At 32.7% G+C, this 66,033-nt stretch overlaps 1 protein-coding gene across 1 annotated transcript; it reads left to right on the top strand.

The window, feature by feature from the left end:
- The first annotated feature begins 19,876 nt into the window (after nt 1–19,876).
- Nucleotides 19,877–47,495, top strand: LOC127734976 (uncharacterized). The gene is made up of 9 exons (XM_052245030.1): nt 19,877–19,962; nt 26,139–26,234; nt 27,075–27,204; nt 31,624–32,107; nt 34,936–35,109; nt 36,608–36,724; nt 40,956–41,036; nt 41,938–42,051; nt 47,261–47,495. Exons 1-9 carry the CDS (start codon nt 19,902–19,904, stop codon nt 47,489–47,491), a joined length of 1,488 nt encoding a protein of 495 aa, XP_052100990.1. The 5' UTR covers nt 19,877–19,901; the 3' UTR covers nt 47,492–47,495.
- Nucleotides 47,496–66,033: the final 18,538 nt, after the last annotated feature.

The raw sequence follows: 66,033 nt of genomic DNA, 5'->3' as shown, positions 1-66,033 counted from the left end.
GAAAGAAAAATAAAAAGTATATATTAGTTTCATATTGAACAACACAGATGATGGGGGCACTTCAAGTAAAAAAAAATACTTATCTTTTGATGTTCTTGCATCAGTTCCTGGCTCGGTCCTTGGGGTAGACATCTGGCTGGTACTCTGAAAGAAAAATAAAAAGTATATATTAGTTTCATATTGAACAACACAGATGATGGGGGCACTTCATGTAAAAAAAAATACTTATCTTTTGGTGTTCTTGCATCTGTTCCTGGCTCGGTCCGTGGGGTGGACATCCGGCTGGAACTCGGAAAGAAAACAAAAAATATATATTAGTTTCATATTGACAACACAGATGATTGGGCACTTCAAGTAAAAAAAAATACTTATCTTTTGGTGTTCTTCCATCTGTGCCTTGCTTGGTCCGTGGGGTAGACATCCGGCTGGTACTCTGAAAGAAAAATAAAAAGTATATATTAGTTTCACATTGAACAACACAGATGATGGGGGCACTTCAAGTAAAAAAAAAAAACTTATCTTTTGGTGTTCTTGCATCTGTGCCTTGCTTGGTCCGTGGGGTAGACATCCAGCTGGTACTCTGAAAGAAAAACAAAAAGTATATATTAGTTTCATATTGAACAACACAGATGATGTGGGCACTTCAAGTAAAAAAAAAGTACTTATCGGTTTGTGTTGTTGCATTTGTTCCTGGCTTGGTCAGTGGGGTAGACATCCGGCTGGTACTCTGAAAGAAAAACAAAAAGTATATATTAGTTTCATATTGAACAACACAGATGATGGGGGCACTTCAAGTAAAAAAAATACTTATCTTTTGGTGTTCTTGCATCTGTTCCAGGCTTGGTCCGTGGAGTAGACATCCGGCTGGTACTCTGAAAGAAAAACAAAATATATATTAGTTTCATATTGAACAACACAGATGATGGGGGCACTTCAAGTAAAAAAAAATACTTATCTTTTGGTGTTCTTGCATCTGTTCCTGGCTCGGTCCGTGGGATAGACATCCAGTTGGTACTCTGAAAGAAAAATAAAAAGTATATATTAGTTTCATATTGAACAACACTGATGATGGGGGCACTTCAATTAAAAAAAAATACCTACCTTTTGGTGTTCTTACATCAGTTTCTGGCTCGGTCCGTGGGGTAGACATCCGGCTGGTACTCTGAAAGAAAAAGAAAAAGTATATATTAGTTTCATATTGAACAACACACATGATGGGGGCACTTCAAGTAAAAAAAAATACTTATCTTTTGGTGGTCTTGCATCTGTTCATGGCGCGGTCCATGGGGTAGACATCCTTATGGAACTCTGAAAGAAAAACAAAAAGTATATATTAGTTTCATATTGAACAACACAGAGGATGGGGGCACTTCAAGTAAAAAAAAATTCTTATCTTTTGGTGTTCTTGCATCTGTTCCTGGCTCGGTCTGTGGGGTAGACAACCGGTTGGTACTCTGAAACAAAAAGAAAAAGTATATATTAGTTTCATATTGAACAACACTGATGATGGGGGCACTTCAAGAAAAAAAAATACTTATCTTTTGGTGTTCTTGCATCTGTTCCTGGCTCGGTCCGTGGGTTAGACATCCTGATGGAATTCTGAAAGAAAAATAAAAAGTATATATTATTTTCATACTGAACAACACACAAAATAGGGGCACTTCAAGTAAAAAAAATACTTATCTTTTGGTGTTCTTGCATCTGTTCATGGCTTGGTCCGTGGGGTAGACATCCGGCTGGTACTCTGAAAGAAAAATAAAAAGTATATATTAGTTTCATATTGAACAACACAGATGATGGGGGGCACTTCAAGTAAAAAAAAATACTTATATTTTGCTGTTCTTGCATCTGTTCCTGGCTTGGTCTGTGGGGTAGACATCCGGATGGTACTCTGAAAGAAAAATAAAAAGTATATATTAGTTTCATATTGAACAACACAGATGATGGGGGTACTTCAAGTAAAAAAAAATTACTTATCTTTTGGTGTTCTTGCATCTGTGCCTTGCTTGGTCCATTGGGTAGACATCCGGCTGGTACTCTGAAAGAAAAACAAAAAGTATATGTTAGTTTCATATTGAACAACACAGATGATGTGGGCACTTCAAGTAAAAAAAAAGTACTTATCGGTTTGTGTTGTTGCATTTGTTCCTGGCTTGGTCAGTGGGGTAGACATCCGGCTGGTACTCTGAAAGAAAAACAAAAAGTATATATTAGTTTCATATTGAACAACACAGATGATGGGGGCACTTCAAGTAAAAAAAATACTTATCTTTTGGTGTTCTTGCATCTGTTCCAGGCTTCGTCCGTGGAGTAGACATCCGGCTGGTACTCTGAAAGAAAAACAAAATATATATTAGTTTCATATTGAACAACACTGATGATGGGGGCACTTCAATTAAAAAAAAATACCTATCTTTTGGTGTTCTTGCATCAGTTCCAGGCTCGGTCCGTGGGGAAGACATCCGGCTGGTACTCTGAAAGAAAAAGAAAAAGTATATATTAGTTTCATATTGAACAACACAGATGATGGGGGCACTTCAAGTAAAAAAAAATACTTATCTTTTGGTGGTCTTGCATCTGTTCCTGGCGCGGTCCATGGGGTAGACATCCTTATGGAACTCTGAAAGAAAAACAAAAAGTATATATTAGTTTCATATTGAACAACACAGAGGATGGGGGCACTTCAAGTAAAAAAAAATTCTTATCTTTTGGTGTTCTTGCATCTGTTCCTGGCTCGGTCTGTGGGGTAGACAACCGGTTGGTACTCTGAAAGAAAAAGAAAAAGTATATATTAGTTTCATATTGAACAACACTGATGATGGGGGCAATTCAAGAAAAAAAAAATACTTATCTTTTGGTGTTCTTGCATCTGTTCCTGGCTCGGTCCATGGGGTAGACATCCAGTTGGTATTCTGAAAGATAAATAAAAAGTATATATTAGTTTCATATTGAACAACACAGATGATGGGGGCACTTCAAGTAAAAAAAATACTTATCTTTTGGTGTTCTTGCATCAGTTCCTGGCTTGGTCCTTGGGGTAGACATCTGGCTGGTACTCTGAAAGAAAAACAAAAAATATATATTAGTTTCATATTGACAACACAGATGATTGGGGCACTTCAAGTAAAAAAAAATACTTATCTTTTGGTGTTCTTGCATCTGTGCCTTGCTTGGTCCGTGGGGTAGACATCCGGCTGGTACTCTGAAAGAAAAACAAAAAGTACATATTAGTTTCCTATTGAACAACACAGATTATGGGGGCACTTCAAGTAAAAAAAATACTTATCTTTTGGTGTTCTTGCATCTGTTCCTGGCTCGGTTTGTGGGGTAGACATCTGGCTGGTACTCTGAAAGAAAAACAAAAAGTATATATTAGTTTCATATTGAACAACACAAAAGATGGGGGCACTTCAAGTAAAAAAAGATACTTATCATTTGATGTACTTGCATCTGTGCGTGGTCCTTGGGGTAGACATCTGGCTGGTACTCTGAAAGAAAAACAAAAAGTATATATTAGTTTCATATTGAACAACACAGATAATGGGGGCACTTCAAGTAAAAAATAATACTTATCTTTTGGTGTTCTTGCATCTGTTCCTGGCTCGGTTAGTGGGGTAGACATCTGGCTGGTACTCTGAAAGAAAAACAAAATATATATTAGTTTCATATTGAACAACACAGATGATGGGGGCACTTCAAGTAAAAAAAAATACTTATCATTTGATATACTTGCATCTGTGCATGGTCCGTAGGGTAGACATCTGGCTGGTACTCTGAAAGAAAAACAAAAAGTATATATTAGTTTCATATTGAACAACACAGATAATGGGGGCACTTCAAGTAAAAAATAATACTTATCTTTTGGTGTTCTTGCATCTGTTCCTGGCTCGGTTAGTGGGGTAGACATCTGGCTGGTACTCTGAAAGAAAAATAAAAAGTATATATTAGTTTCATATTGAACAACACAGAAGATGGGTTCACTTCGAGTAAAAAAAGATACTTATCTTTTGGTGTTCTTGCATCTGTGCCTTGCTTGGTCCGTGGGAGGTCATCCTGCTGGTACTCTGAAAGAAAAACAAAAGGTATATATTAGTTACATATTGAACAACACAGAGGATGGGGGCACTTCAAGTAAAAAAAAATACTTATCTTTTGGTGTTCTTGCATCTGTTCCTTGCTCGGTCCCTTGGGTAGACATCCGGTTGGTACTCTGAAAGAAAAATAAAAAGTATATATTTGTTTCATATTGAACAACACTGATGATGGGGGCACTTCAAGTAAAAAATAATACTTATCTTTTGGTGTTCTTGCATCTGTTCCTGGCTCGGTCCGTGGGGTAGACATCTGGCTGGTACTCTAAAATAAAAATAAAAAGTATATATTAGTTTCATATTGAAAACACAGATGATGGGGGCACTTCAAGTAAAAAAAATACTTATCTTTTGGTGTTCTTGCATCTGTTCCTTGCTCGGTCCCTTGGGTAAACATCCGGTTGGTACTCTGAAAGAAAAATAAAAAGTATATATTATTTTCATATTGAACAACACTGATGATGGGGGCACTTCAAGTAAAAAATAATACTTATCTTTTGGTGTTCTTGCATCTGTTCCTGGCTCGGTCCGTGGGGTAGACATCCGGCTGGTTATCTGAAAGAAAAACAAAAAGTATATATTAGTTTCATATTGAACAACACTGATGATGGGGGCACTTCAAGTAAAAAATAATACTTATCTTTTGGTGTTCTTGCATCTGTTCCTTGCTCGGTCCCTTGGGTAAACATCCGGTTGGTACTCTGAAAGAAAAATAAAAAGTATATATTATTTTCATATTGAACAACACTGATGATGGAGGCACTTCAAGTAAAAAAAATCCTTATCTTTTGGTGTTCTTGCATCTGTTCCTGGCTTGGTCCGTGGGGTAGACATCCGGCTGGTACTCTAAAAGAAAAATAAAAAGTATATATTAGTTTCATATTGAACAACACTGATGATGAGGGCACTTCAAGTAAAAAATAATACTTATCTTTTGGTGTTCTTGCATCTGTTCCTGGCTCGGTCCGTGGGGTAGACATCCGGCTGGTTATCTGAAAGAAAAACAAAAAGTATATATTAGTTTCATATTGAAGAACACAGATAATGGGGGCACTTCAAGTAAAAAAAAATACTTATCTTTTGGTGCTCTTGCATCTGTTCCTGGCTCGGTTTGTGGGGTAGACATCTGGCTGGTACTCTGAAAGAAAAATAAAAAGTATATATTAGTTTCATATTGAACAACACAGAAGATGGGGGCACTTCAAGTAAAATAAGATACTTATCTTTTGGTGTTTTACATCTGTTCCTTGCTTGGTCTGTGGGAGGACATCCTGCTGATACTCTGAAAGAAAAACAAAAAGTATATATTAGTTTCAAATTGTACAACACAGATGATGGGGGCACTTCAAGTAAAAAAAATACTTATCTTTTGATGTTCTTGCATCTGTTCCTGGCTTGGTCCTTGGGGTAGACATCCGGCTGGTACTCTGAAAGAAAAATAAAAATAATAGGTATGTTTCATATTGAACAACACAGATGATGGGGGCACCTCAAGTTTAAAAAAATTCTTATCTTTTGGTGTTCTTGCATCTGTGCCTTGCTTGGTCTGTGGGGTAGACATCAGGCTGGTACTCTGAAAGAAAAACAAAAAGTATATATTAGTTTCATATTGATCAACACAGATGATGGGGGCACTTCAAGGAAAAAAAATACTTATCTTTTGGTGTTCTTGCATCTGTGCCTGGCTAGGTCCGTGGGGTAGACATCTGGCTGGTACTCTGAAAGAAAAACAAAAAGTATATATTAGTTTCATATTGAACAACACAGAGGATGGAAGCACTTCAAGTAAAAAATAATACTTATCTTTTGGTGTTCTTGCATCTGTTCCTGGCTCGGTCCGTGGGGTAGACATCAGGCTGGTACTCTAAAAGAAAAATAAAAAGTATATATTAGTTTCATATTGAAAAACACAGATGATGGGGGCACTTCAAGTAAAAAAAATACTTATCTTTTGGTGTTCTTGCATCTGTTCCAGGCTTGGTCCGTGGAGTAGACATCCGGCTCGTACTCTGAAAGAAAAACAAAATATATATTAGTTTCATATTGAACAACACAGATGATGGGGGCACTTCAAGTAAAAAAAAATACTTATCATTTGGTGTTCATGCATCTGTGCCTTGCTTGGTCCGTGGGGTAGACATCCGGCTGGTACTCTGAAAGAAAAACAAAAAGTATATATTAGTTTCATATTGAACAACACAGATAATGGGGGCACTTCAAGTAAAAAAAAATACTTATCTTTTGGTGTTCGTGATGTTTCTGGCTTGGTTTGTGGGGTAGACATCCGGTTGGTACTCTGAAATAAAAATAAAAATAATATATATATTTTATATTGAACAACACAGATGATGGGGGCACCTCAAGTTTAAAAAAATTCTTATCTTTTGGTGTTCTTGCATCTGTGCCTTGCTTGGTCTGTGGGGTAGACATCAGGCTGGTACTCTGAAAGAAAAACAAAAAGTATATATTAGTTTCATATTGAACAACACAGATGATGGGGGCACTTCAAGTAAAAAAAAATACTTATCTTTTGGTGTTCTTGCATCTGTGCCTGGCTAGGTCCGTGGGGTAGACATCTGGCTGGTACTCTGAAAGAAAAACAAAAAGTATATATTAGTTTCATATTGAACAACACAGAGGATGGAAGCACTTCAAGTAAAAAAAAATACTTATCTTTTGGTGTTCATGATGTTTCTGGCTTGGTTTGTGGGGTAGACATCCGGTTGGTACTCTGAAAGAAAAATAAAAAGTATATATTAGTTTCATATTGACAACACAGATGTTGGGGGCACTTCAAGTAAAAAAAAATACTTATCTTTTGGTGTTCTTGCATCAGTGCCTTGCTTGGTCCGTGGGGTAGACATCCGGCTGGTACTCTGAAAGAAAAACAAAAAGTATATATTAGTTTCATATTGACAACACAGATGTTGGGTGCACTTCAAGTAAAAAAAAATACTTATCTTTTGGTGTTCTTGCATCAGTGCCTTGCTTGGTCCGTGGGGTAGACATCAGGCTGGTACTCTGAAAGAAAAACAAAAAGTATATATTAGTTTCATATTGACAACACAGATGATGGGGGCACTTCAAGTAAAAAAAAATACTTATCTTTTGGTGTTCTTGTATCTGTGCCTTGCTTGGTCTCTGGGGTAGACATCCGGCTGGTACTCTGAAAGAAAACAAAAAGTATATATTAGTTTCATATTGACAACACAGATGATGGGGGGCCACTTCAAATAAAAAAAAATACTTATCTTTTGGTATTCTTGCATCTGTGCCTGGCTCGGTCCATGGGGTAGACATCCGGCTGGTACTCTGAAAGAAAAACAAAAAGTATATATTAGTTTCATATTGAATAACACAGATGATGGGAGCACTTACAAGTAAAAAAAAATAATTATCTTTTGGTGTTCTTGCATCTGTTCCTGGCTTGGTCCGTGGGGTAGACATCTTGGGGGCACTCTGAAAGAAAAACAAAAAGTATATATTAGTTTCATATTGACAACACAGATGATGGAGGGTAGTAATGGGGGTACCTTCAAGACAAATAACGGTAAAAATTCTTGCCAAATGACATTAACGGTAATTTTTGGTGCATGACGATAAAATGTACACTTTCTTTTAGACGATAAAAAAAATTGACAGATTTTGACGAATCACGTTAAATTTTTCTCAAAAATAACGGTAACGATAATGATTTGAGACCCCTGACGAATCACGATAAGGATATTTTGATGAGTCATGGTAAATTTTAACCAACTTGACGCTGATAACGGTAGCCGAAAATGATCATTTGACCCCTGACAGTATAGGGTATACCTACCCTCATGATGGGGCACTTCAAGTAAAAAAAATACTTATCTCTAGTATCTAAGTTCAACTTTGCCTGTTTGAAATGGAACCTAAAAAAATAAGACAAATATAGCAACAATTATTTTGAATCTATGTGTATTGAACTTGTGACGCCTCTGTCTTTAAATGTCACCCAAAGACATTTTTTAACAGAATGCCGATGGTTATCTCAATGATAGAATAAATTATAAATACAAGCTTATGTGAAAGTAAAGTTTTCATTTATAGCTAAATGTTTATGAAACCAATTTGTTTATTTAGATCAAAAGGTACCAATTTTGCTTATCAAAAAAAAAAAATAACAAATTTGGAGGGTGAAAGTACTGAGGGTTTCTAGTCCCTCAAGGGAAGAAGATTTTGACAAGAAATGCAGCTAGTCACATAATAGTGAGTGACAAAAAAAATGTGAATTAAGGTTATATTTTTCAAAATATCACACATTAAAAACAAAAATTTATTTATAAAAAATTATTATGCTTAAATAATTGCAAACAAAACAAGCTGTCAAATTGGCTCCACTCGTTTTCGAGTCACCAAACTAATCTTGACTTTCATACTGTGTAACATTTAAAACTTGATATTTATACATTACATTACTAGACCATATGTTATTGATAAAGAAAGAATAAGACCTACCTTACATAAGAAACTTTCAAAACCCCAAAAAACCTGCAAAGTTTCTACTTGACGATTGCGGGAAAAGAAAAGATAACTCTTACATGTACCGGAAGTGTGATTACCCTATGTCCCAGACAATGAAAAACCATGAAAACTTTAATTATAACAAGTGGAAATTTTTAACTATAGATAATCTAACCAAAGTCATATCAAATGAGTTCTATCCATTTTAAAATAATATATAAGTTTTTATAATTTCTTGTCACACGGATGTGTTCAGTGTGTTACAGTAAATACATGTATACTCTCTTTCGGTAGTAGTAGAGTGTTAAAAATCACATACCTTTTCTTGCTCTCTCTTTCTTTTACCACTGGACGTTAAGCAACCAATAATCAATCAATCGATCTCTCCTTTTACCATTCTACCATTATGTTATTTAATTAACATTTATAACTATATTATTTCTAAAATAAACGCATATATATTTTTGATGTGGTGACCCTGCAAATAGGGTTGATATTCAATTATAAAAGAAGATTAAAAGCTTATACATGCCTAAGATAAACAGGTTGGGAACAAACCCCCTATGTGATAATACCTGTATAGAGTGATTACCCTTCTATAGAGGGATATTATTTTCTAGTATTATTGGGTATAATCTAAGGTATCAATTATTGCACTTTACTAAAAATTGTGACGCCCATGAGTTTTCTGCTCAAGTGACAGAACTTGCAATCTATTGTGTACCATCTGAACACCTGATCAACAACAATAGGGACAGTTGACCTTTAAATTTTGTTTTAAATCTAACAATAGAAATCTGTTCATTGAGGCATAACTGAGTGGAATTTACCTGATCATCACAGTGAGCGAAATTCAATTATTCCTAAACTCTATATGGTCATAATAATGAATGGGAAAAATTGACATTAATAATGATTATGGACAAAGTTTGAAAATAGATCAAAATAATACAGTGACACAAAACTCCCATTGAAAAGAAAATAATAAGTTAGAGTTTCCCTCCTCATGGAAATATTAAAAGCATTCCAAACAACATTATAATCAATAAACTTATCAAATTACATTAATTATTAAAAAAAAAAAGACAACTATCCCCTAGAGTTCAAATAACCAAGATATAAGCAATTATAGGTCACTGTAAGCCTTCAACAATGAGAAACCCATTATGTATATCTGGTATTCTTTGAAAAACATAATGCGGTAAAAAAAAATGTGTGAAGTTAAAATTCTAGTACATAATACAAACAATATTTTAGTAAAAGAATGCTGTCAATATTTCCAAAATAGTAAAGTTCTGAATTAGGTGGAATTTATAAAAGATATATTTTCCGAGTCAGAAATCTTAATTATGATGTCATAATGACACCATTAGCTAAAACATATATTGAAATAAGTGACTTTAGTACCTGTCTGCAGTTGTGTAAACAGGGTGTGCAGATTGGGTATGATTGCTCCCCTCCCAAAAAAAATTTCATACCACGATTCATTTGATTTTATAGCATAAAATCGTTCCAAAAATTATGTTCATGTATATGTTTATTTCTGTCTTCTGGAATTACACCACTCCTCTTCCCATTTCAAAAATCCTGGATCCACCCCTGTCTGATACACATTATTTTTCTGGTGTTATCCCAAGTTACAACTTTAAAGATGACTATAAGAGGTCATTAGAGATGTTCTGCTGTAGAAAAAAAAAATCTATTTTTACAGGTTGGATTTTATTAAATGAGTTTTTACTGTTGAAGAATTCTAGAGAGATTCTGTCATAGATTTTCAGTGACTTTCGATTTTTAGATACTGTATATGTTCTATTGTCAAAGATTATCAAAAGTGTTCTGCTTAATGATCACTGGTATTCTGTTTTATGGATTATGATGTAATGTACAGTATTTTTCATGAACCCGCCGCAGCGGAGAGGGCGTTAAGTGTGGGGCAGCCCCATAGTCCGACGCCCCTTTAGTCCGACACCCCATTGGTCCGACAACCCAATTGTCCGACGCCCCATTAGTCCGACACCCCATTGGTCCGACGCCACCATAGTCCGACACCCCAATAGTCCGACACGGAATAATTGAACAACATTTTATATCTTTTTAAATTGAAAGGCCTGGTGACATGTTCATTTAATATAATAATTGATTGATTCATGTTTAAGTAAATAAATAAATAATGTTTAGTTCAAGAGGATAATCCCATTAGTTAAAACTAATCTTCCTGAGAGTCCTCAAACTGATATGATAATGATATATTCATAAAGTACATACAATATTATAAATATACACTTTTAAATAGATATTAATGAAAAAGCATATGTTTGCTTAACGTCCAGTGGCAAATATTACATGCATGTTCAGGACGAGAACAATTTAACAATAAATACAATAGGTAGGTCCTGTAATAGAGGCCATCCGGGATGAAAAAAAGGTCAAGGAAATTTGGACTGCCACTGGACAATGAGAGTATATTGGATAGGAACAGAAATTTTGCCTTGTAACAGTCTCAGACAACAGGCCACCGACGGCTCCTCAAAGAATTGTTGCAAAGGTTCTTTACGTGCAGAGAGCGTGGCACTCTCTCTACACGAGGAATCGGATTTAACGTCACCACTCTGACAGTTGTTGAAAATTATACATCCCGCACAGCCAAACGGACGCCCAACTTTGGCAAGGGTCTACTGCCAGTCGGAAGAAGACCAAAGTGACCATATTTCTATTCCCACTTCACCATTGGGTACATTTTATATATAGATTAAAACTCACTTGGCCTTGTCCATCGAATGACTAAGAACAGGTGATGCAATTTATCAAGGTAGGTTGGTAGACATGGTGAACATTTTGTCAACCTATAAATATACGTTGTGAAGTTTTGTCGAATTACTAACATGAAGATACGCAACTCTGTATCTCTCCCAAAAGCAGAGAATTAAGAAAGTTAAGGCTCCAATTAGGGTTTACTGCATACACGACATGTGTGATGCTTGGTTCAGCGTACAGATTTATTTTGAGAAGAACGTCAGTTTAGTTTGTCTTCATGCCACAATTGAAGAGTGATTTATTTTAAGGTAATTCCTTGAACTCATAAGACAGTGGGAAAACTGGTAAACCAGATAGAACTTTTTCCATTTTCGCTGAACTAGTATACGTTTTTTTAAATGCCAGCTGAAGCCTGCCTCCGGATGCGGGATTTTCTCGCTGTGTTGAAGACCCATTGGTCGCCTTCGGTTGGTTTCAGCTCTTTGGTCGGGTTGTTCTCTCTTTGACCCATTCCCCGTTTCCATTCTCAATTTTATTTGTAAAGTTTGGCGCGTTCTCCGTAAGGAATCTGTTTTGGGTATACGAGTTCACAACAACAAAAAACGTGCTGGTAAAAAGCAATAATGAAAACAGGTACATTCCTGTGTCAATGTCAAGAGAAGTGGTGTGGGTTGCTAGTGTTTTTTTAACATGTCGCATGTTTGCTTGTGTTGTTCAAAAGACAACCGATAAGTTGTGCTTTAAAAGAGGCAACAAAGAACACGAATGAAAATATTTATATGTACATAAAAAAAGTTTGTTGTTTTATGAATATGCAATTACAAATATTATCGCTTATGTATTCAGTACATGCACATGGCTATTTGTACATGATTGGTATTTATTTGATTGTCTAATAGGATTAAAAACGAAATTCAAGTATTCGTAAAACGTTTTGTGTTCGTACCGGAAGAAAAAGCGCTAAACAATGGGGTGGTGGTATGAGGTAAATACTACACGGAAGTCCTTAAGAATGAAATTATACATCCAACTACATTCAAGGCCGTACGCTCAACAGAGAGTCATAGTAAATAATCATGTCACAACCACAGCTCAGCTTAATAGTCTAGTCAATTTAGTGAACAACCTGCAACTAATTGCAACACAAAGTTTTTCTCTGAAAAACAAGTCTGTTACTATCTATGAACAACATACTAAAACTATACAAAAATATATTTTGCGGAAAGTGGTGTAATTTATAAAAATATTTTGTAGTAAAAGTAAGATTATATGAGTTGCTTCCCCATATTTGCCAAAGTTGAAAAAAATAAAATTATACAAAAAATGTTCTGTATTTTTTAAAACAGTTAAAATAATACAATACAATACATAATTCTGCTATTTTACAATCCAAGAATCTAATTCTCCAAAATAGTGTTGGTAAGTAACATATAAATGGAAAACTGTACTGAATTAGAGTAACTAACTTAGTCACATCCTTACTTGTTATTTGAAAGAATTCTGCCCCTGTGTTAAAGGCACAGACAGTTTATTTTTTGTTGGGGGAGGGGTTCCAGAAACATATGTTTTGTTCTTTATAAAAAAAAATGTTAAAGATTCATAGTCTTTAATGTATTTGTCTCCACAACATTAGAAAGAAAACAATATATTTTTTTCATTTCCCTTCTGGAACAATCATGTTAAGATTTAGAATCCAACAATGTTTCATAAAAAAATAAGACTGATGAGTGTTAAATGATTTTATGTTAAATATTTTTTTCACAAATGGAAATTCAGGCTTATCGAAGCAAATAGCTACTCATGTAATTTGCGACGACCTCAGTACTCGCACACCATATAAATAAAGCTTTGACTGTAACACTGAACCACTTTCTACTTTGGTTACTAATCGGATGTGTACTTATCTATATTTTAGTCGGTGCCAACAGTATTTATTCATCAACTGTAATTACTAAGCATTGAACTGGCTATGAGAACTCAGTGTCTTTTTGTTAATTGGTTATATACTCGGTGCTGATCTTTTTGAGTTGAGTCCTTTCCAACTGGGTTTTACAATTTGTTCTTACGTTGTTTGCTATTTAAATAAAATTGAGAATGGAAATGGGGAATACTGTATGTCAAAGAGACAACAACCCGACCAGATCAAGAGCAGATAACAGCCGAAGGCCACCAATGGTTCTTCAACGCAACGAGAATATCCCGCACCAGGAGGTGGTCCTCAGCCGGCCCCTGAATAAAAACTGAGATTTTATAATAAGTGATGGTTTCATTGGCAAGCGATCAAACTTACTACCAAGAGATCACTGATAGAGTTTAGTGGACCTTAATTAAAAGTTAAACATTTATATTTTTTTGGCATGAGGTGTATTTTTTAAAATATTTTTATAGTTTCGTTCAAATGAGTTAAATACAGGTCAGCATTCCGGAAGCAGAAAACAGCGTCTTTGGCATTGCTATTTCTGTAATAGAGTAGAGAGATTTGAGGTTTTTAAAGTCAACGAGAAAGCAACCCAAACGACTAACAAAAACCAACAGACATACTTTCAGATTAGACATGACGATCTAAACGCTATCTCTGGCCATCAAAGTCGCCCACAGCCCTACAAATTTTAATTCATACACAGATGATGCATGATCATTTTTTACAGTTCTTAGGCTAAAGCTGATTACCTTTTATGAATTTAATTCAATGAGATATATTAAATAAAGAACTTGGTAATGTTTTTTTCTTTATATACTAGTAAGTATATATATATATATATATATATTTTTTACCATAACATTTTCATATAGCAGACAACCCATGTTAGTTCTTTGTCATTATCATTTGGTTGATGTTTCAGACCACCACATACATGCAGGTTTATAGGGTACACACAAAAAGCGCTGTTGCTATTAACACTTCCTTCAGGAAGTGATCCCATTAATTCATTCAACAGTGCTTATCTCATTTTCAACATCCAAAATTGGACCACTTTAGTACAATTACTATTTAATTTCAAGCTCTTGAGGTAAACTTATAATCGTAGAGACAAAGCTGCTCTTGAAATTGCCTTAAACAATGTCAGATCTACATTTATTTTTCGATCCATGAGTTTGACTGTCCCTCTGGCATCTTTTGCCCCTCTTTTAATGCTAATTCAGTGAACTAGTATATATTCCTAAATTTAAAAAGCTTATGTATCTGAAATTAAACGTGGATATTGATAGAGCTTGCTTAATAAAATTAGCAACACATTAAGAGAAATCTGAAATCACATCGTCTGTGTTTAACTGTGACTTTATGCAATTCAAATATTGTAAAAGTAGCTAATGAAAAAATACACAAAAAGGACTACAGTCAATGACGATGCAAGGACACTAGAAAAATGACTTTTCCAGCAATTAACATGACAAAATCAAAGTCAGTAACCAAACTGATTTACAGTTATTTTTTAACACAATCGTTTTTTGTTTATTACACCTACACGTATAATTACTATAAATACATAACCGAAACATAAGATAAAATTTCAAACTTCCACAAAATGCACATATTTAAAACTGAGTTTTACTGTGTGTTTGTTTATTCTATAGTATCTAGAGAAACTAGGGGAGGGTTGAGTTCTCACACAACATGTTTTACCCCTGCCACATTATTGCACCTATCCCAAGTCAGGAACCTCTAGCCTTTGTTTGTCTTGTGTGTGTGGTTTTTTTGGTGATAATTTTGGTTCATTTGTATGTACTGGAGTTTAGGGTGGTGTCCATTTTTCTGAACTAGTGTACAAAATAATAAAGGGGTCAGCTGAAGCCCACCTCCGTGTGCCGGATTTACTTGCTATGTTCAAGACCCATTAGTGGCCTTGTTTTCTCTTTGACACATTCCCTGTTTCCATTCTCCATTTTTTCGTTTTTAAAAATCAAACTAGAAATAACCAAGATTTAGGGGCATTATGTTTTTCTGTCTGTGCGTCTATTCGTTCGTCCGTCTGTCCTGCTTCAGATTAAAGTTGTTTTGTTAAAGTTTTTGGTCAAGGTATTTTTTGATGAAGTTGAAGTCCAATCATATTGAAACTTAGTACAAATGTTCCCTATGATAAGATCTTTTTAATTTTAATGCCAAATTAGAGTTTTGACCCAATTTCACAGTCCACTGAACATAAAAAATGATAGCGCGGGTGGGGCATCCGTGTACTATGGATATACTCTTGTTTTTTGTAGTTAGTGTGTAAAACAAATATTTCACACAAGAAATTGATTATTATTGATATCGATAACAAGAGGAATACATATGCGATAAACATAAGATAATATAGTCTGTCTATAAAGATCCTATGTTAAAAGTTTTAACCATGAATAATCGAGTTTTTTATTTCCATTTTTCACAATTTTTCTCTACAAATCACATTTTACACAAGAATTACAATTTTTTAAATACTAATAACTATAGGAGTTCTTAAGATAAACATCAGATAGTATTCTGTATTTTCTGTTAAGATCCCAATTTGAAAGTTTTAACCATCAATAACCGAGATATCTTCATTTCCAGTTTTCCGGGTTTTCGGTCTTAAAACATATATTCAACCAAAATTACCCAAATATTAATATTGATAACTAAAGGACTTCACAAATAAAACATAGAATAGTATGTTCTTTTTTCTATATAGATCAAATTTCAAAAATATTAACCATTAACAACGGAGATTTTCTACGTTTCCAGTTTTCAGCGTTTTTTCACTAAAAATCACTCATTTCACCTCAAAATTACTTCAATATGAATAATAATAACTAGAGGACTACATAATACTCGATAAAGATAAGGTTTCCTGTCTTCAACAAGCTTTAGGTCTAAAAATGTAACCATAAATAACAATTTTTCTTCTTTTCCAGTTTTCAGCATATTTTCTCTAAAAACCACATATTTCACCCCAAAATAACCTTTTCCGCAAATCATATCAATGTATAGTTTTAGTATGTTGTTAGTACAAGTCTATATTATAATTTGCGCTAAAAAACCTTGTGTTGCAATTAGTTGCAGGTTGAGCGATTTTAGAGCTAAATTGACTAGGCTATAAGGTCTCTTCTGAACAATTGAAGGTCTCCACTATATATTGGTTACCTAAACTACACTAACAACCCGTAATATATCGTTTCATCTCGGTCTCTTTTAGTGTTCTACTACTAAAATGTCAGTGCTTTTAACGAGTTCCTTAACTACTGTCAAAGAACTGATCATTAATTTTTATAAAAAAAACATGCGAAATTAGTGGAATTAACCATTTTTTGAGTAAAAAAATCACTTGGATGTTTTAGATAGATAACGTGCTTGTGATGGTCCTTTTGATTCGGTTGACAGTTTTGACTTTTCCACTCTTTCCACTACACTTCCACACAATCTTATCAAAAAAAAGTTTTCCTATTTAATTAAATGGTCGTTCGATAAATCGAATTGTAAATTTATTTGCTGCAACTCATATAAAGCCTTTTTTCTCAAACGAGAAAGGTTAATATGCTAGATATACTTACTGGAGGTGTGATGAGATGATTACAGCCATAAATTTTCTCCTTGACAACATGCACTTATGTACGTTTCGGCAATAAAGTTTATCGACAGATTGTAAGTATTCCTATGGGCACCAATTGTGCCCCTTTAATTGCAGACTTGTTCCTGTACAGTTATGAATCACAGTTTATGGCCAAACTAAGTGAATATCCGTCTAAATTTCATTTAATTGATAAATTCAACAACACATACCGTTATCTTGATGATAATTTTTGTTAAATAATCAAGAATTCTCTAAATATACTGCCGAAATTTACCCACTGCAACTTACTTTAAATAAATCAAATATTAAGAGCAATAAGTGTCCTTTCCTAGACTTAGATATTCCAGTTTTACACCAGAAACTCTACACAAAAAATTACGACAAAAGGGATGATTTTTCATTCCCAATTTTTAATTTTCCTTTTTTAGACGGTGATGTTTCTCTGGCACCATCTTACGGTGTTTATATATCCCAACTCGTTCGTTCTGCCCGTGCCTGTAGTGACGTTTTGGGTTTCAATGAGCGTAATCTATGTATATTACTGGTAACTTATTAAGTCAGTGCGGATTTCGTTACCACAAATTACTTAAAACCTTTACTAAATTCTTCCATCGATACAAAGATTTGGTTTGCAAGTTGTGCTGTACCTGTAAAAAAATTATTTCAGACGGAATAGCACAACCTAAATTTTACGGTAATGTTGTTTACCGAGCCCGGAAATTTTTATACGATCCGGATAAACTTATCAATCTTTTAAATAAACTTATTCTAAAAGGTTACCAATTCAACACTGTAATTAGATCTTTGAATATTGTTTTTATTGGTATACATATTGATTTTGTTATCAGTAAATTAAAATCATACTAAATAGTTTTGTTATACACATAGGCACTTTAACGGTACTACAATGAGGGATGAAAAATACCCTGCCACGTCCGGTCTGTGTTTATGTTTGATGTTTTTCAGCTTTGTATCGATCTGACGAGTGAAGCCTTTTTCAATTGATTTTTATAGTTTGTTCTTATGTTGTGCTGTTACACCACTGTCCCAGGTTAGGGGAGGGTTGAGCGCTCACAAACATGTTTAATCCCGCCACATTCTTTATGTGCCTATCCCAAGTCAGGAGTCTGTAGTTCAGTGGTTGTTGGTGGTTCATGTCTGTCATATTTGTTTTTCGATAATTGTTTTGTGATAAATTAGGCCGTTATTTTTCTCAATTGAATTGTTTCATATTTTTCATGTCGGGGCCTTTTATAGCCGACTATACGGTATTGGTTTTTCTCATTGTTGAAGGCCGTACGGTTGCCCTATAATTGCTTACATCCACTTTTTTTTAAATTTTGGTCGATAGTTGTCTCATTTGCAATCATACCTCATCTCCTTATTTTTATATTATAAGAAATAGTAGTTCAAATACCACGTCAGCAACGATTCCATGAACTTAAGTAGATTTTCTATTATAGCAGTACTTAACCAATGTCGGACTACTGGGGCGTCGGACTAATGGGGTGTCGGACCAGTGGGGTGTCGGTCTAATGGGGCGTCGGAATATCGGGGCGACCCCGGTAAGTGTTACCCTTGTTCGTACGTACGTCCCAAACTTAGTTTCTGTTCTCTAACTTTAGTTTGCCTCAACTAAATGTTATGAAACTTATACACAATGCTTATTACCACAAAACACAGATCAAGTTCGAATTTGGGTGGCTTCACTTTAACTGTTTAAGAGTTATGTCCATTATAATGTTATATGCAAGCGGGGGCATCAACTGTGTCCCATGCACACATTCTCCATGTATTTCTATTTTGTATTATAGCAAGGAAAAAAATAAGGTGAACCCGTTTTTTGTTCTAATTTCTAAAAACATTTTATAGATATCTTCCCATTTTTTCAGTATTAAAATTCTGTCATTTATTTTTTTCTATTCACGTAATATCGCTTGAAATCATCCCTTCGTAAATTTTACGGACGCCATCACGAGTTGGTTGACCATTAAGGAATATCCGTTTCACATATATGATAGAGGATATGTTCCAATTGTAAGTACAATCCAGTCCCCTTTTCCGTGAATTAGACTTTTTACCAGGTTTGTACTAACATGAGCAACACGACGGGTGCCACATGTGGAGCAGGGTCTGTTTACCCTTCCGGAGCACCTGAGATCACCCCAAGTTTTTGGTGGGGTTCGTGTTTCTCAGTCTTTAGTTTTTTCTATGTTGTGTTTTGTGTACGGTTGTTTGTCTGTTGGCCTTTTTTTTCCTTTTAGCCATGGCGTTGTCAGTTTATTTTCGACTTATGAGTTTGAATGTCCCTTTGGTATCTTTCGCCTCTCTTTTTGCACAGACTGACCAATATGACGTCATACGTCCTGCAGTATCAAGCTTTAACATAAAACATTCAGTTAAAAGTTTTTTTATGTTTCCAGAATGTAATAAAATTTGACAATAATAAGATTTGCACATAGGCACTTGTCTCAGAAAAAAAAATCCTATATACAAAAATATAGGGTATATAGGGGGGAAAAAATTCTGAGACAAGTGCCTGTGGATTTGCAGGTGAAAATTGTGAGTGTTTTGTATATGATGGAAGAAATCAAATATCTCTCTACACTGGCTATAGAATAAATGTACATCGTTTACAACTATGAAAATCATCAATGACCTAATGAATAGCCAATGGAAATGTTGTTATAATATATATTTTCATGATGTTGGATAAACTTATCAAATTAATGCATTTTTTGTATCACACTCAGAGCAGAGAAATATTTCTTCAAGCAAGAAATAGATAAAAAGCCACAATCATATGAGAAATAACTTGTATTATATTTTTTGAAATAGCATTTTTTATAAATATTTTTAACTTTGGCTTGAAAAAAATCTGTGTTATTCGTCAATTTAAGGATTTTGATATTCTTGATAACCCTTTCCATATTTTGGCGGTGTTCCACAAGATAGGAGGTATATACTCAGATAGTATTATAGTTTAGTTATTTTAATTTCTCTTCCCGAACCAATATGACCCAATAAAAAATGAACCATGCGGACGATTTTCCGTCAAATAATGAGATGGTCAATCAGTCACCAGCCGTCATTCCAAAGTAAGCAATTAGCCTAGTTTAATCCAAATTTGAGTTGAGATATCAGCAGTTATATATAAGTAAATGTAATGGCATACATTAGGAGTTTGTTTGACCTTCAATAGTTCAGACATGTTGATGCATAAAAGTTGAACTAAATGCATTGTAGCTGCGAAACCATAGATCTATAAATGGTACATGTGATAATTTCTGACAATTTTCTATGGTTTGAAATTATCAAATAATATCACCAGGACAATAAACGTTCAGGTACATGGATAAATGATGAATAATTTGCACCCCGATAATGTCCAGTTTCGTTCATCTGTGCATCATAATATTTCCTGAATTTTATATTTTTTAAGATATTGTAATTCCTTCATACACTATACATATACTATCAGTCCAAATGAATATGATGTCAGGGAGTTAATCCGACTGTTTCTGGATTTGATGCTCTAGACGGTATCGGGTCTGTTCACTCCCATAATACGTTTGTACCCTATACGTGAGCACGCCACAAGTTTCCCTGGTGCCGTTCACACCCTACACATTCACATGATCATCCTAAGTTAAATTATTAGAAGTTTTTAAGATGTATATGTTAGCAGCAATAAGTAAAATTAGGCATTTAAAGCTTAAATCCTAGGTAATAAGCTAACGTCTAGGCATTAAGTTTATTTCCTGAAATCTGATGATGATTATTCAACTTATTGCCAAACATCACTTCAGGCAATAAGTGAATTTTTGGATTTTTGTTTTATCTTAAAAGTACATGTACATACAGTGAAATATTCTTGATGTAAATTATATTCAAAATATTAATATACATTAATTTAACAGGCTTTCAAATTTTAGTATTTTTTCCATATTCATAACACAATTAATTTGTATTTCTTTGAGGTATTACAAAAATTAATATGTTCCAAACAAGTGATTGTATCTAATGAAAGGAGAGGTGATTAAAAATTCTATCTGAAAATTATTTGAAGAAAATTCACACTTCAACACTGGTCGGGCTGGTTTTGGTCTGGTCAATAGTAGTCATATGTAGATATGAATTTTTGCTCACATCATCTTTCCATTGGTTTTTTTGGATATGTTAACAATTGCTGTTCAACATTTTGTTAAATATCCCCTTGCCTTCTTGTCTTCTTTACTTCTTAATCTGGATTATTGTCATTTACGTGACATGCTAATGAAGACAAAAGTGTTGAATCTTTGCGGTCTAAATTTGAATCAGGGAAAATAAGGAACATATACCATGTATACCCAAGACAGTACAATGGTCTTTTAAACTTTTAACTTTTAGAATCCCCAGAAAAGACAGTAATTATACAGAGCTGCCAAGTCTCACGCAACAGATCATGTCGACAGAGACTGTATGATTTAAACAACTTAATAATGACTATGCAAATACTTCTCGTAATTCCATCGAACTATTTCTTTCACTTTGTGAAAATTGTAACTTGAAGAAAAAGTATTTAGGGAAGGGAGTAGTAGTGAAACCCATTTTATCCAAAGAGTTCAACAGTAGAGGACATGTTGATTTAATGGATTTCCAATCAAACCCAGATGGAAACTATGAATTTCTTATGGTGTATTAAAATCACCTATCAAAAACCTTAAGCAGTTACAGAAAACTTACATAGGTAAAAATGATCAGCACGTCAAGGTCTATTTTCTGTATAATATTCCGAAAATCGCAATACCCATTTTGTAGTTTCTGCCCCTGAATGGCTGAAATATCAATTTTTTAAAAAGGATTTTGGCTTTATCTCTTAAATTAAAACAGTTAGAGCAATTATATAATTTTCAGAAATATGGGACAATCCATTTTGGAGTTGCATCTAAAATGTTTATGAGGAAATCATTAATTGACCCATTAATAATTTCCTAATACCGGATGTTGACCTTACAATGGTAAAACTTGGACCAGAAACGGATACGTAAAATCTGTGTACGTTTACAAAGCACGACTGAGTGAAGAAGCTCTTTCCACGTTATTTCTTCAACAAAATTCTTGAAATGAACGTTAGATACAGGTATCAATGATAATTTTTATCATTTTTTAAGAAATGTAGGATGCATAATTAAATTTCCCTACTGTGCACATGCGCACATGTGTTCTAGTTCATACAACCGTCAACGTAGTTCTTACGATTTTTCATTTAAAACCTTTTTAAATTTTCCATCAAATCATATTTATAAACGTATTTCTTATAATTTCAATCTTTTGGACTAAATCAATTAGATAGAAACCGCTGAAATGTAAGAAATTAACTTTGAATAGACCGATCAATTTATACTATGTCCGGTACTGGAAATAGTTTACCTGTCACCTGAACAGGTAGATTTCAGCTGTCCAACAACTAATTAGCCTTGATTAAAATTAGAAAGTATTGAAGTAGGGGTTGTTTTGATAGTAATTAATCATCATGTCACATTTATGACCGGAAATGTGTGGCTGTTAAAGGCAAAAGGTTGGGTCAAAAAGATCGTGAATTATGCTAAAATGACCGTCTCTTAAGAAAGCCTTGACAACTAAAGTCTCTTAAGAAAGCCTTGACAACTAAAGTCTCTTAAGAAAGCCTTGACAACTAAAAAGTAGATGACCGTTTCATGCTTTGCCCAGCCGGACTTTTACCGGACATTATACAATTGTCCGGAATATATGACCGTTTTGGAAGCCTTGCCCATTATAGAAGTTATTGCCATTGAAAGCCAATTTTTACCTTCTATTTCGTATACCACATTAGAGATAAATTGTAAAAGCAAAAATGTTCAGCAAAATAAGATCTACAATAAACCAACATGGCAAAATTGTCAATTGAACCCTTATAGGATTAATTGGCTTTGAAATACACTGTATATATATATAGCAAAAATGTTTGGCAAAATAAGATTTTCCAGTTAATTGACATGGTTGAAATTATCAATTGACTCCTTATAGGAGTTATTGCCTTTGAAACATAATTTTTGAACCATGATAGACTGAGAGAAAGTGTAAATCGAAAAAATGATCAGCAAAATTTGATCTAGAAATAAGTCAACATTGCTGAAATTGTAAACTTGACCTCTGTTACTTAGGAGTTATTGTCCTTGAAAGATGGTTTTACCCATTTTATGCATTTTCTGTAGAGACCATAATAGATAGAGTGAAATTTTAAATATCGAAAGATGTTCAGCAAATAAGATCTACAAGTAAGTCAACATGGCTGAAATTTTCAACTGACTCCTTACAGTAGTAATTACCCCTGAATGACCATTTTTAACTTTATATAAACTGAAATAGTTAGAGAGCAAAAATATATAACAAAAATGTTCTTTAAAATAAGATCTACAAATAAGTCAACATGTTTTGGACTTATTATTCTTTAATGACGATGATTACCCATTTTTAGTGTTTTTGCCTATTATCTTGAAATCATTTTGTCCAAAAACTATAGAAGATAGAGAGATCCTGTCATCAAAAAAAAAAAAAGATCAGCAATACATGTACAACAAGGTCAACAAAAAAGAGATTTTTTCATGACTACTATTCTAGTCCTCAATGAGTGACATGCTCTTTAGAGCCTCTAGTTTCATTTTGGAAAAAGTTAAAACACTATTTTTATATTTGATAACACCTACAGACACGACAGAATTTTAATAATGTTCTGTTATAAAATACCACTCACCATTACTCAACTTAAGAAAAAACTGACTGGAGTTCTACCTTAAATGAAACTTTTCTTGAAAAGCCCTATATTACTGTATATGTATATTGGTGACAGGTTATGCCAATTGCATATATTATAAAAAGAAACAAATCAGCTTAATTTGAGACAACAAATTTACCTAAAGGGGCATAAGCTGTCAAATTCATGTTCACCAATTTGACACAAATTCTCATATTTGATTTATAACATACTAAAACGTATATCCAAATTACGAAATGTCTAATATATAAACAATCAACAATATATGGACTCAATAATATGTATCAACATTTCGTGTGTATTTTTGTCTAGACGCCATCTAATTAACCACCGAGATGACCTCTGAAGACTGCCGACGGTCATATAGTCCCATATAAAAATAAATATAAACAGTCAGGGGACTTATTGAAATAAGTGATTTTTAAATCACTTATTTTAAATCACTTATTTAAGTAGCAAATTAGAAGTTTTGTCACAAATTGTGATTTTGTAGTTTAACCAAAATTTTAAACACATAGGTTTAGATAATATCTTTTTATTAGTAAAATTTAAAAAAAACGAACTTTTTGCTTCTTTTAAGCAGCAAAGTTTATGCCTTTGATGCAATCATTTAGCTGCAAATTCTATTTAAGTTGAAAAAATGCTATAAAAATGGCTTTACATAATGAACTGATACTTTCTTAATAGATTTTTCCCAGCAGTGGGAGTATTTTTCCTGTAACATTCAAGGTTTCATCTTATAGATTATGTAATAAAATTCTACTGTTCTCCATCAAAATTTCACTGTTCAGGGGGGGGGGGGGGGGCGGGGGGGGGGGGGGGTGTTGAAATTAGTGGGGTTATTAAAATAATGATACTTAAAGAAGTGATTTTTTGGAAGGAAATTGAGGTATGATACTTAAACAAGTGATTTTTATGTCATTATCCTAGATTTAGTACAAGGTCATCACCTGACCTGACCCTGTCATCCTATCAACACAGATGTTGGTTCTGATAATTTTAGCAACATAATTAGTCCCTGGATCATTAGTATTCTATATTTAAAGCTACAATAAAATTAAATCACTTAGTTTAGTGATTAATTTGTACTACTTAAATAGGTGATTATTAAAGAAAGACAACTCTTACTTCCAACCCTTATGGACATAATGTTACTTGAATCAGTGATTTAGAAAATCACTCATTTAAGTAAGTCCCCTGACTGATAAATATGAACAGATAGTGACCACGTGCAATTGGATTTTTCTTGGTCTGTTTAATTTCATATTGAAGGTTAAAAAGTATCGTCATTTTTACCTGTATAAGAATGATTTAATTTGTGGATCGAATTAGTCAATTAAATGGTTCATCCATGTTTCAATTACAATGTTGACATTCTTTTCCTTTTAATAGCAGAATACATGCGTAGCCCATGTCCAGCTAAGGGGTTAAATTGAAGGTCACATGAATACGGATTCAATGAGGTCGAATTGTTCACTTGCAAGTGAATAATTCATCAGCGATGTTTCTTAGCTTATTTTGACAAAATCGAACCAAATTGGGCCACACCTAAAAATATTTTGGTTTGCCCAAACCCTACCCTAAGGTAGAGACAGTGGGTAGGTAGGTAGGCATTTTCTTTTCTTTTTTCGGCAAAGAGAAATTGAAGCGTCAGATGTTTTCAAGTCTTCATGCCTATCTGATTAAAAAAAAAACTTCTTCACATCAGCACAATAAAAGATTTTGAGTAGGCAGATATTTTCTGGGTAGGTAGGGTTAGGGCAAACAAACCTATTCTTTTTTATGGCCTTGGGTTTAAAAGCAAATTATTATTTCACTATTTCACTTTCATTAATGTTTGAACAAAAGAAAATCATATTTTATTTTTTTTTTTATCTCGTAGTTAATGCCCCTTTAATCTTAGATGTCATGGGGTTTTTTTTAAATGTATATATTCTTCATTTTGTTACATTAATGTTTCCTCTGTTTTAATTTGCATATATAATTTATCTCTCTTGTTGTAATTCTCTAGTAAAGTAATCTTTTATTTGTTGAAGGTCTGAAGGTGGTCACTATTTGGTAGAAAAGAATAGAACTGCAATCTTATTGACAGATACCCTACATCTCCTTTTTTTAAAAGCATGCAAGTAGTGGGAGTTACAAATTTTACTTGTTTTTGTTTGTTTGTTTTCATGATAAAAGCCCTTTTTCACTGCATTATATGCAATTGCATGTTGGGAAGAATGTATCGTTCAAGACGAGTTATTTTCTGCTCATTGTGATATCACTGCTTTATTAATCTTCTTCCTTTGACACCCTGTTTGTAGTACATGTATTTGGATATTATTTTCTGTTAAACTCTACAAGTTCTTGGAAGTTTATAAATTGTTCTTCTGTTCATTGATGTCTTCTTTCACCGTATTATTTCATTTTTATCAACCAGAAAAATCAGCTTCCAGAATGAAAAATATTTTTGCACATCATGGAATTAATTTCATTCATGTATTATTATTGCAGGCAGACGATTTTTAATGGATAACCAATTACTAAAAATGAATAAATATTTTATGAGATGCGAGGAATATCAAAGAAAATATGATGCGGTTTCAAAAAGTAGGTAGAAATTTATGTTCTCCATATTATAGCCGAGTCCATTTTTAATTGAAACCCTGAAGGTCGACAGATTTTGTTCAAATTTGTTGTTATCCATTTGTTTGATGTGTTTGAGCTTTCCATTTTGCCATTTGATTAGGGACTTTCCTTTTTGAATTTTCCTCGAAGTTCAGTATTTTTGTGATTTTACTTTTGACAGGTGTTTGGTTTAATCAGGTACATGGTTTATAACTAGAGAGTTTCATTGGGAGTTTATTTTACACAAGTGTCAACCTTTCAAGATATCAATGAGAGCCTCTCAATAATTTCAAAATAATTGGAAATCTTCCTCTTAAGACAACTTGCCTAGTAAGTAAGTCTAATCTACCACATTTCCCTTTTTTTCAGAAAAAAGATGTGGTATGATTGCTCAAAAGACATCTATCCATCAGAGACTAATGGATGAGGAAGTAAAATACTATAGGTGGCAAGGCCACTGTTCAGTTTTCAACAATAAGCAAAACCCATACCTTATAACAAATCTGAAACAATTCAAAATTGAAAAACAACAATGCTTTAAACAAATGAACAGAAAAAACTGATGCATGCAGAAACAACAACATCTACAGACTGCTGAACAATTAGGACAGGCAGATAAAGAATGTGGCAGGGAAAGACATGTTTGTTGAGCATTAACCCTCCCTCTAACCTGCCAACACAACATGAAAAACTAGTAAAATTCAGTTGGAAAGGGCTTGACTCATCAGATTGGCACAAAGTAAAACAAAATTCATGTCAGTATGTATGCCAAATGTGAAAAAATGGGCAAAAATTAAAGACAATATTCAATTTTTATTTCAGAGACTTTTGTGTTGAAGATGTCAAATAAAATGAAAAGTGGAGAAAGTATAAGTCATGATGATCTACAGACCATGATCCATTTAGTTCAGTCCCCCAGGGAAATTAATCTTTGTGTGGATATGGCTAGAAGGTAACCTTCAACCAATTCTATTGATAATTGATAGTGAATAGTGATTGATCCCAATAAGGAATTATATTTTGTAGTTCAATACTTATTTACAGACACTGAAGTCCATTTTTTTGTAAGATTAAAAAGAAAAAAATTAGGATGGATGAGATCTTTTTATACTGTTTTCGCGTAAACCCCTCAGGTATATATTGGCGAGTTTTGGAAGCTTCTATGGGCCATTCGATATCCTCGGAAACAAGATTCGCGGAATGTCTCGAAAATTTTCGATCATTTATATGTCTTTGATATGGTCCCTCTATTGATATGTTACCACATGACATTGTATTAATATTTTAACAACAAAATTAAAGTTCATTTGTAGATTGGAAAATACAAAATTTAAAGAATAGATTGCAGTAAGAAAGCCATTATATATTACAACCTATTTGCTTTTGACTGCATGTGCGTTTTTATTAGAAAGTGTATATAATTCATGTTTTGAGACGGTCCCTGTACGCATTGTTTGTGTAGTATTACAAAGTGCTATTGTCCATACACATGGGAATAATATACTGACATTAAATTATGTCCCAGAATAAACTGATTATTTCTGAAACAAAACGATATTACTGTTAAAAATATTTATCTTAGGTCGGAAAACAGAAAGATAATTAAACAAAACGGTATTGTGTCTAAAATATTTATTTTTATTAATAGATACTAACAGACCAAGGGAACATTCATTAGAATTATTAAAGTTTAACATGAAACTAAATTTATCATTAATAGAATATAATTAATGTTATATTATCATCCCGCGGGTTTTAACAGTGAATACATTTATGAAAATCATATGCAACATATGAGTACGAATTATCAGTAATGAACACAAATAAATTAGTATCTAATGTTTAAACTGTAGGGAATGAAAAAAATAGTTGCATGGTTATAATTCACAAGAATTTTGAATCCTTGCATTTCACATTAAACGTGATTAATATTTTACAATAATCATAATTACTATGTATATGTTACTAATTTTATACAGTTTATGTATGGTTTGATAAGTCTCTGCTTATATTTTGTATAGAAATAAAATACAAAGTTAGAATTGAAGAAGAGTTTGGTTTTCCTGTTTGAATGGTTTTACACTAGAATTTTTGCGGGCCCTTTATAGCTTGCTGTTTGGTGTGGTGCAAGTCTCTGTGTTGAAGGCCGTACTTTGACCTATAATCATGATAATGGTTTACTTTGACTTGGATGGAGAGTTGTCTCATTGGTACTCATACCACATCTTCTCATATTTATTGATGTGATAAAAAAATTGCCATTAGTAAATACTTGACGTTTGTGTTTATTAATAGTATATTTTAAATTTCTGGAAAAGATTTATTAACTTTTAGGAATGTATGTTAATTGAATTTTAATTCTTTTTTTTGTTTTTAATAGTTCAAACTGATAGCATCTAAATCTTTGCAATGATTGTGCGATTTTGAAAATTGTATGCATTGTGTTGACCAGCTACCCTATAAACGTCTTGCCGTTTATTTACATAATATTACTTATTATCACACCCTGTTCACATGACACAATAAAATCGGATTTAAAATCTGGTTTGACAACAATATTGGTTTGTGTTGACACAAATTCCGGATTTAATGGCAAAGAATCCGGAGTCAATCCACTTGAGGTAGGCGGTTTGACACTCGAATTCAACTAACATTAGACATGTTAGACTTGAACCTAAATAAATATACATGATGACGCAAATGCATATTCTTATCCAGAATATCAGTGTGTGTACTTGCCATTTACTATTTCTTGCGCAAGAAAACTATGTGCATGCTTAAACATTGATTTCACACGTTGTAGGTGATTTTTTGCATTTCTTATCTACATCTAGGACACGGCAGTAAGAGCTTAACATGATTTTGAAGCATGCTCATCTTTGAATTACTCCAGCATCTAGTTGTTTTTCTAATCGTTTTCTTTCTTTTTGAGTGACTGTCCTATAATAAACTTTGTGAAATTTTCGAAATACTAAGGATAACCCGAGGAATAGATTACCTTAGCTGTATTTGGCAAAACGTTTCGGAATTTTGGGTCCTCAATGCTCATAAACTTTGTTCTATATTTGGCCTTTTTTTAATGTTTTGAAGTCGTAACGCGCATCTGGCTTACAAAACTTTAATCCTGACCATGTGTCCATGTTGAGTTTATTGACTTTTACCAAATATAAATTGGTTCTTTTGAGTGCATGTTTGGGTATTCACAAGACTTATGGAAACAAGATATTTTTCAAAACTAAGTCTTCCTGTCAAATTTTTGAATTGATTTAAGTTACTTCAGGAAATCCTTAAAATTTGAAATGTTTTATCTGACCAAACAATTGTCAGTATATACGAGGTCTTAATAAAGCTGGTGTGTTACACTCAAGAACAAAATACGAAATATTCTTTTAATTTGTGTCACAGAGTTACACTTCACATGGAAATTGGACTTTCAATTTCTCTATACAACCTCTTCCATGAGTACAGACAGCTTCAATGGGTACAAGAATAATATAAAGCATCCAGGAAACAAAATATGAAGATATGAAAAATAAAATAACCGCATCCAGATTATGAAGCAAACTGAGTGCTGAACTTTATATCTTGATCCGTCTGTGCAATTTGCTTTAGACATCCGGTTTGCAGAAATTGAAAATTGCAATAGGATTAGGTCTTTGTACATAAAACATGGAGAAAAAATTATGTACACTCCCAAGTAATAAATGAAATATTCAAGCCATAACAGATAACTTCAAATGGTAGCTGTATACAATTTTCTATTTACAACTAAAATCCAACAGTGCTTTTAATTGACTTGTGCAAGAATCTACACACAATAACATATTTTCAATAAAGGTGTTTTAATATCTTCATTACCTCATTCTATTAACATCCAATTATTTCAAATCAAAAGCAAAAATAAATAAAGCAAAAAATATTTGGTGACCAGTCAGGGGTCTCGGGTTCACGTATTGCTTTTTCTTTTTTTTAAAGAAAGCAACTTGTTTTTTCTTTTCTTTATGCCAAAAGCATTAATTTTTGTTGTTAGGTTATTGTTTGAGCTATATCTGAATTGTAATGGTAAATTGTCTAAAGTAATTGGAAGAATTTATTGTTAGTCAGGTATTTTGCAAATCTTTATCCTTCAGGTTATGTTAATTTGAATTAGAAAAATTGATATACCAAGTATGAAGTGTAAAAGCATAACTTCCAATCCTCTCAAAGAAAGATCATAGTTTACTACAGAATTTACATTAATTTTGTAAAATTTGAACAAAGGTAGATCAAACACATATTCAGCAAACTCAGTCTAGATAGGTGAAATAATACACAAACAGTACCAATTTTAATGCACCAGATGCACATTAATGTCTCTTCAGTGATGCTCGAGGCCAAAATATTTGAATACGCAAAGTTTAATACAAATGCTGAAAAATGTATCAAACCAAAAAGGACCTAATGTAATGCCATATTTGGACATGGAATTAGAGCTTTGCATGAGGGAGATGTATTTCCTTAATTTGAAATAATTTCAAAAATTTATAACAGCCAATTTTAAACAAACAATAAAAGTAAATAAGTCTGCATTAATTGTGTTGATGTAATTTTCTAAGTTATCGTAATTGGATATAAGAAGATGTGGTATGAGTGCCAATGAGACAACTCTCCATCCAAGTCAAAATTTATAAAAGTAAACCATTATAGGTCAAAGTACGGTCTTCAACACGGAGCCTTGGCTCACACCGAACAGCAAGCTATAAAGGGCCCCAAAAATTACTAGTGTAAAACCATTCAAACGGGAAAACCAAAGGTCTAATCTATATAAAAAACCAGAAATGAGAAACACTTATGAACCACATCAACAAACGACAACTACTGAACATCAGATTCCTGACTTAGGACAGATGCAAACAATTGCAGCGGGTTTAAACGTTTTAATGGTACCAAACCTTCACCCTTATCTGAAACAATAGTGTAACATCACAACATAGAAAGACACACTATAAAATATCAATTGAAATGGCTTAACTCAATCAAAAGACATATTAACACCAGTTATAACCCTGAATAAGTAAACATTAAATAACAAAAAAGCATTACAATTAGTATCAACAGGTCAAATAAACAAGAAAGTACAATTTGAGAGTACTCGCAGTTACTGACAGCTAGTTAAAAGCCAAAAACAATCAATAATAAAAAATCATGCATCAGAGACTAAAATCAACTAAAACACATCCCAGGGATTTTGTATTTTAACGTCATGGACAGTCAAAGAAGACATGACTTGTGCAATGCCAAAAATAAATGTACCGACAGGCAGTAGGATAGTAAATTATCCCATTGAATTGAAGCCATCAGAGTTGTATAAGCAGTTTTCATTGTATTTCAGATATCAAACAGCAAAGGTTAATGCATCTGAAAACAGCAAAGTTTGTCCACCAGTGAATCACCAACTAGCAACAATTCAATCACCTGTTAATAAGGAAACTGCCAAAATTCATCCACCTGTAGAAAATCAACCAGCCATGTTTCTAGCACCTAAAATTCACCAAACTTCAAAGGTTCATGCTCCTGTAAATCACCAAACATCCAAGGTTTATACACATGTAAAACATCATACAGCAAAGGTTCATGTGCTTGCAAACCATCAAAATAACGAAGTTCGTTCTCCTGGTAACAACAATTATTGCAAGGTTTCTTCATTTTCTAATCACCAACTTGCCAATGATCATACATCCATAACTGATGAAACTGGTAATGTTCCTAATCCAGCAAAGTACCAGAATGGCAAGTTGGACATTGGACCACAGTTCATGAGGATGTTGCATCATTTTAAGAAAGCATATATTGCAATTATGTTTATGGAAGATAGGGTAGGTTTATCTTGAATTACTGGTAGTTTAAAAGATATAGTTTGTCAAACAATTAGTCTTTTAGTTTGTCAAACCATTAGTCTTTTCGTTTGTCAAACCATTAATCTTTTAGTTTCTCAAACAATTAGTCTTTTATTTTGTCAAACAATTAGTCTTTTAGTTTGTCAAACAATTGGTATTTTAGTTTGTCAAACAATTAGTCTTATAGTTTGCCAATCAATTAGCCTTTTAGTACATCAAACAATTAGTCTTTTAGTTTGTCAAACAATTAGTCTTTTAGTTTGTCAAACAATTAGTCTTTTAGTATGTCAAACAATTAGTCTTAAAGTTTGCCAAGCGATTAGTCTTTTAGTTTGTCAAACCATTAATCTTTTAGTTTCTCAAACAATTAGTCTTTTAGTTTGTCAAACAATTGGTCTTTTAGTTTGTCAAACAATTAGTCTTATAGTTTGCCAAACAATTAGTCTTTTAGTACATCAAACAATTAGTCTTTTAGTTTGTCAAACAATTAAGTCTTTTAGTATGTCAAACAATTAGTCTTTTAGTATGTCAAACAATTAGTCTTTTAGTTTGCCAAGAGATTAGTCTTTTAGTTTGTCAAACCATTAATCTTTTAGTTTGTCATACGATTAGTCTTTTTGTTTGTCAAACAATTAGTCTTTTAGTTTGTTAAACAATTGGTCTTTTAGTTTGTCAAACAATTAGTCTTATAGTTTGCCAAACAATTAGTCTTTTAGTACATCAAACAATTAGTCTTTTAGTTTGTCAAACAATTAGTCTTTTAGTTTGTCAAACAATTAGTCTTTTAGTTTGTCAAACAATTAGTCTTTTAGTTGTCAAACAATTAGTCTTTTAGTATGTCAAACAATTAGTCTTATAGTTTGCCAAACAATTAGTCTTTTAGTACATCAAACGATTAGTCTTTTAGTATGTCAAACAATTAGTCTTTAAATTTGCCAAGCGATTAGTCTTTTAGTTTGTCAAACCATTAATCTTTTAGTTTCTCAAACAATTAGTCTTTTAGTTTGTCAAACAATTGGTCTTTTAGTTTGTCAAACAATTAGTCTTATAGTTTGCCAAACAATTAGTCTTTTAGTACATCAAACAATTAGTCTTTTAGTACATCAAACAATTAGTCTTTTAGTTTGTCAAACAATTAAGTCTTTTAGTTTGTCAACAATTAGTCTTTTAGTATGTCAAACAATTAGTCTTTTAGTTTGCCAAGCGATTAGTCTTTTAGTTTGTCAAACCATTAATCTTTTAGTTTCTCAAACAATTAGTCTTTTAGTTTGTTAAACAATCGGTCTTTTAGTTTGTCAAACAATAAGTCTTATAGTTTGCCAAACAATTAGTCTTTTAGTTTGTCAAACAATTAGTCTTTTAGTTTGTCTAACAATTAGTCTTTTAGTTTGTTAAACAATCAGTCTTTTAGTTTGTCAAACAATTAGTCTTTTAGTTTGTCAAACAGTTAGTCTTTTAGTATGTCAAACAATTATTCTTATAGTTTGCCAAACAATTAGTCTTTTAGTACATCAAACAATTAGTCTTTTGGTATGTCAAACAGTTAGTCTTTTAGTTTGTTAAACAATTAGTCTTTTTGTCAGTCAAACAATTAAACTTTTTGTTTGTCAAACAATTAGTCTTTTAGTTTGCCAAACAATTAGTCTTTTAGTTTGTCAAACAATTAGTCTTTTAGTTTGCCCAACGATTAGTCTTTTAGTATGTCAAACAATTAGTCTTTTAGTTTGTTAAACAATTAGTCTTTTAGTTTGTTAAACAATTAGTCTTTTAGTTTGTTAAACAATTAGTCTTTTTGTCAGTCAAACAATTAAATTTTTCGTTTGTCAAACAATTGGTCTTTTTGTTTGTGAACAATTAGTCTTTTAGTTTGGCATACGATTAGTCTTTTTGTTTGTCAAACAATTAGTCTTTAAGTTTGTTAAATGATTATTATTTTAGTTTGTTAAATAATTAGTCAATTTATAAAAGTTGTGAATAAAATTAACAGAAACAATCAAAGATCTGCCAGTAACACCCAATTCTGTATATTTCTAGCAATGCAGTATAGTCTTTAATCTCTATCATATACATATTATAAACAGCTGTATCAGAAATACAGGGTACATTCACAAATCAGTGAGAGTGGATGTTACATGTACTGGTATATTTTATTGAATAACAAAATGTGTAGGTTTTCCAAGGATTTGTGAAAGCATACTCAAATTTTCATTTAACATATTGAAAAATTGCTCAAGTTTTTATTTCTAATAATGCTAGAATGACCACCATTCAAAATAATATGCTATAGAGGTTGGAATAAATAACTGAAGGTCTTCTCGAGTTGGAGCTCGAAATCTGAAAAATGCATTAATTATATATCTGTTATAGCAAAAACTTAAATGATATGAAAACAACAGAAATAGCTTTTTGAATTTATCTTCTGATGACATGACTGCTTAAGTTATATAGGATTATCAACTTAACTTACCTCTGTTATCAAGCATATACCTTGAATTTTTAAAGTCTGTGGCTATATTATTATTTCGATGAATGTTTTCCAAATTTTTTATTACAAAAATTGCATTCTGGTAATAGAAAAACTTGGTTGGAGCATACCTTGTTTTATGCTGTTAACTAACTGTGTATGTTGGTGTCTGACAACAGCTAGTCTAAAAGGAATTGAAGCAAAGCCAAAGCACCATGGTATTTATAAAATTTGAGCAAAAAAAATAATTAAAGCACCACAGATAATGAACAAATAACAGTAAGAAAAATAACGATGAAATGTATTAAAACAAATTATGAATAATGATGTCTACATTTTTCAGTCCACCATGAGGAACTTTCTGTATAACAACTCTGTGATTGATGTGTATATGGATCTTCTATTCAAGACAGGAGAATATGAGAAAGTTGTGAAAACCTATGAAGAAATAGATTATTTTAATGAACAAAAACTTACAAATCATATGACACTGGTCATGGCAGCTTTATATAATTTAGTAAGTATTTTATTGTTTTTCACGTTTAAAAAGAAGTACAGCCTATGAAGCCTTAAATGTGCATACTGTGAAAGTACTTTTATTCGTGGGTATCAATTTTTGTGGTTTGAGCAAAAGTTATATGTTCGTGGGTTCTTGAATTTGTGGATTTTAGTTTTCTGAAAAACAAATCGAGTGAAGAATGTGAAGCCATCGTGCAGAAACAAAGGTTCTTGAAAATAATCATATGTTGTTTTATAATAATTTGTGGGACATTGCAAAATAAGGTGTTTATTTTCACTTACTTGTTTGTCTTTCATTACTGACAACATTCATCAAATTTTTAATAAAATAATTGCTTTCGGAAAAAAGCTGATTAATCTATGCTTACAAATTGTCTCGATTGAAGGAAATTGCAAAGTAAACATTTTAATTGTTGCACACGTGTAATCAGAAGTGGTGACATTAATTAACCAGAGATCGAATGATCAACAGATTAACTATCATCAAAGGTGTTAATTGGGCCATAAACATGTCACTTAAAGAAAACCGTTAAATAAAAAGAACGCTACAATGTTCTTTAATTGAATTAATTCTTATGAAATAAAAGAGCAAGCCTAATATGAAATTATATTTTTTTTCGTATGAGAATTATGGGGAGATAAAATGAACACTTCATCATCGCATATCATCACCGGATGTCTGAATTTCATCGATCAAAAACAAGTTTTTCTAGGAAATTAAAGGTTAAAAGTCGTACAGTATATTTTTTTCAAAGATTAAATGGGTAAAATCCTGTCTAAAGTTGTATGTATAGTTTATATTAAATGAGTTTGCTGATATTCGATGTGTTTTCTAGATTATATACTCGTATCCATATGCATGTAGTCAAAACTACATGGGGATTTTTCTGTCTTGATATGTACAACAGATGTTATATTTCGTTGGACACTTAAATTCTTGGATAAGGCCTCATATGAAAACCACGAAAATTGGTACCCCACAAAAGTACTTTCACAGTACATGTAATTGTCAGGGGCTGATTAAGTAATTTTTCAGGCAGGGTAAAGGGAGAGGGGAAAAGGGGTGAGGGGGTACTGTCACCAATAAAAACTTTCAAAAATGTTAGTAATTTAACGGTCATGAGGATAGTTACAAAGCAAATGGTTACACATGACTGACAACATTGATTCAATTTCATTTTTGATTGGATGTATGAGACAGAAAGTGGCGACGATCACATAAAAATGTTACTGGTAAATTACAATATGTAATGCAAACACATCAGCACTAATTGTTTGAGTTATTCCTGATCCATTGTTGCACAATTTGTGTTCTCATTTTTGAGATATTTTACCAAGCAAGTACAATGTACTCAGAATCACTCGGTAAAACCAATGAGTTTTCAATGAGTAATTCCTCACAGACTTGCATACATAATAGAAATGCCATGAAAGAGAATTTGTGATTTTTGCTTTCTTTTACTTTGATTTTGTTACAGTATTCATTTTTTTTTTAGAATACACAGGAAGCTTTGGAGAAAGCTGTTGAAATCATACGTGACAAATATTTACAGGATATAACTGTGACACCACCAAAGGCACGAGCATTTGCTGCAGCTTTAGCATTAAGACAGGTATAATAATACAGATGTAACTCTTTAGCAGCATGTCATGTATCAAATATCAAAAATATTCAACTTGTTACCAAACAACACTATATAAATAACACATAGCTGAGAGGGTGATAGAGCAGATTGTTACCCCGAGAAAACATTGTCAACTGAGGCGAAGCCAAGGTTGACAATGTCTTTTCGAGGGGTAACAATCTGCTCTATCACCCTCTCAGATATGTGTTATTTAATTTATTATACTGAATGTTCTGTTATTACTGTCGATTAAATTTCAAATTCAATGTAATAAACTATGATGTCTTGTACATAACAACCATCCGTATTTAATAAAGCGCACACTTGATCAAGCGTCTTCGTGAAGGGTAATAGAGTATTTGCCATAGGATAGAGTCGTATTTAATAAAGCGCACACTTGATCAAGCGTCTCCGTGAAGGGTAATAGAGTATTTGCCATAGGATAGAGTCGTATTTAATAAAGCGCACACTTGATCAAGCGTCTCCATGAAGGGTAATAGAGTAAATTAACACCCTCGTATTAGCCAATCAAAATATGGCATTTTAACGTGAAGTATAATAATAATAATTAACTCAAGCGCTATGCACATTCGTGAATTAATTTTTTGTTCAGTCACTGGTAGAAACTTTTTTATGGCCTTGCAGCAAAGTTGTCGGGGCCATATAGTTTTACCCATATCCTTCATTCAGATTCTGTCATTCTGTTATTCCATCATTCCGCAACGAACAGTTATACAGACTTTTAAACGCCTTCACATATTGAGCTGATTTTTTGTTGGTCTACCATGAGGACAGTGGGATATCCAGTGAATGAAAACAAAAGAAAATTCACTCTTCTTATGATAGAGTCGAGAAAGTCAATAATAAAACAATACCGGTGACGATGCTGATCAAAAGTTATTTCTAAATAATAATTGTACATTTTAAAGAAATTATTTGTTAAACTGTGTTATTAGAAATATACATGCAAATACACGATGTTTTATGTTCAGTATTTATCGAGATAATTGTTTTAGAAGCTTGTGAAACTGAAATTTAAAAACTGCCAATCTTTGCTGCATATTGATAAAAAAAATTGGAATAAATCATGTACATACAAAATCAAAAGATCTTTCGAGTCACCAATTTTCTGAGTGTTCCAAAAAGTCCTTAGCATGTTACAATTTCCTACAGTATGCTTATTTTTTTACACCTAAGCTATCGAGCACACTGGTCTGCTCTTGTCACATGTACATTCAATAGAGAACTATTGTCTTTTCGTGAATATTAACATTTAAAGTCTGTCTGTGCAGGTTAAAAAATGAAAGAAAACTATTTTTATAAAGTAGGTATCTTTCTACTATTTTGTATACAATTTTAAGAATAGGTTGTCTCGAGTTTTGTACAAGTATTTGCGGTCTTCTTGATCTATTTAAATTCTATGTTTACATCGAGATAAGGTCTGTTTGATTTTGCTTAGTAACTTAGTTTCAAAAGTGCCAATCTTTGCTGCATATAAATCGATTCCTTTGGATGTTTTTCACTGACTCTCTCTGATCTAGCTGTATATATATATATGTATGTATATATATATATATATATATATATATATATATATATACGAATAATTAGCATGTTCCAGAGAGGTATACAGACGGTAAAAAAAAAAAAATTGAAGTTGGTACTCCAGGAATTTATTCGCATAGCAACATTTTAAACCAATTTTACTCCAAGCATCTATAGCCTGCTGTACTCGTCGTTTGCTACTTAAGGAGGAAAATGATAACATTGAGTGGAAGTTTTGTTTTTATTTCAATTTATTTCTATTTTTATTCGTATATTGGTATGAAGTTGGCCTCGTCGTCGTCATCGTCCGAAGACACATTGGTTTTCGCACATAGTTTAAGTGAATGGTTCTCTATGAAATTTTACCATAAGGTTCAATACCACAAAAGGAAGGTTGGGATTGATTTTGGGGGTTATGGTACCAACAGTTAAGGAATTAGGGGCCAAAAAGGGGCCAAAAATAAGCATTTTTGTAACTTCCAGACAATAACTTGTGTTCAAGTGTATGGATCTCTCTGACATTGTACCACAAGGATCCATACCACAAAGGAAGTGCTGGAATAGATTTTGAGGGTAATTGCCTCAAAATTTTAGGAATGAGGGGCCAAAAAAGGGGCAAAAAACAAGCATTTTTCTAGTTTCATGACAATAACTTGTGTGTAAGTGTATGGATCTTTCTGAAATTGTACTACAAGGTTCTATATCACAAAGGGAAAGCTGGAATTGATTTTGGGGGTTATGGTATCAACAGTTAAGGAATTAGGGGCCAAAAAGGGGCCAAAAATAAGCATTTTTGTAACTTCTAGACAATAACTTGTGTTCAAGTGTATGGATCTCTCTGACATTGTACCACAAGGTTTCATACCACAAAGGGAGTGCTGGAATAGATTTTGAGGGTAATTGCCTCAAAATTTTAGGAATGAGGGGCCAAAAAAGGGGCAAAAAACAAGCATTTTTCTAGTTTCATGACAAAAACTTGTGTGTAAGTGTATGGATCTTTCTGAAATTGTACTACAAGGTTCTATATCAAAAAGGGAAAGCTGGAATTGAGTTTGGGGGTAATTGCTCAAAACCTTGAGGAATAAGGGGCCAAAAAGGGGCCAAAAATAAGCATTTTTCTAGTTTCCAGACAATAACTTGTGTTCAAGTGTATGGATCTCTCTGAAATTGTACTGCAAGGTACCATACAACAAAGGGAAGGCTGGAATAGATTTTGAGGGTAATTGCCTCAAAATTTTAGGAATTAGGGGCCAAAAAGGGGCAAAAAACAAGCATTTTTCTAGTTTCATGACAATTACTTGTGTGTAAGTGTATGGTTTTTTCTGAAATTGTACTACAAGGTTCCAAATCACAAAGGGAAAGCTGGGTTTGAGTTTGGGGGTAATTGCGCTAAACGTTTAGGAATTTGGGGCCAAAAAATAAGCTTTTTTTCTAGTTTCCAGACAATAACTTGTGTTCAAGTGAATGGATCTCTCTGAAATTGTACTGCAAGGTACCATACCACAAAGGGAAGGCTGGGATTGAGTTTGGGGTGATGAATCATAAGGGGTTCAAAAAACTTGGGGGGGGGGGATTTTTTTTCCCTTTTTTTTTTTTTTTTTCCTTTTTTTTTCCTTTTTTTTTTCTTTAAAATTTTCCATTTTAAGTTGGTTATTTCTGATTTATATATAAAAGCAAATAATAATGATATGGTTTGAATAGGTAAATTTAAATTTTTTAAGTTCTTAGACCACATTCATTCTGTGTCAGAAACCTATGCTGTGTCAAATATTTAATCACAATCCAAATTCAGAGCTGTATCAAGCTTGAATGTTGTGTCCATACTTGCCCCAACTGTTCAGGGTTCGACCTCTGCGGTCGTATCTATCTGCGCCCAGGGAGCATTTTATAACTATTTAGCAGAACGTTTTTCCGTGAATCCATAATTGATAGCGTCCTTGCTAAAATGGGACAAACATTGAGAAGATCTAGTTTTCAGTGTTTACAGGGGAGGTAATATTTTGTCACTAGATTTCCCACTGAGGAGTTACAGATCGAGTTTACATTTGGTTCCTTCCATTGATTTTTTGCTGAAATTACAGCTTTGGACTGTGAAAATAACAGTTATACAGACTTTCATTCTCAAATTTCCACTCTTAGAAATGGCTTCAAGCTTTTTTTGGGAGCAGGTCCATTTGTGTCGTTCCGAATTATTCTATAATTATGTTGAAACTACAGAACAAGAATTATATTATTTAAAAAAAAACATGCTAAAATGAAACTTATCTAATTGAACCAATGAGGCTCAACAAAAAATCATATTGAAGATTTTGGTATACATGAATAGACATGTACAGCATCTTAACAACAAAATAAAACCAGAAAGACATGTAGATGTGAATATTTAGGCTTTCAACATGTCTATACATATGTCGACATTTGATTTCCCCTTGATGTTGACATTGTGAAAATACTTATTGAGGTTAACCCTACTTCTGAAGTTCTGACATCAACACCAAATTTTTAAAGAGCAAAATTTCCAACTCCCTCCCCATTTTATTCCAGTCAATGGAATAACTATAGTTACATAGAAGAATGTACAATATTGAATCATTTTAGACTAATACTATATGAACTATTGCATCATTTGTTTCACGATATAATACTATATGAACTATTGTGACATTTGTTTCAGGATGATCCTAATCTGGCATTGAATATTCTACAGCTTGGTTCTGAAAGTCATTCCATAAATAATATAAACTCAGCTATAAGAGTAAGTATAAGTTAAAGTAGTGATTCTTTTTGTCCCTTTTTTATGTTCTGTTCTCTGATTATACAACTGAAAGGTGTTATTTATTCACAAAGTAGATAGTTGAGTTCCCTATATAGGGAATAAACTATAAAAGTAGCAATTTCATTTGCTAACCAGAATAACCCATGTTTACAATAGGCTTCTATGGTACCAAGATGGCATCCAAAAAACAGATCTGCAACATGAACTGTACTGTTGAAATAATACATTTTAACCATTAAAATAGAATCCAAAATATATAATGATTGTATATATGTTGAAGTTGTACACCTTCTAGTATAGAATTGATTGAGGAATGTTTTCCCATTTTTCCAGATCTGGGAACCTAGTCATTTTAAGCAAAATTTAGTCACAAATATTGCAACACGGCCTTTAAGACTTTGACTGACCTAATTTTGTGTTTTGTACTTAAACTTTAGTAGATAGAGAGAAACTGTACTAGCAAAAGTAATCAGCAAAATAAGACCTACAAATTGGTGAATATAGCAGAAATCATTAGTTTACTCATTATGAGAGACATTGTCCTTCTGTGACAATGTTTACCAATTTTTATGTTGTTTTTTGGTGGAAAATGTAGTAGATAGAGAGAAACTGTACATAACAAAAATCATCAGCAGGATCTAGAATTAACTAAGATAATAGTCTCATTGCATTGTATCAATTTTATGCAAAAATGCCAGGTGAGCAATACAGGCTCATTGAAGCCTCTAGTTTACATATCTCTTCACAAGTGTAAACAATAGGAAATCATATCAATTAATTGGTTCACAAACTCATATTGAATCAAATTACACAGAAATTGTTGAACTGCTTCAAATAATGATGAATGTACCATTAATAATTGTTTTGCGGTTTATTTCAGGTTATGGCACTTGCGAAATTAGACAAAGTTCATGAAGCATTTCAAATGTTAGATTTGTTCCATAATCAGATAGGTGGAACCTATAAAAAGCCAATTAGAATATACCCAGAATGTGTAAGTTTGGAATCATTATACATGTGCTCAATAGGATTACTGTCTCAACACTTTACATCACAAATATTAATTTAAAATCTTGCATTTATGAGTCGGGGTTATTGCAATCACATTGTCCCTCCCTATGTCCAACAATTATTTTAGTCACTCTTTTTTCAGGAACTACTGAACAGAATGACTGCATATTTGTTCAGCAGCTTGACAAAATGAGTTGTAATGTGTCAATGCTTTTTCAAACTGTCCTAGGTGTAATACCATAGTACGTCACATAAGGTTTCATACGAAAAAGGGTAGAAAAAAAATATTCCCTTGAATTTGAGAGTTGTAGGAAGTTAACCCTGTATTTCATTGCAGAAAAAAAATTATGAGTCATAAACATATATCTTGGGTGTGTCAGATCACCAATCTTTTTTATACGACCGCAAAAAATTTGCGTTCGTATAATGCTATCATGTCGTCGTTCGAAGACATTTGGTTTCAGGACAATAACTCTAGTATAAGTGAATGGATCTCTATGAAATTTAACCACAAGGTTCAATAGCACAAAAGGAAGGTTGGCAATGGTTGGGATTGATTTTGGGGGTTATGGTCCGAACTCTTTAGGAATTAGGGGTCAAAAAAGGGCAAGGTTTTTCTGGTTTCCGGACAAATACTTAAGTATTAGTCAATGGATCTCTATGAAATTGTACCACAAGGTTCCATACCACACACAGAAGGTTGGGGTCGATTTTGTGGGTTGTGGCATTAATTGTTAAGAAACTAGAGGCCAAATAGGGGCCAAAAACAAGACTTTTCTAATACTGGCTAAGCTGGTTCTAACATAAATTATTTCTGATCTATATAAAGAAACAACAAATACTGATATGGCAGGAGATACACACCAAACAGGGTGTGTAAATTATTATATTTAGTTTGTAAACAGATTTACTAAGTATTGCGCAACAGCAAAGTATTGCACAACAGCAAGAAATCTTCAATTGATAATAAATACAAATCTTTTAATCAATGAGGATTAATTTAAAATCTTGAATTGTTTGAGGTTTTACCATTTATTACTATATTGGATATTTGGACATTTTTAAATAGGTCTACATTGATGTCCAAAGGGTCCAAAATTAGACTTTGTTTGATTTCATCAAAAACTGAATTCTTGTGGTTCTATGATATGCTGAATCTAACTGTGCATTCAGATTTTTAATTTTGGGCCATGTTTTCAAATTAGTCCATATTAAGGTCCAAAGGGTCCAAAATTAAACCTTGTTTGAATTCGTGTTGTTTTTTTTTATATGCTGAATCTAACCATGGAATTAAATTTTGGATATTGGACCATTAAGTAGATTAAATTTCCCATTTCAAATTTTTAGCTCACAAGTGAGCTTTTCTCATCACTTGGCGTCCGTCAGCGTCGTTAACTTTTTACATTTTGAACTTCTTCTAGAGAACCATTGAATGGAATGAAACCAAACATGGCATGAATGTTCCTTATGAGGTGCTGACCAAGTGTTGTTACTTTGAAGCCAATCCATCATCCAAGATGGCCACCAGCATTGGACTTAGTTTAACATAGGACCCTATGGGAAATACATACAAATGTCTTCTTTTAGAGAACCATTGAATGGAATGAAACCAAACATGGCATGAATCTCCCTTATGAGGTGCTGACCAAGTGTTGTTACTTTGAAGCAGATCCATCATTCAAGATGGCCGCCAGCGTGGGACTTAGTTTAACATAGGACCCTATGGGAAATACATACAAATGTCTTCTTTTAGAGAACCACTGAATGGAATGAAACCAAACATGGCATGAATCTCCCTTATGAGGTGCTGACCAAGTGTTGTTACTTTGAAGCAGATCCATCATCCAAGATGGCCGCCAGCGTGGGACTTAGTTTAACATAGGACCCTATGGGAAATACATACAAATGTCTTCTTTTAGAGAACCACTGAATGGAATGAAACCAAACATGGCATGAATGTCCCTTATGAGGTGCTGACCAAGTGTTGTTACTTTGAAGCCGATCCATCATCAAAGATGGCCGCCAGCGTGGGACTTAGTTTAACATAGTACCCTATGGGAAATACATACAAATGTCTTCTTTTAGAAAACCAATGAATGGAATGAAACCAAACATGGCATGAATGTTCCTTATGAGGTGCTGACCAAGTGTTGTTACTTTGAAGCTGATCCATCATCCAAGATGGCCGCCAGCGGGGGACTTAGTTTAACATAGGACCCTATGGGAAATACATACAAATGTCTTCTTTTAGAGAACCACTGAATGGAATGAAACCAAACATGGCATGAATCTCCCTTATGAGGTGCTGACCAAGTGTTGTTACTTTGAAGCAGATCCATCATCCAAGATGGCCGCCAGCGTGGGACTTAGTTTAACATAGGACCCTATGGGAAATACATACAAATGTCTTCTTTTAAAGAACCACTGAATGGAATGAAACCAAACATGGCATGAATGTTCCTTTTGAGGTGCTGACCAAGTGTTGTTACTTTAAAGCCAATCCATCATCCAAGATGGCCACCAGTGGGGGACTTAGTTAAACATAGGACCCTATGGGAAATACATATGAATGTCTTCTTTTAGAGAACCACTGAATGGAATGAAACCAAACATGGCATGAATGTTCCTTTTGAGGTGCTGACCAAGTTGTTGTTACTTTAAAGCCAATCCATCATCCAAGATGACCACCAGCGGGGGACTTAGTTAAACATAGGACCCTATGGGAAATACATATGAATGTCTTCTTTTAGAGAACCACTGAATGGAATGAAACCAAACATGGCATGAATGTTCCTTATGGAGTGCTGACCAAGTTTTGTTACTTTGAAGCCAATCAATCATCCAAAATGGCCACCAGCTGGGGACAGTGTTTAACAAAGGACCCTACGGATAATACATACAAATGTCTTCTTTTAGAGAACCACTGAATGGATTGAAACCAAACATGGCATGAATGTTCCTTGTGAGGTGCTGACTAAGTGTTGTTACTTTGAAGCTGATCCTTTATCCAAGATGGCCGCCAGCGGGGGACTTAGTTTAACATAGGACCCTATGGGAAATATTCACAAATGTCTTCTTTTAGAGAACCACTGAATGGAATGAAACCAAACATGGCATGAATGTTCCTTATGAGGTGCTGACCAAGTGTTGTTACTTTGAAGCCGATTCCATCATCCAAGATGGCCGCCAGCGGGTGACTTAGTTTAACATAGTACCCTATGGGAAATTCATACGAATGTCATCTTTTAGAGAACCACTGAATGGAATGAAATGAAACCAAACATGGCATGAATGTCCTTATGAAGTGCTGACCAAGTGTTGTTACTTTGAAGCCGATCCATCATCCAAAATGGCCACCAGCTTGGGACAGTGTTTAACAAAGGACCCTATGGACAATACATACAAATGTCTTCTTCCTTCATCCACGATGGCCGCCAGCGGGGGGACTTCCTTTAACATAAGACCCTATTGGAAATACATACAAATGCTTCTTCTAGAGGTGCACTGAATGGAATGAAACCAAACATGGCATAAATGTTTCTTATGAGGTGCTGATGAAGTGTTGCTACTTTGCTGCTGATTTACTGTTCAAGATGGCCACCAGGATTTTTATTAAATTACAGGGCTAATATTAAACCAAATTTGGCCTCACTCATTATTAGGGTATCTGTTATGATTTTAATCTATTTTAACATGATTTCCAAAACCAAACTAGAATCAGGTGAGCGACACATGCTCTTGAGAGCTTCTAGTTAAGTTATCTGATCACATTTTTTCTGTATCAGAAATCTATAATGTGTCAAATATTTAATCACTATCCAAATTCAGAGTTGTATCAAGCTTGAATATTGTGTCCATACTTGCCCAAACGGTTCATAGTTCGACTTCTGTGGTCCTATCCAGCTGCTCCAGGCGGAACACATTTTTATTGATTGTTTGTATAAAATATTTTGGAAACTTGAGGTTACATCATCATGGTTACTAAAGCTTGTAAACAGGAAAAAAAGGGGTTAAAATTTGATTGGTTAACTTCCAGTGATGGTTATTTTATGCAAATAATTTAATTTTGGATGTAACGTGTCTTCTGATTGGCTGACGTTGTTTTGTTTATCAGCTCATAGACATGATTTTGTCATGTGACTGTGACGTCATCAAAGTTTTTTCATGGTTTACTCCGGTTTAAAATGGAATTTAGAATTAAATTATAAGAAATGACTGTAATATTTTTTGTGTCTATTCGAAATAACATAAAAAATGTGGTGCACACTTTAAAATAACTCGCTACGCAGGTTATTCAGTGTGCACCACATTCTTGATGTTATTTCTTCATAGACAGAAAAAATATTACAGTCATTCCTTAATGAAATGTTTTGTAAATTTTTGTCTATAGTACTGGACAGGATAAAACTTTATTCATGCTAAGTATTTATTTATTTGAAACAAAGATAAATTCTGCACTTTTTTTTGAAAAGTGCTAATTTAACAAAGACTAATAGGGGAAAATCAATGGTGGTATTACTCCTCCTACACTTATTTTCTGTTTGCAGATACTTGAATTTTCCATAAGTTGAATAAAAAAGTTAATTTTGTCACCTTTTCTCAGGAACTTCTGAACAGAATGACTTTATATTTGTTCAGTAGATTACCAAGGACTGTCAACACCTTCTTGTTTGATGATACTTTGAGTTATGAGTGGGAATATGCTTAGCATGACAACTAGTGCAACTTTTTGTATTGATTAGTTCATGGATGCGAACTTTTGAAACCTCCAAAGTGGGAGACCTCCCTTTATCAAAAGTATTTAGTTGACAGATTTATCACATCATCATCAGTGTCACACCATTTTTATATGGGCATTGTATAGTCATTGTAGAGACATAATTCATTATTGGAGCCAGTGGTCATTAGCAATATTTAAACATTTTGTTATTGGAACATTTTAAAAAGTATTTCTTAGAAATGATATACAATTGCAAATGGTAATATGTTCAGTGAAAGAAAAAAATTAAAAACAATTTTCACCTCTGCATTTACAAAGATTCAATTTCTAATGTCTAGTTGATGACGTGATATATACTTTAAAAAAAAGTTTATTATTATGTACTAGCATATGAAAACATTTATTGCAAGATTTTTTTTAATAAGGTACTAAATATTTTTTGGCATTACTAAATGTTTTTTTTTTATTTCAGCTGAATGCATTGAATGATATGGTCAAAAGAAATAGTGATCCAGAAATTCTAGAGAAATTTACACAAATGAAAAATAATTTACGACAAGCTGGACTAATAAACTGTGTTCCATTATTTCAAAAACTTTCACATACTCTATATAGTAATCCTCCTAATATATGCAAATGTGAATTAAATGAATATTTTACATCTGATAGATGTAACCCGGTGTATAAAATAAAAGTGCCATAAATCATCATGATTTTGATTTTTCTGAAAAGATATGAAAAAATACAAAATTTGGTATTCATTAATGAGACAGCAAACCATCATCACATTAACTCACAAAAGGAATGAATTTTTAGCTGTTGGTGATGCCTGGAATATTGATTAAAGATCTTAGCAAACACTAGTTACTATTATGGAATTAGGTTAAGTTCAGTACTTACATTATTTAACAGACAACATTAATGTAGATTTTCAGAAAGAAATGGAAATAGCTATTCCTTTGTATCAATTCAAAATTTCTTTGTTCTAAGATTCCCTGTTTTTAATTGAATTCATTTTATAAGTACTTATGGTCTGGAAACAAACAGGCCTTCCTATATAAAATTAACATGGTTAACAGGAGTCGAATGGTTTTCAAGAGATGTGTATGAAAGAATATAATTTTGATCTTTAGATTTAAAATTAAAATAAATATGGTGTTTAATATTTATATATAAAGAAAGATAAACAAAGGATATGGGGTATCCATTCATGACACAAAATCAGTACATGCTCAGAAAAAAACCGAATAGATAGCAAGGGAGCAGCGCTTTTATTTCTGTTCTTCATCTCAAAGTTGTCTTGTTTATAGAAAAAAGTTCTTGTTAGAATTGTTTTTCAAAACAAAGGAAGAGTTTCACAATAAATGAATATTTTTGTCTAAACTGAGATCATCTTGTTTGAATGAAAGATGTATTTCAAGATTGAAAAAGTATGTGTGTCACATACTGAAATACTGTCTCCGAATAGTATTAACAGATATGGTGAAGTCTTTGTTTTGGTATGTGAAACTCGCAAAATTGGTAAGGAACACCCCAAAAATAAATCTACTAAAAAATTAAAGTAGCAATAACACAACTTTGCCTGGTAAAGAACCTCTGTAGCATTGGTTTAATTCTGTCAAGCCATTATAAATAGTTCTAGATTAACATAAAATGTGACATGTATGATGATGACAGAAGTGATCATTACATGTAGCTACAACTTCACTGACAGATGATGTGACAACCACCTGAAATTGTGAAGGTTAATTTTTTGGAAGATATTAGATGCAATGCTATTTTGAAAAAAAAAACAGCTGATGGGTTATTTACAAAATTCTATTTGACATAAACAAAATGTTCAATTTCCTTCCCTTTGATCCCAAACAGGGAAAAATAGAAAATGAAAATTTGAATGAAAGCCGTTTTAAGTGAGCTTTTCATATCATTTGGCATCCATTGTGGTCGTCCTGTAACTTTTACAAAACTCATCTCTTCTGAAATTACTAGACCAAATTCAAGCAAGCTTGGCCACAATTACTATTTGGGTATCTAGTTTAAAAATATGTGTCTAATGATACTGCCTGTCAACCAACATGGCTAACATGGCTAATAATAGAACAGAGGGGGAAAGTAATGTCTTATATCTTGAAAGCAGCTATAGATAGAAAAATTTGACAGGGCAGAATTGTTCAGGAGTTATTGATAGATGTCAAGGGAATGTAGGATCGCTATGTCTCGCTTTTGCGACAAAAGTCGCAGGCTCGACAAAAATGATCAGCAAAACATGATCTAAAAACAAGTAGACATATCCTAAATTGGAAGTGGACTTCCAATTGGAGTATTTGCCCTTTAATGATGATTTTATTTTACATTTTTTTAGAATTTTTTGCCTATTATTTTGAAACTATAATAGAAAGATAGAAACTTTTCAAAAATGATCAGCAAGATAAGATATACAAGTAAGTCAAACATTGCTGAAATTGCTTATTTGAGTTATCGCCCTTTAATGATTATTGTTACCAATTTATTATAGTTTTGCTTAGTATTTTGTCTATTATTGTAAGAAAGCAAAAATAATCAGCAAGACAAGACCTGCAAATAAGTCAGCATAGATGAAATTTTCAGCTGTCTTCTTATAGATACCAGGATAGATTCAGACCCTTTTACAATTCTAGGTGGAAAACTACTAGAATCATAAAAAAAAAAATGATTACAAATTCATGGAGAGAATGTTTATAAGGAATTAAAGGAAAAAAGGGATCAAAATTTTATTGTTTTACCCATCAGTTCATAAACTATGAAAGCTGTTTAAAATCTATCAATACTATCAAACCTGTTTTCAAGAAGTCAATAACAATAATGCTATGTGAATTACCGGTAAATAAGAATTCTAAAATTTGTATGTATCATGTGAAAGTGCCTTTTGGTCATTATGAAACCCGTTTAAGGTAGCACTACAGTCTAACAATGATTTTTTGAAGATATTTTTTCTATCACATAATTTTGAAGTAAGTATTATTCTGCACAGTTTGTAAAAATCCCAAAGTCATTATTATATCACAACAGGGAGTAAATTGATAATGAACTTATGTGAATAAAAGCACATGTAATTAATCTAAATATATAGGCATTTGGGAGGGGCTAATATGTCAATCATCTGTTGATACCAGTGTCCAGCTGTTAATCCCTGACCACAAGATAAATATCTCATTGCATTGCAACAAAACTAATTTATAAAACATGGAAGTTTAGAACAGAGAAAAAGAAAAAGATATGAATAGGAAAAAAATTAAAGGGAAAAAATCTACCAAAATGAAAAAAAACTATGGAAAAGAGTGTGAAAGTATCTTTGAAAGCCTCTGACTGCCTGTATAAATTTCTCGTCTTTGGTCTTCTACATTCAAAAATAATTTTAGGCATTTTAACTAATTTTAAGTTTATGTGAAATTTTTTAATTCCATGAAACTCATAAATCATGTTGGACAGTCTATTTTCAAGAAGGGGATGGTCTTGATCTTTTTATGGACATGTCTTTTAATGCACAATTTTAATATTTTAGCTAATTTCAGTCATCATCGTCATATTATATTTCTTTTTAAAATTCAAATGAAAATTATTCTTTATAGTGAAAATAATGATGTTAAATATTAATTATGATGCAGCTGGCCAATCCTGTTATTCTCTTATCTTAGACTGTCTGGACAGAGGCGGAGCTTTGTCTTTATTTAATTACTACATCACAGATGTTGGTCAAATCTGTGACGTCAAACTCCCGCCAAATGCCAAGTTAGTGTTATACAGTGCACACAAAATGCAAATTTTACAGCATTAGAGCATCAAAGACACAATGTGTGTGGTTCAATTGATAAAGTAATGGTGTCAGAACACTCCTGGTGTGTTCCCAGTGGAATTTTTGTATTTATGTGGCATTTATAGGGGTTCTTAAGAGGAAATTCAGTTTTAAGGTCATTTCTCAGAACAATTTTTCATGAGAATTGTAAGGAAAAAATGAAAATAGAAACTTTATTGGTACCCCCCTTTGGCTTGACTTTGATATATGTGATTGAAGGGAGTATTTTCTACAATACCGTGTCCCAGTTTTTGGATAATTTGTTTCTAAATGAATTTATAGGTCTCCAAAGATGAAAGGTGAAATGAGGTTTGGCATCCAGCAGTAAAAATAATATATCTTATTACTGGAGGCATATATCAAAAATCTGAGACACGCTTTTGTAGATTGTGAATGGTTGATTAAAGGGATGAAAACAAATTTTTACTACCATTTGACCTGAATGTGCCATTTTCATCCAAGTTGGAAGACCACTTTTTTGGCAATTAATGAGCTATATTTTGAGATTAATCATACCAAAAATAAATTTATCTATAGATTAAGAAAGAGTTATATTTCAGCTTTAAAATGAGTTAAAGATTTTAAATTTCCATTGAGTAGTTTTGGAAAAATTAATCTTTAAAGACTGTTGGTTGGAGTCAGAAAATTCTGACTGTAGTGCTACCTTAACATATCAATTTCTCTTAAATCATAAGATTTAAACTAAAAATTGCCATTCAAATTTAATAAAAGCTGAAGATTCCAAATACTTGTCCTTTTAGATAGTCCGATACCTATAGATTGAAAAACCATATGCGTTGTTCATGAAAGTGAATCCAGAAAAGCAATCATGACACACCAAATGTTTTTTTTTTTTGGTGTTATTTTCATTTAAGAGCTCCTATTAATCATATTTAGACAGGACTTTGTATAACCAATTCACAGCCAAAATTACACTTCAAACTTAGATTTAATAAAAGAACATAGTTCTAATGTCCCCTGCATTGCACATATTTTATCTACCCAAGGAACAAGGGCAATAACTAAAAAAAAAAAACTTTTTTTTTTGTTCTTAAAACAATTTATTAATATGAATGAAGGCGTCAGAGCAAATGCAATGCGATTTCCGTTATAATTAATTTTTCCAAGGGGCATAACTCGCTAAAAATATTTGATCAGTACTTATTTTCGAAAGTGTCAAAGACATTGCTGATATAAACCTACGATATAAGTTTCATAAAATTCTGGCAAGAATTGCACTAACAATGCAATTTTTTCATATAATCAATATTTCCAAGGGATAAAATAATTGATCGGCACTGATTTTCAAATTTGTCAGAGACATTGATGATATAAACCTATAATATGAATTTCATAAAAATCTGGCAAGAATTGTACACATGAGAGTGCTAACAATGCAATTTTCCATATAATCAATATTTCAAAGGGCTAGGATGAAATTTGAAAAAAATAGGCAGGACTGGAGTCTTGAGTAAAAAAAAAAGGCAGGATGAGCAACTTTGAAAAAAAAAGGCAGGATGACAATTTATGTAAAAAAAGTCAGGATAAACTAATAAAAAAAGGCAGGACCGATTAGAGTGATAAATAAAAAGGCAGGACAGAGATTACAACTAACAAAAATGCAGGACAAAATTTGTCATCCTAGCCCCCCCCCCCCCCCTCCCCCCCCCCCCCTAAAAATCAAATGGTAGCTCCCTAACAAGACCGGACGGACGTGGCGCGGGGTACAAAAATATTGAGATTTTGGAGATGTAAATAACTCTTGAAACGTCTTTTTTATAATTTGTTAACAAGTAAAATTACAAGGAAATATCGATTTGATAAATGTATGTGTTTTATTCGACGTCAAAATTGAAATCCCATCGTTCTGATGATCTTCACGGTAGGTATAGTGTCCCTCGGAGATCGTGTTTTTTCGAGTGAATTGGTCTACTTTTTTTCGAGTGAATCGGTCTACTTTTTTCGAGTGTAGACGAGGTTTTTTCGAGTGATATTACATGCGATCAGATCAATTTACTGCTAATTCGCGTATATGATATTTTATTCATGACTGTTCATCTTATTCTGAATACTAAACCTGTTTTGAGCACAAACGACGCAGAATTTCCTTGTAGTTCACTAATAATTCGGTGTTTTACATTGTCCGTGTTTTTTTTTCGAGACCAACATTAAAACCGTCCGGGTTTTTAAACAAATGGTCCGGGCTTTTCAAAGAAAATGTGAATAAGAAAGAAGGCATTCTTGGGCTGAAAAACTTTTTCTAGTTTGTAACTGTAATTTAGCGAAGGGCAATATTATATTCCTGATAAGTAACAAAACATACTACTATAGTGATCAAATTTAACCTTTTTCAATTTAATGATAATTTTCTGTTCTGAAAACATTTAACCATAACCTTGCAGTATTAAGATATATTAGAAATTACTGGATTCTTTGTAAAACTGCTGTCCTTAGAACCGAGAACAGGGGACTCATAATCTTTTCAACAATGCTACAATATAGTTATATATAATACTGTGGCGAACCTGGAGTTTTAAAAATAGCGTTGAGAAAACAAAGGGACAGAAGTTATGATTCAGTAAAATGCAAGATACCACAAATATTCTACTAAGGGAGCTACCATTTGATTTTTATGGGGGTGCTAGGATGAAAAATTTTGTCCTGCATTTTTTTTAGTTGTAATCTCTGTCCTGCCTTTTTATTTTTCACTTTATTCGGTCCTGCATTTTTTTTTAAAGTTTATCCTGACTTATTTTTACCTAAATTGTCATCCTGACTTTTTTTTTGCAAGTGTCTCATCCTGCCTTTTTTTATCAAAACTCCTGTCCTGCCTATTTTTTTCAAATTTCATCCTAGCCCCCCCCCCCCCCCCCCCATAAAAATCAAATGGTAGCTCCCTAAGAGAGGTATGGGACCAGTCACCCCCCTTTTCCCCCCAATAAAAAAACCCACTTAATCCGCCCATTCTATTTCCGATTGACAATAAATTTTGAATTGGATGGAATATATCATAAACAATGAAATAAATAATCTATGAGCTTTAATTATGATCTTTTTGAAATAATAATAAGAAAAAATGTGTATACAATAGCGTACACCTCGTGTATTTTATTCGTGTCTTTCGCAGAGTTCCGTAGATATACATTGGTAATTGTAATGTCTAGATAGAGATCCGTTTTTTTTTCATTTTTTAAAGCATCGCTAACTGATGGAAAGGAAGCTATCATGGTGTCCCAAGTTTATTGCTGTGTGTCCAAGTATATACCATACGCTTGATCATACTCCTCATCACAGTAGTAGCATTTGAAAATTGTTCTTGTTTTCCATTCATAGTACGATAAAACAAATTATCATCCAGACAAACAGTAAATTGTCTGTTTAAAAAGATACACATACCCGCTTATCACACAATGTGCGTATGTCTAATTCTAACATTGTACTGCTTGATAGTTTAGTCAGGGAAAACATGATTTATTTATTAGTTGTAACTGGCTTTGAATTGGCTTTCAGTAACCGCGAATACTCTTATATTGATACTTTGTATCTATTGTTTATATGTAATTGGTTTGTTTGTGTTTAGTATCGATCTATTGAGTATAGCCATTTGTAACTGATTTTCACAGCTTGTTCTTATTTTGTGCTGTAACACCACTGTCCAAAGTTAGGGGAGGGTTGATGGCTTACAAATATGTTTAACCCGCCACAAACTTTATATGCCTGTCCCAGTCAAGAGCCTGTAATTCAGTGGTTGTCGTTGGTTCACGGTGACCTATATCTACTTTTATCTTCGTCATTTGAACTCTAGTGGATAGTTGTCTCATTGGCATTCATACCACATTTCCTTTTCTTTATATATATATGTCTGTTCTTGCATTAATATTGTTAACAACACAAATATTTACTGTATGATATCCATATTTGGTTGAATCGACATCGATGTATGTTTGGATCGATACAACATGTGTACCTGGGAGTTGACTTGTTGGATAGTTTCACCAATATCTGTTTTCGGATCCAAATGAACGCCCTTTTCAATTAATCGCCGAATAGATAAATGACCAGTACAAACCCTTCCTTAATTATTGCTATATACTTAAATTGTGCGTTGTGAAAACTTTTCGTTTCTTCACTAAAGATGAGTTTACCTATGCATCTTTTAAAAATAATGATGTATTTTTCCGTTTTTCTAATTATTGGCAAATTGAATATGAAGTTTAAAAGCGCAATATCATAAATATTTGACCGAGACATATAAAGTTATATAGGAATCGTATTTACGTACATGAATAAGAACTATGTGTTCGATTGAAAAAAATAGACAAGCATATATATGGCAAGCCGTTTTACTCATTATTCCAAATTTAAGATATCGCATATAATATATGTATAGGTCAAAGTACGGCCTTCAACACGGAGTCTTATGCATATTACTACTAAGATAATTTATAATAATTATTTTACAGCAAACATACCTTAAACAGTGGAGACTATAAAATATTTTTCTCTGAAATAACCAGATAAATAAGCTATTATAATACAATTGGAGTGCAGAGATAGAACAGTGTAGTTCTGACAAAATCGTAGACGGTGTAGAAATCTCGTATTAAAGTTGTATATGAGATCATTGCACTTGAACATAAAATATATAGCTATCTCCATTTTCAACAAAAGTGGACTTGAACATAAAATATATAGCTATCTCCATTTTTAACAAAAATGGACCTATAACACTAAATGATTCACATGACGATTTGTATATTCATTTAACATATTGAGATACTTGGATACACTTGAACTTCTTTGTTTGGTTTTATCACCAAGCTACAACGATTTGACATGGCGCAGGGGAACTATTCTGATATTGAATCAAAATGTGGGATCTGCTTGTCTCCGTACACAGAACCTCAGCTATTGGACTATTTCAATACTTTTTGTACACCATGTCTCGAAAAAATGGATGTTCATGATGATTATTTGACGTGTCCGTTATGCAGGACCAAAGTTCCTGTATCAGACAAAGGAGTAAGCGGTTTAAAAATGTATCCTTTTAACTTTGAACCATCTCATTATGTCAATAAATCAACGGACATTTGCGATTTTTTTGACGAAATACTGCCGTAGCTAAATGTTTGGATTGTAAAATAAATTTATGCATGAACTGTAGCGATTACCATAGGAAAATAAAAACGTCATATGATCACTCACTTGAGAACTTGAAATTAGATCAATTGGATAAACACAATGATAACTCAGCAAATGAATGCAAAGAACATAAAAAAGAGATTACTTTGTTTTGCGTACCTTGTAATAGCTTTTCATGATGTAGTGAGTGTTCAGAAAAAGCCCACCGTTTGTACAGAATTTATCACAGCTAATTCAGACTAAGAAGAAAATGTTACTGACCAGAACAGCAAGTTTGAAATCAAGAATATCGATTCTAGGAAACACTGCAGAGAGAGTCAAACAAGAAGAAAACTATTGTTACAAAAACTGCAGAATAGTAAAGAAAGATATAATAGCACACGCTACAAGTATTAAAGATGTCACAAGTTTTTGCAATACCGTCGATATACTGACAAACAAAAACTTGGCTACAATCGACAACATTAAAAAGAAGGATGTAAAAGTGATTGGTACTTACTCGAATGACATAGAAACAGAACAGCTGTCACTCGCTGGTCTCATCAAGACAACGGAGGATTTTATAACCAGGTCTTCAGATTAACAGTTTACGGATGATTTTTATACCATAGCTATTCATCTTGACAAAGTTCTAAACAAAACGAGAAGGTTTTTAACCGTTTCTTTAAATGGCTTGAAATACGAAAGTGGCATATTCAATAAAGCGACAATTGAAAAATTATTTGGACAACTAAATGTGTGTGCAAGAGAAGATGTTATAATTTACCCCTTTAAACCAAAAATTGCCAATGCCTGAAATATTCCCTGAAGCAAATGAAGAACATAGTTTCACACTTTCAGACACTATCATAGATGTCGTTGCAGCAAATAACGACAAGACGTGGATATTCACGGAGGATTTAGTCGTGAGTCTCTAAATAAATAAATAAAATAAATAAATAATCTTTATTTCAAGAGGATAATCCCATTAGTTAAAACTAATCTTCCTGAGAGTCCTCAAAATAATAATAACATATCTATAAGTACATACAATATTATAATGATATATTATACACAATATACAATTGTATCTAGATAATAATGAAAAAGCATATTAATTTGCACAATTGATGAAAAATTTGTAACATTTTGTTTTAAAAGATACAAGTGTATTACTCATTTTTATTTCATTTGGTAATTGCTATGGAACTATGTGTTCTTACTTTACGCCGCCAGACGAAAGCGAACGAATGCTCAGGAAATCTGCAGATGAATTATGGTTCTGGGCAGTTAAAAGAGTAAATATGCAGATTCAGGAAGGGTACAAAGTTCCATTTGAAGATGGGCTGGTTAGTTGTTTCATTCAAAATGGGAATTTACTTGTGTATAATAAGGACGAAAAGGTCTTCTATGAGGTCACAGAAAAAGAAGGTGTTCGAAACAAAATAAAAATCGAAGACTCAAAAAATGAACTGCAGAACACTGATAATTTTATTGGCGAACATATGTTGATGACGGAAACTAAGATCTCAAATCTTGTTATTTCATCACGCAAAAATACTGTTGTAATCACTGATAAAGGGAAAACGGTACTATTTATTCTGCCATAGGCGACAATACTAACATTTTCTAAATTTACCACTTTTTATAATAAAAACCCCGATAAAACAGTTATGTGTGGTGTTAGTACTTTATTATTCTGTTTTGAAAATTGAAGCCAAATAGTATCATGACCAACTTCCAATGGAGCTTGTTAATGTTATCCATGCCCACCGTCATTTTACACCAAATTTATGAAATTTTTGAAGTCTTTTCGAATAATTCTCTAGAAAATATTTCAATAGGTTTCAAAATTTATATTGTAAATATACACACTGCAGTTATTCATAGATAAATAAAAAAATATATTGTACCCTAACATCCAATCACAGCGCTCCTAAGTTGACTTCCTTCACCTGCCTTGGGTACACAAAAGACCAACCTAATGCTGGGAAAATGTAATAGTACCGTTTTCCCTATACTGTGACATAAAGATATAAAGAATTCTTTTGACACCATTAATGCAATACTGGGTTATTGTGAAAACCTTGGCTATAATAAATACTTGTATGTTCCCATTACTTAAAGAAACATGGATCATTTAATGTCCCCACCCCTACATGCTGGTTTACCTCTTTCTCTACTTCTTTCAGATAAGGCTTAATAAACAACCTGTATCCAATCATATCTTATCTTATTTAAAAAGAATAATAAACAGTTCCATTTAAACAGATAAAAATAACAGTTCCATTCAATTTGTATTCATTTCATCTAAAATTTACAACATAAGCACAAACTCAAGATTTTTCATACTAATCTCCATTCCATGCTTTAGTATATGCCATACTGTGGTTCAAAATTTCAGAGCTTGTTATAAAATCCATTATTCTGTCTTGAGATGATGAGAACAAAGATATTAGACACTTTCAACATTAAATATGCAAAATACTCAGCTGTAAAGTTGCCTTTGTTGCCTGTATTAATCTATGAAAAAGCTGAATTATGTCCCTTTGGAGTATTAATTTCCAACAAAAGTCCTTTCAAACAGTAGAAAATGAAAAATTATATATGCCTGATATAATAAAAGATAGAAACTACAAAATGAAGCACTATTGAAATATTTGCTGCATGAATTGCCAAGAATATGACCAATTCTTTACACAGGAGAGTATAAATTCTATCTAAATTTAGCCTCAAGTGGGCCTCTTTTTTTCTTAAATGGACAATTTTAACACTGAAAATGCTTCTAGTATGACCAAATGTTGCCTTACTCCATAAACAGTACAAACTTAACCAGACAATTTCCCATTTGAATAGATTATGTCTACAGAAATACCCAAGTGATACATTTAGGGAATTACACAGCAAAAAAGGCAAATATTTCAGTTAAAAATATTTGTCGCGACTTGAATTCTGGTGTTTCCAATTGAATTAATCATTGCAATAGGTGAAAACAAATACAAAAGAACTATAGTTTGGTGCATTTTATACAATATAGTTAATATTGAAATCCTAGAATAAAGTTTTATATCAGTACCCATCAATTTGACTTATTATGATGACTCAGCACTTCTCTCAACACAATATTGTTCTCAGTGAAAAAATTCTATTCTTTGTGATAAAAATCAAATATACTAACCAAAAGCTTCAAAATAGTTTACTTTAACTGAAGTCTGATTGATTTTGATTTCCCTTGCTATCTTCAGTATAGGGAAAACGGTACTATTTATTCTGCCATAGGCGACAATACTAACATTTTCTAAATTTACCACTTTTTATAATAAAAACCCCGATAAAACAGTTATGTGTGGTGTTAGTACTTTATTATTCTGTTTTGAAAATTGAAGCCAAATAGTATCATGACCAACTTCCAATGGAGCTTGTTAATGTTATCCATGCCCACCGTCATTTTACACCAAATTTATGAAATTTTTGAAGTCTTTTCGAATAATTCTCTAGAAAATATTTCAATAGGTTTCAAAATTTATATTGTAAATATACACACTGCAGTTATTCATAGATAAATAAAAAAATATATTGTACCCTAACATCCAATCACAGCGCTCCTAAGTTGACTTCCTTCACCTGCCTTGGGTACACAAAAGACCAACCTAATGCTGGGAAAATGTAATAGTACCGTTTTCCCTATACTGTGACATAAAGATATAAAGAATTCTTTTGACACCATTAATGCAATACTGGGTTATTGTGAAAACCTTGGCTATAATAAATACTTGTATGTTCCCATTACTTAAAGAAACATGGATCATTTAATGTCCCCACCCCTACATGCTGGTTTACCTCTTTCTCTACTTCTTTCAGATAAGGCTTAATAAACAACCTGTATCCAATCATATCTTATCTTATTTAAAAAGAATAATAAACAGTTCCATTTAAACAGATAAAAATAACAGTTCCATTCAATTTGTATTCATTTCATCTAAAATTTACAACATAAGCACAAACTCAAGATTTTTCATACTAATCTCCATTCCATGCTTTAGTATATGCCATACTGTGGTTCAAAATTTCAGAGCTTGTTATAAAATCCATTATTCTGTCTTGAGATGATGAGAACAAAGATATTAGACACTTTCAACATTAAATATGCAAAATACTCAGCTGTAAAGTTGCCTTTGTTGCCTGTATTAATCTATGAAAAAGCTGAATTATGTCCCTTTGGAGTATTAATTTCCAACAAAAGTCCTTTCAAACAGTAGAAAATGAAAAATTATATATGCCTGATATAATAAAAGATAGAAACTACAAAATGAAGCACTATTGAAATATTTGCTGCATGAATTGCCAAGAATATGACCAATTCTTTACACAGGAGAGTATAAATTCTATCTAAATTTAGCCTCAAGTGGGCCTCTTTTTTTCTTAAATGGACAATTTTAACACTGAAAATGCTTCTAGTATGACCAAATGTTGCCTTACTCCATAAACAGTACAAACTTAACCAGACAATTTCCCATTTGAATAGATTATGTCTACAGAAATACCCAAGTGATACATTTAGGGAATTACACAGCAAAAAAGGCAAATATTTCAGTTAAAAATATTTGTCGCGACTTGAATTCTGGTGTTTCCAATTGAATTAATCATTGCAATAGGTGAAAACAAATACAAAAGAACTATAGTTTGGTGCATTTTATACAATATAGTTAATATTGAAATCCTAGAATAAAGTTTTATATCAGTACCCATCAATTTGACTTATTATGATGACTCAGCACTTCTCTCAACACAATATTGTTCTCAGTGAAAAAATTCTATTCTTTGTGATAAAAATCAAATATACTAACCAAAAGCTTCAAAATAGTTTACTTTAACTGAAGTCTGATTGATTTTGATTTCCCTTGCTATCTTCAGTATAGGGAAAACGGTACTATTTATTCTGCCATAGGCGACAATACTAACATTTTCTAAATTTACCACTTTTTATAATAAAAACCCCGATAAAACAGTTATGTGTGGTGTTAGTACTTTATTATTCTGTTTTGAAAATTGAAGCCAAATAGTATCATGACCAACTTCCAATGGAGCTTGTTAATGTTATCCATGCCCACCGTCATTTTACACCAAATTTATGAAATTTTTGAAGTCTTTTCGAATAATTCTCTAGAAAATATTTCAATAGGTTTCAAAATTTATATTGTAAATATACACACTGCAGTTATTCATAGATAAATAAAAAAATATATTGTACCCTAACATCCAATCACAGCGCTCCTAAGTTGACTTCCTTCACCTGCCTTGGGTACACAAAAGACCAACCTAATGCTGGGAAAATGTAATAGTACCGTTTTCCCTATACTGTGACATAAAGATATAAAGAATTCTTTTGACACCATTAATGCAATACTGGGTTATTGTGAAAACCTTGGCTATAATAAATACTTGTATGTTCCCATTACTTAAAGAAACATGGATCATTTAATGTCCCCACCCCTACATGCTGGTTTACCTCTTTCTCTACTTCTTTCAGATAAGGCTTAATAAACAACCTGTATCCAATCATATCTTATCTTATTTAAAAAGAATAATAAACAGTTCCATTTAAACAGATAAAAATAACAGTTCCATTCAATTTGTATTCATTTCATCTAAAATTTACAACATAAGCACAAACTCAAGATTTTTCATACTAATCTCCATTCCATGCTTTAGTATATGCCATACTGTGGTTCAAAATTTCAGAGCTTGTTATAAAATCCATTATTCTGTCTTGAGATGATGAGAACAAAGATATTAGACACTTTCAACATTAAATATGCAAAATACTCAGCTGTAAAGTTGCCTTTGTTGCCTGTATTAATCTATGAAAAAGCTGAATTATGTCCCTTTGGAGTATTAATTTCCAACAAAAGTCCTTTCAAACAGTAGAAAATGAAAAATTATATATGCCTGATATAATAAAAGATAGAAACTACAAAATGAAGCACTATTGAAATATTTGCTGCATGAATTGCCAAGAATATGACCAATTCTTTACACAGGAGAGTATAAATTCTATCTAAATTTAGCCTCAAGTGGGCCTCTTTTTTTCTTAAATGGACAATTTTAACACTGAAAATGCTTCTAGTATGACCAAATGTTGCCTTACTCCATAAACAGTACAAACTTAACCAGACAATTTCCCATTTGAATAGATTATGTCTACAGAAATACCCAAGTGATACATTTAGGGAATTACACAGCAAAAAAGGCAAATATTTCAGTTAAAAATATTTGTCGCGACTTGAATTCTGGTGTTTCCAATTGAATTAATCATTGCAATAGGTGAAAACAAATACAAAAGAACTATAGTTTGGTGCATTTTATACAATATAGTTAATATTGAAATCCTAGAATAAAGTTTTATATCAGTACCCATCAATTTGACTTATTATGATGACTCAGCACTTCTCTCAACACAATATTGTTCTCAGTGAAAAAATTCTATTCTTTGTGATAAAAATCAAATATACTAACCAAAAGCTTCAAAATAGTTTACTTTAACTGAAGTCTGATTGATTTTGATTTCCCTTGCTATCTTCAGTATAGGGAAAACGGTACTATTTATTCTGCCATAGGCGACAATACTAACATTTTCTAAATTTACCACTTTTTATAATAAAAACCCCGATAAAACAGTTATGTGTGGTGTTAGTACTTTATTATTCTGTTTTGAAAATTGAAGCCAAATAGTATCATGACCAACTTCCAATGGAGCTTGTTAATGTTATCCATGCCCACCGTCATTTTACACCAAATTTATGAAATTTTTGAAGTCTTTTCGAATAATTCTCTAGAAAATATTTCAATAGGTTTCAAAATTTATATTGTAAATATACACACTGCAGTTATTCATAGATAAATAAAAAAATATATTGTACCCTAACATCCAATCACAGCGCTCCTAAGTTGACTTCCTTCACCTGCCTTGGGTACACAAAAGACCAACCTAATGCTGGGAAAATGTAATAGTACCGTTTTCCCTATACTGTGACATAAAGATATAAAGAATTCTTTTGACACCATTAATGCAATACTGGGTTATTGTGAAAACCTTGGCTATAATAAATACTTGTATGTTCCCATTACTTAAAGAAACATGGATCATTTAATGTCCCCACCCCTACATGCTGGTTTACCTCTTTCTCTACTTCTTTCAGATAAGGCTTAATAAACAACCTGTATCCAATCATATCTTATCTTATTTAAAAAGAATAATAAACAGTTCCATTTAAACAGATAAAAATAACAGTTCCATTCAATTTGTATTCATTTCATCTAAAATTTACAACATAAGCACAAACTCAAGATTTTTCATACTAATCTCCATTCCATGCTTTAGTATATGCCATACTGTGGTTCAAAATTTCAGAGCTTGTTATAAAATCCATTATTCTGTCTTGAGATGATGAGAACAAAGATATTAGACACTTTCAACATTAAATATGCAAAATACTCAGCTGTAAAGTTGCCTTTGTTGCCTGTATTAATCTATGAAAAAGCTGAATTATGTCCCTTTGGAGTATTAATTTCCAACAAAAGTCCTTTCAAACAGTAGAAAATGAAAAATTATATATGCCTGATATAATAAAAGATAGAAACTACAAAATGAAGCACTATTGAAATATTTGCTGCATGAATTGCCAAGAATATGACCAATTCTTTACACAGGAGAGTATAAATTCTATCTAAATTTAGCCTCAAGTGGGCCTCTTTTTTTCTTAAATGGACAATTTTAACACTGAAAATGCTTCTAGTATGACCAAATGTTGCCTTACTCCATAAACAGTACAAACTTAACCAGACAATTTCCCATTTGAATAGATTATGTCTACAGAAATACCCAAGTGATACATTTAGGGAATTACACAGCAAAAAAGGCAAATATTTCAGTTAAAAATATTTGTCGCGACTTGAATTCTGGTGTTTCCAATTGAATTAATCATTGCAATAGGTGAAAACAAATACAAAAGAACTATAGTTTGGTGCATTTTATACAATATAGTTAATATTGAAATCCTAGAATAAAGTTTTATATCAGTACCCATCAATTTGACTTATTATGATGACTCAGCACTTCTCTCAACACAATATTGTTCTCAGTGAAAAAATTCTATTCTTTGTGATAAAAATCAAATATACTAACCAAAAGCTTCAAAATAGTTTACTTTAACTGAAGTCTGATTGATTTTGATTTCCCTTGCTATCTTCAGTATAGGGAAAACGGTACTATTTATTCTGCCATAGGCGACAATACTAACATTTTCTAAATTTACCACTTTTTATAATAAAAACCCCGATAAAACAGTTATGTGTGGTGTTAGTACTTTATTATTCTGTTTTGAAAATTGAAGCCAAATAGTATCATGACCAACTTCCAATGGAGCTTGTTAATGTTATCCATGCCCACCGTCATTTTACACCAAATTTATGAAATTTTTGAAGTCTTTTCGAATAATTCTCTAGAAAATATTTCAATAGGTTTCAAAATTTATATTGTAAATATACACACTGCAGTTATTCATAGATAAATAAAAAAATATATTGTACCCTAACATCCAATCACAGCGCTCCTAAGTTGACTTCCTTCACCTGCCTTGGGTACACAAAAGACCAACCTAATGCTGGGAAAATGTAATAGTACCGTTTTCCCTATACTGTGACATAAAGATATAAAGAATTCTTTTGACACCATTAATGCAATACTGGGTTATTGTGAAAACCTTGGCTATAATAAATACTTGTATGTTCCCATTACTTAAAGAAACATGGATCATTTAATGTCCCCACCCCTACATGCTGGTTTACCTCTTTCTCTACTTCTTTCAGATAAGGCTTAATAAACAACCTGTATCCAATCATATCTTATCTTATTTAAAAAGAATAATAAACAGTTCCATTTAAACAGATAAAAATAACAGTTCCATTCAATTTGTATTCATTTCATCTAAAATTTACAACATAAGCACAAACTCAAGATTTTTCATACTAATCTCCATTCCATGCTTTAGTATATGCCATACTGTGGTTCAAAATTTCAGAGCTTGTTATAAAATCCATTATTCTGTCTTGAGATGATGAGAACAAAGATATTAGACACTTTCAACATTAAATATGCAAAATACTCAGCTGTAAAGTTGCCTTTGTTGCCTGTATTAATCTATGAAAAAGCTGAATTATGTCCCTTTGGAGTATTAATTTCCAACAAAAGTCCTTTCAAACAGTAGAAAATGAAAAATTATATATGCCTGATATAATAAAAGATAGAAACTACAAAATGAAGCACTATTGAAATATTTGCTGCATGAATTGCCAAGAATATGACCAATTCTTTACACAGGAGAGTATAAATTCTATCTAAATTTAGCCTCAAGTGGGCCTCTTTTTTTCTTAAATGGACAATTTTAACACTGAAAATGCTTCTAGTATGACCAAATGTTGCCTTACTCCATAAACAGTACAAACTTAACCAGACAATTTCCCATTTGAATAGATTATGTCTACAGAAATACCCAAGTGATACATTTAGGGAATTACACAGCAAAAAAGGCAAATATTTCAGTTAAAAATATTTGTCGCGACTTGAATTCTGGTGTTTCCAATTGAATTAATCATTGCAATAGGTGAAAACAAATACAAAAGAACTATAGTTTGGTGCATTTTATACAATATAGTTAATATTGAAATCCTAGAATAAAGTTTTATATCAGTACCCATCAATTTGACTTATTATGATGACTCAGCACTTCTCTCAACACAATATTGTTCTCAGTGAAAAAATTCTATTCTTTGTGATAAAAATCAAATATACTAACCAAAAGCTTCAAAATAGTTTACTTTAACTGAAGTCTGATTGATTTTGATTTCCCTTGCTATCTTCAGTATAGGGAAAACGGTACTATTTATTCTGCCATAGGCGACAATACTAACATTTTCTAAATTTACCACTTTTTATAATAAAAACCCCGATAAAACAGTTATGTGTGGTGTTAGTACTTTATTATTCTGTTTTGAAAATTGAAGCCAAATAGTATCATGACCAACTTCCAATGGAGCTTGTTAATGTTATCCATGCCCACCGTCATTTTACACCAAATTTATGAAATTTTTGAAGTCTTTTCGAATAATTCTCTAGAAAATATTTCAATAGGTTTCAAAATTTATATTGTAAATATACACACTGCAGTTATTCATAGATAAATAAAAAAATATATTGTACCCTAACATCCAATCACAGCGCTCCTAAGTTGACT

This window comes from Mytilus californianus, unplaced genomic scaffold (genome assembly GCF_021869535.1).
Source record: "Mytilus californianus isolate M0D057914Y unplaced genomic scaffold, xbMytCali1.0.p SCAF_3, whole genome shotgun sequence".
NCBI lineage: Eukaryota > Metazoa > Mollusca > Bivalvia > Mytilida > Mytilidae > Mytilus > Mytilus californianus.
Note: the sequence above shows the minus strand (reverse complement) of the source record. Positions and strands in the feature narration are given on the sequence as shown.

What these genes read in the sequence shown, in the direction of transcription:
- LOC127734976 (XM_052245030.1), top strand. Translation starts at nt 19,902, where the DNA reads ATGCGGACGATTTTCCGTCAAATAATGAGATGGTCAATCAGTCACCAG. An exon ending in CAGCTTTAGCATTAAGACAG is followed by an intron (nt 36,725 to 40,955) that starts GTATAATAATAC and finishes CATTTGTTTCAG; the next exon opens with GATGATCCTAATCTGGCATT. An exon ending in TTAGAATATACCCAGAATGT is followed by an intron (nt 42,052 to 47,260) that starts GTAAGTTTGGAA and finishes TTTTTATTTCAG; the next exon opens with CTGAATGCATTGAATGATAT.